Source organism: Pinus tabuliformis, chromosome 8 (assembly GCF_031772625.1).
Source record: "Pinus tabuliformis cultivar Carrire ecotype Pingquan chromosome 8, CPIR1, whole genome shotgun sequence".
Lineage (NCBI taxonomy): Eukaryota > Viridiplantae > Streptophyta > Pinopsida > Pinales > Pinaceae > Pinus > Pinus tabuliformis.
Window position 1 is genome coordinate 362,680,034 of NC_142294.1, and position 72,089 is coordinate 362,752,122.

General features: G+C 35.3%; 1 protein-coding gene across 1 annotated transcript; it reads left to right on the forward strand.

The window, feature by feature from the left end:
* Nucleotides 1-51,314: 51,314 nt before the first annotated feature.
* Nucleotides 51,315-52,924, forward strand: LOC149235627 (uncharacterized). Its single transcript, XM_089461421.1, has 3 exons — nucleotides 51,315-51,564; nucleotides 51,731-51,809; nucleotides 51,913-52,924. The coding sequence occupies exons 1-3, from the start codon at nucleotides 51,556-51,558 to the stop codon at nucleotides 52,665-52,667; spliced, it is 843 nt and encodes a 280-aa protein (XP_089317547.1). The 5' UTR covers nucleotides 51,315-51,555; the 3' UTR covers nucleotides 52,668-52,924.
* The last annotated feature ends 19,165 nt before the right edge of the window (nucleotides 52,925-72,089 follow it).

A 72,089-nucleotide genomic window follows, 5' to 3' on the forward strand; every position in this document is an offset into this window, starting at 1 on the left:
TCAATAGAAGGACCAAGGACATCACAACTATATTCAAATATGGTTCCAGGCAATCACTAAGTTGTAGCATCACTTTCTTCCTCAACTATGCTTGATCCCTTCAAAGTCAAATCATTTTGTCTCTGAAATCTGGATACCTGTCGAAGCATGCATTTCAAGCCTCCACATAATTTTTTCTATCATCTCAATGTGCACATGGCTCCATTGGAAGCATTCTTATACTTGAAAATGATTTTGTTTTTCAAGTAGGGTAGGGTAGGAAAAAAAAAGGAGGAAAAAAAATGTAAGGTGAAAACCTCTTCAGAGGCGCCTTGGATTGGCTCATTGATTGAAAACCTCCATGAGGTAGTTAATGGGTTGGAAAGAACATCTCTGGGTGAAAATCTCCTTTGGAGGCGTCCAGGGTAGGAAATTAGGGTGAAAACCTCCTTGAGGCGTCCTAGTTGTTTTCAAAAAAAAAAGAGAAAAAGAAAAAGAAAAATGAATTTCCAGTTGTATTGTGGGTCTTGAGAAGAACTTCAAGAAGCAACAGTAGGTGCCAAGAAAGATCTGAAACCAATAACAACACCTATCCTACCTCCCTCACCCTTCTCCATCATTCTTAACATTCTTTCCACCTCACTGTGCTTCTTTTCTAAGAACTATGTTTTCTACAGGAGACTCCTGTAGAAATTACAGAGAGCTAGAAATGGATTTTAAAAGTAGTTTGGAGAATAGGGAAACTTTATAAAGGGTTTATAAATCCTCCTGCAATCTTCAAACCTCTCTTCCATCATTTCCAAATCTGCATTACAACCCAAGCTCATTTTTTCTTACTGTCCAAAAAACTGCAGAATGCTCTGATACAAAAATACATAGAGCGGAAATTTGTTTTTTCCCTAACTTGAAAACCATGCATCCATTTAAAAAAAAATTTCATGGGGAGTTGTATATGGATGATGGAAACATCCCAAGAAATTTTAGCCAATTCCAGTGCAGAGTTTCCAAGAAATCAGCCTCCATCACCTTCAGCCATTTTTGCATTTTCTCCATATCTGTGCATTCCTTTAAAAACCTGTTTCATGGGGAGATGCATATGGATGATAGTAACCTGCCCAAGCAATTTCAGCCAATTCCAGTGTACAGTTTCCAAGAACTTGACCTCCGTCATCTTCAACAATTTTCAGTTTTTCTCAAAATCCGTGCATCCATTGACCGCAATTTTTCTATGGGAGGTGCATAATGATGATGGAAACATGCTCAGAAAATTTTAGGTCAATCCAGTCTACCTTTTGGGAGATATGGACAAAACAAGTCATTGTCCCATTAAAATCTAGCATCAATAGCATGAGCATGCAAATCTGAAGGTTGAAGCAAACTCCTGCCGCTTAGATCCAGCTAGAGGATGACTACACAAGAAAAACAGTCACACATCAGACAACAATAAAGCATAGTAGTTGACACCCTTAAAAATCAAGCTCGAGAAGCAGAAATAGTGCAGCCACAGATGTGTAGAACGCGCAAGGAGTAGGATCCTGATTAAAGACCACCTATACAAGGAAGTTGAGCCACCAATCCAAAAGCCACGAGCGCTAGTAACGACAATACATGAACAAAATGCTAAAATCTGAAGCATGCAACAGCACGGTAGCGACTAACAGGTAAGTGACTAAACCCATTCCTTTGTTGCATGAATGTAATTTAAAAACTGCATGGACAGTGAGATGGTTGTGATTAAATGAGATCGGTGGCTAGTTAACTGGCCGCCCTCATCCAGTTCAGACAGTGCCTCATCCAGTTCAAATAGCACTTAGTGGGTGTAATCAACACGTGTGCTTAGCCAACTCAGGAAGAAAACTGAAAATAGGTAGTGGTGGCAGTTTAAACTCCAACGCAATTGATGGAAGTGATGGTGGACAGAAAGCATAAGGCTTCATGATGACACTACAATAGCGACCAACAATCCAAATAGTGCCTACGCACATTCCTGCCACCTCACCTTGTCACTGTAGATCACGCCGTCAGCTTATGTATACTATGGTAGAAGCCTTCGCCACCTTTGTTTTCATTTGGGTCCACGATTTCTTCATTGCATCACTCACCTAACACCTTCAGAACAACGAACCAATTGTTCTCTGCCAGTTTTCAAAACCCTCTTGCTTATCAGGCTCTACAGGATCATTATTGCATTCTACAGGAGAAGGAACATTGTCTACAGGAGGTTTTCTACAGGAAGGCTAGAGCAGCTCTGCAGCGGAAAAATTTGAAATTTTTGCCAAATTCGAGCTCGAAAAAAGGTAGCCTTAGAAACCCACTCTGCATGTGATATATCTATGCAAGGTGGTGGGATTAGAAGCGAAGTATTTGGTTGAAAAGGAAAGGAATGTGAACACAAAATTCTACCTGTGTTTTTCTGAAATTCTATACAGTCTCTTTGCTTTCTTCTCTACACTAAAAGTCTGTCTTTTTCTTCCACGTATTCTCCTGTAAAGAAGAGGTGCAACCATAAAAAAATCAAGCCTGTGACAAGTGTGAATTTGCATTTGAAAGCATGTTTATTTTGTTAGAAAGAAGAAAATCATTGTTTCATATACTCTTTATTTTGTCAAAATAGTGATTTCCTCAAAAAAGAAAAAAACCTGAGAAGTAAATTCAGGTCGGAAACAAGGTTTGAAGGGAGGAAAAATTGCAAAATTGATGTTGTGAACAAAAAGAACATTAAAATTCCCTCTCTGTTTCTAGAAAGAAAAACCTCAGTTGTTCCTTTGTTTTCGGTTTTGAAAATTTTTTGCCTTCCTCGTCGCCTGATATATTCCAGCAGTCACTAAACATCATGACGATGGGTTTTATGAGAAAGGAGCCTTTGAACTCCAACAAATTGCATGAACACCCAGAAATTGTAGCCCTCTTTACCAGGGCAAACTAGATCCCTTTCTTTGAGAGAATTCATGGGTATGATGAGGAAGTGACAAAGGAATTTATTATTTCCTTAACACCCCATTCAAAAACCCATGTTGCAGTCAGTTTCAGGGGTCTGACCATAGTCAGTTTTAGCTACCAGATCATGAAATATATCTCCTGTGAAGGAAGATACAATATAGTCTATGGTTATCACTTTAGATTATTGCATGAATTAAGATATGGAATGGACCTACCTGCATCTAGAAAACTCAGTATGCCATATTTTCTCCTCCAGTCTTTGATAGAGTGTGGCACCAAATTGAATGCAGGAGTTCTAGACCAACTGGCTCACCATGGGCTCATTAAATCGCTGGTAGAGGATGCCCTCCACACATACACAATACCCATGGCCTGGGAGATTTTTAGAAATATGGCAGGAGAAGTTGAGGAGGAAACAAAAAAAAAACAGGAAAAGACCAAAATAGAGAAAGAAGAACTTGAAATAGAGGAGGAAATCAAAACAGAAGATGAGAAGGAAGAACCTGAAATAGAGAAGAAAAAGACCAGAGCAGAGAGGAGGAAACCCAGAACAAAAAAGGAAAAGACTAAAACAGAAAAGAAAAAGACTAAACCAGAGAAGAAAAAGACTAAAGTAGAGAAGGCAGAAACTAAACAAGATGAGAAGGAAACCAAAATAGAGCTTGAGGAAGCAAATCTAACAAAGGCAGAGAAGACAAAAGAAGAGGAAAAAGAGGAAGAAGAAAGACAAGAGTGGGAGGAGGTGGATAGAAAGGAAGGATTCCATGATAAAGAGGAGTATATCACATCAGAAGTATGGAATGTCAGGGAGGCCATCAAGGCCATCAAGGATGAGGAGATGGATTAGTTGCTCAGAGGATGAGCAACACCTTCAGTAGTGGGGTAATGATGAACCCCAGAAATGGGTAATTATATGGGCTCATTTTGCCTCTTAATTCAACTTAATCCACCATTTTCATTATTTTACTACATGTTTTTTAATATATTTATGTTAATAGAGTGAATTGGGCTAGTCATTTTGCCATGTAGTCTGATGTGTGCTTTATGCAGATTTTTGGTCAATTTTGAGACAAAATCAAAGGTTTAATGAGCATTTGGCAGCCAAATTCGAGGAAGAACAAGGGAGAGGATCTGTAGGAGGGTTCCCCTTCATTTATGAACAATTACCTCAAATTCTCCATTAGAAACTTGGAGCACAAAGGTCCACATTCCAAGGGGCAATCGAGCAAGTAAAGAAGGACTGCTGTTTATCTCCAATTTTGGGAAGCCGAGCTCCTTGATTTTAGGAGGGTTGTTGGGGCACTCCATTTGTATAAATAGGTGGGCTTAAGGCCTCATTTTTTTAGTTAGATGTTAGCCATTTCATAGTATATTTTCGTACTTTTGTGCAGCCTTGTACTCAACTCATTTTTGAGCCCTTTTTGAAGACAGTTTTGTGATGTAACTGCTATTTTTTAATCAATAAAGATGAATCTAGTTTTGAACCAGCACTGATCTTTTCTAGAGGGCTGAAACTCTTGGGTTAGGGCCCAACCCAAGTTTCCCAGCACCTCCTTTGTGTATCTATATGCTTTTGCTTACATTCATAAGATAATTTATGTTGTTTAGGTTAAATCTTGCTCAGTTAAATTAGGTTGCTTTTGATGATTAGAATAGTTGTTCTTGCTTCAAGTTGCTTAAGTAGTTTGCTACAGTAACAAAAGAAGATCCAAAAATGCTACCAGCAGGCCTTGGTCTCCTTTCTCCCTCCTTGAGACCATGATTTTAGGTCAAGGCACTACTATTGCCCTAAAACAGAGTCTTTGCTTTCCCAATGCAATTGCTAGTGTGATATTTCAAGTTGGAGAAGTTGATATTAGTTTGGATTCATAGGCTTTAGATCCTTTCATGTTCATTTACCATGGCTTTCTCACATAATTTTCTGTTCATAAAGTTATATTGGACATTTCTCTGGTTTTAGGTTAGATTTTAGGTTAAAATACACAAAACTTTGTTTTTCGCTTCTTGCTTGGGTTAGTTTTGAGAAGTGTGCAGCTCACTCGTAGAACATTCAAGCTTATCATTCCTCCATAGAACAACATATACCAGTTCATCTCCCAATATTTTTGCACTCATTCGCCACATTTCACGAGTCTGCCCTAATTTCTGCGTTTTTCACAAAGTTTCTTTCTTGTCCTTTGAACAAATCCAACCATCGCCTTCATTCCTAATCTTCACTGACAGAGTCCTAGACCCCTCAACACATTCATCCAGCCTTCATTTCCCTTTTCCCATCATTTTTCCACCTTCAAACCTCCAAAAACAACTTTTGGCCTCCTCCTGTAGATCCACTTGTAGAACCTCCTGTAGATCCCCTGCAGCCTCCTGTAGAAGTTCATGCGAGTGATTTTTTGAAGTATGATCGCAATGGAAGTATTTAGAAGGGTATTGGGGAATTCTTAGGACCTCTCCACACCTTCCTCACCTTCAGAAAAATCCAACTTGATCTTCCTTGGCCACCGAACCTCTACACAGTCAGAACTAGTCAAATCACAAGCATAGTAATTCCACATAAAATACTCAAAATTACAAAAAGATGATCCCCTCTCATTTCTCCTTAGAAGTAGCTTGAATAAATGCAATTTACCTTTTCACTAGTAAATTGCACCCATTTCAATAGTTTCCATCTCTTTTCTTGCAAAATTAGGGTTTGCTAGGGTTTGCTAGGGTTTGCTAGGGTTTGTGTTTCATTTCAGTTTTTCTTCTCTTTCTACAAGTAGAATAGCCCCTGTAGAGTTAGCTTTCTTCCATTGTAGTAACAGCTTCTTCTGAGAGCTCATAGAATTTCGCTTAAGCTCCTAGTGAACTTGCGCCAGCTGATCAAGTGATAGCCTACAATAAGAGCTAGTACTTGTGCATACAACATTGTCGCTTCCAAGTGTGTTATGAACTACCGGTTTGATAAAAGTAAAGAAGGAAGCCCCAGGAGTTACAACATTATTGCTGCAATACTGGATCTCGCCAGTGGTATACCTCCTGTAGCTCCTAGTTCTTTAGTTTCTAGAGCACAGTAGAGTTTACTACCAACTCCACCAACATCTAGATCTAGAGGGGCAAAGGAAATTAGTATTATTATACTTTAGTTATTTGGTTCATTTCATTGTATATGACATTATGACTCATGATATGAGATACATTATTATATTTTTTGTTGATATTTTGAGGCTGAGTTGGGAGTCATGAGTCAGGACATACTATTCGGGACATGATTCACTGTTATGTGTGATGTGGCACTAGAAATGATATTAAACATCTTATATATTAGTTCTTTTATCATATTTATGTGTCAATGTATTTATTTTATGTTTTAGATGCTTTATATATTAAAAAAATTGCAAAAAATGAATATTTTTGTATGTTACGATTTTTTCCCGATTTTTACAATTTTTTTCCGATTTTTACCCCGCGCTGATAATATCCCGATAACGATTAGTGCAACATTGCTAGGAATGATATTAAACATCTTATATATTAGTTATTTTATAATATTTATGTGTCAATGTATTCATTTTATGTTGTATATGGTTTAGATATTAAAAAAATTGCAAAAAAATGAATAATTTTGTATCTTACTATTTTTTCTCGATTTTTACCGATTTTTTCCCTTTTTTCCTGATTTTTATGATTTTTTCCCCACGCCGATAATATCCTGATAACGATTAGTGTAAAATTGGATTAAGGATATCAATCCAGTAATCTCTAATTGTTCCAAGTAGGAGGGTTTTTAGTGTGTCAAATCCTAAATTATGTTTTTCCCTCTTAACATTATACACAAATCTATCTATCAGATCTTCAAGGATCTCATCTTATTTTTGAGTCATTATAAATATTTCCTCTTTAAGATCACGATATACTAATAGCCTTTATATTCTTTTAGAAATATCCTTTACATATCATCCCATGATCTTATTGAATTAATCCCTAAACTCATAAACTATTTAAGAGCTATATCCTTCAATATTGCTGGAAACTATCTCAAAATTTGAGTGTTTAATAACTAACCATAAGATCTACAAAGTATTTCAAATTAGAAAAGAAAGGTTTTTGGTTCTTCTGACCTCATACCATGGAAGTTGGGAAGAAAATATGGATGGATTTTCTTCATATGAACACTTATATTAGTGTCCTGAATGGGAAATCAAAGGGGATTTGCTCATTGTCATTATCTCTATTGGGGAAATTAGTTGCTTATAAAAAATAATTAATCACCTAAACACTAATTATTAATCCAAGGAATGACTTTTTGTTTCAAGGAAGTTTTCAAAATATATGCAAGGAACTACCAACATCTAACACTCGTTCTACATGATTGCGTTCTACACTAGCAAGCTCATTCAACAAGAAATAAAATGTAAGACTTGGAAAACAATACTAAATTTAAAAAAAAAAAGGTAAATGAGAGGAAAATAATTATGCTAATCACATGGTTTGAATCAATACTAAATTAAACCACACCTTAATGAATTGGAAATTTAACCTATTGTACCCAATAGAATTGAAATGCTAATCTAGAGTAGTAAATTAAATGAAATCTAGAAATTGTAGGAAACAAAAAATTTGGAAAATACAACACCCAACAAATTACTTTAAAAAGAAAAAAATATATTTACTTTAAGGAACAACAATTGAAATTCAAATAAACAAGCACACAACTAAACTACGTTAGATGTTCAAGGGAGCATCTCGTCCAAGGTAGTGGGCACAACTGCCCAAGAGTCAATTCTTCCTTGAAAATGAATTCAGATCAAATTACAAGTAGACAATTATGAAATTTCATTGATAGCTCATTTCATTAAAAAGTAGAAATACATATAATACATCTATGAGCTTTGCCTTTAATTCAATAATTGTCCATCCTCTTCTCTGATTTTTTTCTTCATCTAAATATACAAAGAGCAAGGGAAAATTACAACTAAATTGATTACAAAATGATTTCCATTACAATTTTAAATTGTCCACAATAAATTGATAAGCAAGATCAAGTTTAAAATATATCTCCATCATGATTCATCTGGAACAAGTCAAATCTGGTACTGCAATTGGGAGAATTTAGAAAATGGTCACAACAACAAATCTGAGAAAATTTCCTTCAAATAACCTTGTGTTTATCTCAATTCAGATAGAATTCTGGAAAACTGCTCATCCTAAGTATAATTTGATCCATTATGCACAAAAATCATGTCTCATATTTTCAAGATTCATGTGTATTTGCCCGAAAAGTCCAACAAAAAACTAACACTTTTTATCCCAGTGAATTTTTGAATTGGAATATTTGATGATGAGCTAAAGATGAAAATTGCAATCGGAAAGAGATCTTAGAGGCTAATATCATGAGTGATGTTATAACAAATTCATTAATACATCATTGGCAAAATCATACATAATATTCTTCAAATTATTAAAAATAAAGGAGAATAAACATCACTAATACACAAGAGCATGAATAATTCTAAAATGCAATTAAATGATAAATTATGATAAATAACGTGATAAAGAATAATATAGTTGGATGAAATATGTGTCAATAAATGGTAATTAAATTGATAAATTAGTGGCCTAACATCTCCTCCAAACTAAACATGTTTCATGTCCTCATGCAATCCAATGTCTCTATATTAACCATTAATCAAAATGCTCACCCCAGCTCATGATATTAATGGAACCTAAGAATTCTTCCCAAAGGCTTCTTCAAAGCAATGATGATTCAATTCTAGCAACGTTGGTGAAGTTGTAATGATTTGCACATTAATTTTCAATAATATGTGTATGAAATTGCAGCAAAATATGATACAAGTAACATTAAACTTCATTGACCATTTTCTCAAAAACTACAAACGAGATTTTGTTGAAATTTTGGAGGCATATTCTTATTATATCAATGCTTCTCCATTCCAAAAATCAAAGCAATCCAATGAACATATTTCAACATATTAGCAAAAGGGTTGTAGGTGACAGTGCATGATTTTTACAATTTTACAAACTCGTTTAGCTTGAATTTTCTGGGTTTGTGTATTTTAATGATGCCTCTTCGTTGTTAAAAAATGACAAGAATTTAGTTCACAGTTTTAAAGATATATGTGAATCAATTTATGCATTGTATAAGAATTATTTTATGTGCCTTAAATGAGGAAAAGGAGAAAACAAATCCATCATGCATAGCAATTCTCCACCCCCACCACCCCCCCTTCCCAACTAGAAAATTAGCATGCCCTCATGCTACACTAGAAAATAATTTGAGGTTGTTGCTACAATTTTTGTTGAAATCTCTACTTGGTGTAAAACAACAGGGAATAGGGGAGGTTTTGAGATGAATAAGGATATCAATGGACGATAAAGAGTATTGTGGACATGGTCATGATAAATAAATTAATGAGAAATACATTCCCCAAACTGAAAGATTATGTCTTTGAAGAATGGGAAGTCGTAAAGAAGGGGAAATAATGGTCGAAAAATATGAGTGAATAATGCTCACTGGTTTTTCATGACATTCTCCTAAACTTTTCATAAATCATAAACTTATGCTATTTTACCTCAACTTTTACCACCATGAAAGCATCAAATCACATGGATGGACTGTTATTTGTTGACGTTGATGTACGTTGAGATGATGTTGAAAGTGATGCAAAAGGTGGAAGCCATGCAAGGTGAAAGAAGGTAATCATGAAATGTAGCAGGGTTTCCTTCCCCCAAACTGATTAGTTGTCCTATCATAAAGATTTGTATAACACATCTTATGAGTAGCCTCAATTAGTAATTCATCACCTCAATGACCTCACTATATATAAAAGTGACATAATCATTTTATTAATGCCATGAGATAATAATGGATAAAAAGAGAATATAAAATAGGGTAAAATGATGAAAAAAATATTCACTCCCTATACCCATCAGATTTGGTTTTATGGGAACAAAAATGGTGAGAATTAGTTATCTCGGTCTTTGCTTCTCAAGATCTGACCAATTACCTGGCATTCACAATCATAATTAGGCCTCTTTATTCTACTCCAAAATAATAGTAGTGTTGTTAAGCTACAAATAAATGGCGACTTATTGGGAAAAGAAACTATCTTTGGTTAAAGATATGAAAATTATATATTAAATTAATGATAGGTTAGATGATACAAATTGGAAAATCTCAAATATCCTAAAAGTTTCATCCCTGACATGTAAAGTGAATATTTATAACTCATGAATAGATATAAACCATAACCATCATCATCTAAGAATCGATTAATTATTACCCCATGAACCATGAGTTCGAGAAAACCTTATATATGCAACAATAGGCTTTATCGACAATTAGTTTTGAGAAAACAAGCCAACCAAGTATATCATAGTATTGAATTAACTTCTATACCATAGACATGGCCATTTCTTCCAGCAGGCATCCACAACCTCGACAGGGATGCCCTTTTAACCCATTGATATGTCAGTGTCCAATCTATTAGAAATAAATACATAGTTACATGAGCATTTCAATTTACTTAGATGTCTACTAAAGATCATTGTTCTGGCTTGGTAACTAGTTAATAACAATGTCATTTGCGAGAACTAACAAAAGTGAACAAGTCAGCTGTTGATGAAACCTCTTGTCTTTAAGTTTTACAAATGAAGGACATTACCCTGACTTGGTGACTAGTAGTGGTAATGTAACTTTATTAGGACCTATGATCATGGTAGGTTGGCTCGTGGTGATACCTCTTATCCTTCAGTTGATTATTTTTATTTAAAATTCAAATATGATTATTATTAATCATAAAAAGATTACTTAATAAATGGGGTGGTAGGTCAACTCCTGAAGAGCTAAGGATGGCATAAAATGTTTTATAGTAACTAATCTGAAATCATCATATGTTAAATTGAAGTAGAATTGATTATTTCCATCATTGAACGGAATGTTAACTTAAAGTGATTTAACCGTGAGAATTAATTGAAAAGGGATGAATTGACGATAGTATTAAAGCATGATCAAGATGTAAACATAAGTGAAAAGTAGCAAAAACACAGCGATACTAGACAACAAGATTGATTACAGAGTTCGTCCCTAATGGACTACGTCTCCGGGTCCGCTTTCAAGATGGCGTCCTCTTTATTAGGATTGAATCTGAGAAGGTCGATTACACAACAAATTAACCAGACTGATTGTGCATGCAAACACTTCTAGTCATTGTCACAAGAAATCTCTTTGAATTATCTTTCCAACACCTATCACAGTTCCCAATTCAGACTCTGGATGCTCCTGTTACACTAAAAACAAAATAGCCTATATCCTCTAGAATCTGCATACAAAACTAGAAACCACTCTCCTTTTCTCTTGAATGAGAAAAATTGTCTTTATAACCCTCCAAATGCATTTGAACTCCTTATTCTAAGTTTGGGAATGCACAAGCTAATCTTTAGGGCTAAATTAGAGTTTATGGTTACGTTTTAATGTCACATAGTGACATTCACCACTTAGGATTTAATTGATATCCAAGAATAGAAATAAAAACCCAATTTAGAACTTTGGATAGGTGAAAACTAGAAATGGTTTTCTAACTAGGTGGAAAGAGGTGATAGCTACATGTGACCAGCCGTGGTCTAACCGCAGACTGACGCCCGACGCTGATTCCCACAATCACGTCTAGCTGACTTGGACATGCCATGTGAACAACGCATCTCCCCGATGATTTCGGCAATAGCGTGGTAACCATGATGGTCAGTTGACAGTGTGGTGAACTTGTACACATGTGACTATCATCCACTATGAACTCCCCCAATGGTAACCATTAACATGCAACTGTCATTCACTGTGAACTCCACTCACATAGCCTATGGTCACGGTCGGCCCCCCGGGTGATTAAGCCACTGGTTAGGGGTATTGAGGGTACATTGTAATTTTTTTACAATGTATTTGCAATGTAATGTGGTTACAAGGTCTGAGGGGTTAGGTTTTAGGATTGTAGACTTAGGTTTATGCATCTTTTTCACCATAGGATTGTAGACTAGGTTTTTAGGCTTAGGTTTAGTGCAATGTTTGAATACAAGTCTTTTAGACTTGGTACATCAAAGTGAAAAACCCTTTTTACAATAAATTGTCACAATGTGACGTCAACCCAAAGGCCACATCACTGAACCATACATTACTGATGACGATGGAATGTTGTCCATGAACTATATGTTGATGACGAACTAAACTTGTGTAGCTGATCTAGAAAGATCCTCCTGGATCAATCCTCTCCACTTGAAAGCTTTTGGACCACAGAAGTTTTGACTAGATGGATAGCAAATGATGGAAGATCTCCCTCACTCTCCACCTTTCCTTGATGATGCACCAATACATTCGATTAACCACTTGAAAGTGATGACACCGATGATGCTGATCATGACACATTTTGAATTTGTGAGCTATTCCATCCATCTGTAGTATGCACAACATGCGAAGATGGTTAAACAACATGTTATGAACATGGAAATTGATAGCTACTTGACTTGATATACTTTCCCGATTCTTGAGTACTAAGTGAACTTGCTGCATTAAACTCATTAAGTTGTAAGGTGAAAACTGCTACAACTTAGTTTTATTTTGAAAGTATTCAAATGTCAGATGATTTATTTGAATCATTATTTCTTCATTTATTAAATGATGTTTCTATTGATTATCACTTTCCCCTGATGCATAAGTTTCCCTTAGATGTCTTGGATACTTTGACATTGCTTTAGAAAAGGCTTTGATATGAAAATAAATGGGCTTCCTCTCCACTTGAAAAGAGGCTTCCAAACTGTTTGAAACATGAAATGGTGACACAATACAAGATAAATTTAACACTGACTTCCCCAATACTGACCTACATCCCTGTAACTAATAACTTCCAAACTTGGATTGAAATGATTCATTCTGACTTTAGGAAGAGGAGATTTGGACATCAATTGTAACTCATGTTGTATTCCCTGTGTATGGGTAAGATGTTTGGTTTCTTTAAATAGAACTAAAAATGTTTCTACCTCTTTGGTCAAACTATCTTTAAACTGGGACCCATAACTTGAACAAACATCATGTCAATTCTTGTGTTGTTCTTTTACGCACATGAGTGAAAATATCTTATTTGAACTTATTAATTGCTTCATCTGATTAGCAACAACTGAATTCAAGTGATTTTTACTTTTATGTGCGCTGATAATAAATTCAAACCCATCTTTCTTAAGGTGATATTTATGCTCTCTCCTATAAAACACTGCATCATGATCATAAAGATATCGACTTCCTAAGACAACTCCACATATGTCTACTAAAACCACATCTAATTCCACTTCATCAATGTAATTAGCTGTAATGGAAAATCTTAAATGACACCATTTTGTGACTTTTATCTGAGTTGATTTATTTAGCCATCCTAATGGGTAAGGTCTTGGATGATTCCGTGTCTCCAAACCCAAGTTCTTAACTAAATATTCAGATATTAAATTGGCCTGTGATCCACTGTCAGAAACTGTATTTATCTTTGTGTGCTTAGAAGTTATCCTTGTGTTAAACAGTTCAACTCTTTTACCCTCATTTGAAGGATTTATGTTTGATGAAGATGCAATAGTATTTGAACTTGAACCAGTGTTAGAATTTTTACCTATCAAAACTATGGCAGTTATCCTCCTTTCATCACCTGAATCAGAACCTAGATCTTGTTGGATTACTGTAATTTCTTTCTTTTCATCCTTATCTTTAAGGAACCTTTTGGGTTTAAGTTATGGATGAAATTTCCAACACCTAGATTCATCATGACCGATTCTCTAACAATGAGAATAAGTAGGGCTTTCCTTCTGAGCTATCACTGATTTCTTTCTCTTCAAATTGTTCTTCCCCTTACTGTCATTGGAATCCTTGAGTTCATACTCTTTGGATAATTGCGGTGAAAATTTGAATGGTATGCCACCTGATTCAATATGTATCGTTTGAACACACACTTCATCAAAATCATCAGGATTAAACATCAATAATACATGCTTCAAATATGAATGTAAATTGCTGATGTATTTTAATAATTTTTTATATGTATCTAATGAAATACCAAGCACCAATGCTTTTTTTCTGAACTCCTGAATAAACTCCTGAACACTATACCCTTTATCTTGCCTCAAGAGTTTCCAATCAATGACATCTCACTGCATGTATCCTAAAGGATAGAATTGTTTCCTAAGAGCTTTTAAAAACTTAGATGATGAAGAGATGACTTTACCTTTTTTCTTTATATCTATTTGAGTTTTACTTTCCCTCCAGATTAAAGTTATTCCCCCATTCTAAGTGTATCTAACTGAATTTTCGTTTTATCATCATAAATGTTTTGAATATGACAATACACCTCTAACTTCTTAATCTAGTTATCTAACTTTTCAGGATTCATTTCACCATCATAAATAGGTAACTCAAATTTTACATCAAGCTTCAAAAGAGATGTTTTCTTAGGTTTCTTTTATGTTACAGATTCTGAACTGGAAGAAGAAGAAGATGATGATGATGATGGAGATGATGGAGGTGAAGTAGGTTTATCAACCTTTCCTTTACCTTTGTCCTTCTTTGACATCTTTGAAGAAGAAGTTGCATCTCTTGCCTTCTTATCTTTGTAAAGTTCTCCAAACATCTGCTGCATGCTCAAGAATGCTTGCTAAAACTGTTCCTCGCTCATCTTAGTTTAAGGAATTTCACCTGTATCAGATCCTCTCATGGTCAACTTATGAGCAACTCTTCGCTTTCCAGTCTTTGGATCAATCTCCTCGAGGATTACTTCTCCATGTTGCGACTTCGACACGGTTAACATTCACTAGAAAAATTCTACAATCGCAACCTACTCTGATACCAAATTATATGATCTGAAATATTCATATGTTAAACTAAAGTAGAATTGATTATTGCCATCATTGAACTTAATGTTAACTTAAAGTGCTTTAACCATGAGAATCGATTAAAAAGGGATGAATTTATGATAGTACTAAAACATGAGCAAGATGTAAACAGAAGTGAAAAGTAGAAAAAGCACAGTGATACCAGACAACAAGATTGATTACGGAGTTCATCCCTGATGGACTACATCTCCAGGTCTTCTTTCAAGATGGGCGTCTGCTTTATTAGGATTAAATCTGAGAAGGTTGATTATGCAGAAAATTAACCTGATTAATTGTGCATGTAGGCACTTCTGGTCAGTGTCCCCTCTGAATTAGCTTTCCAACGCCTATCACGGTTCCCAATTCTAACTCTGGATGCTCCTGTTACACTGAAAACAAAATAGCCTATATACTCTAGAATCTGCATAAAAAACTCAAAACCACTCTCCTTTTCTCTTCAATGAGAAAAACTGTCTTTATAACCCTCTAGATGCATTCGAACTCCTTATTCTGAGTTTAGGAATGCACAAGCTAATATTTATGGTTAAATTAGGGTTTATGGCTAAATTTTAATGTCACATAGTGACATTCTCCACTTATAATTTAATTGATATCCAAAAATACAAATAAAAACACAATTTAGAACTTTGGATAGGCACAAACTGCAAATAGTTTTCTAACCAAGAAGAAGGTGACAACTACATGTTAGCAGTCGCGGTCTAACCACAGGCTGACACCTGGTGGTCACGACTAGCTGACTGGGATGTGCCATGTGAACAACATGTCTTCCCGACAGTTTCGGCAACAACGCGGTAACTGTGATGGTCAGTGAATAGTGCAATGAATGCGTTCACATGTGATTGTCATCCACTCTGAACTCCGCCGATGGTAACCATAACATGCAACTCTCATTCACTAGAACTCTGCTCACATAGCCTGTAGTCCCGATTGCCCCGCTCGCATAGTTAAGCCAGCAGTTAGGGGTATTGAGGGTCATATTGTAATGCTTTTACAATTTACTTGCAATGTAATGTGGTTACAAGGTCCAAGGGGTTAGGTTTTAGGACTGTGGACTTAAGTTTATGCATTTTTTTTCACCATGGGATTGTAGACTAGGTGTTTAGGCTTAGGTTTAGCACAATGTTTTAATACAAGTATTTTAGACTTGGTACATCAAATTAAAAACCCCTTTTTACTATAAATTGTCACAATGTGACATCAACCCAAAGACCAAATCACTTAACCACACATTACTGACAACGACGAAACATTGTCCATGTACTATATGTTGATGACAAACTAAAGTTGTGCAACTAATCTGACAAGATCCTCCTGGATTAGTAACTATTTTCAACTTGGCTAATCTTGTGCATTGAAAACTAATAACCTTAAAATGACTGTTGATAAATATATTTTTCTTTGTTAATATTAGGGTTTAGGAATAATTTGTTAGATAGTGACAATAAGGTTTAAGTACAATTTTTGGGTAATCATCATAAATTTTACAAGATCAAGGACTTGACAAATTAAGAAAATTGAAAATTGACATGATGAAATCATCTTTTCATAATTATTCATTAAAAATAAGATTAATTTTATAGATGAACAAAGATAAATTGACTACCCAATCATTATGTCAAAGAGGACCTAGAACATTAAAAGTATTTTTCATTCATCAAGGAGAAAAATTTTGGAAAGACCTATAATTATTGAATCAGAAGCATGAAAATGGGCTAATAACAATAGTTATGAATTAGGTAACAACAACTATGAGTCAAGATACAATAATGATGACTAAGGAAACAACAACTGAGTTAGGAAACAACAGTTGTGACTAAGGGAACAACTGTGAGTCAGGAAACAACAATTGTGACTAAGGTAATAACAACTGTGAGTCATGAAACATTAGTTGTGACTTAGGGAACAACAACTGTGAGTCAGAAAAAAAAAAGAAAAGAAAAGAAAAAAATCAATTTTGACTGAGTGAACAACAACTTTGAGTCAGGAAATAACAATTGTGACTGAGGGAGCAACAACTGAGTCGAGAAACAAAAATTATGACATAGGGATCAACAACTGTGAGTCAAGAAACAACAGTTGTGACTGAGGGAACACTAACTATGAGTTAGGAAACAACAACTGTGTTTGAGGGAACAACAACTGTGAGTCAGGAAATAACAATTGTGATTGAGGGAACAACATTTGTGACTTAGGAAACAATAGTTTTGACTAAGGTAGCAACAATTATAATTCAAGATTTGTTCATTCAACAGAACTACTATTGCATGTTAAAATCTCGAAACTACCCATACCAGTTTAAGCTTATGGAAATGAAGTATCAAGAATGACTGTGGCAATCCCTCCAAAAAACTAATTCAATATGTGATCCTAGAAAGGTGACATGGAAAAGAATTATTCATCCAACAATAATAGTCACTTTACAAAATAATGAGGAATTAAGAGTAGCTAATTCTTGACAAGACATACCATAAGGGTGTTTAATATTATATATGATGCAACCATGTATTTGATAACATTTGGGAATAAATGGACAAATGTGGAGAAAAATCATGAACCTTAAGAACTTTTTTCTTTTATTTTGATGAAGGAACAAAATCCATGACTTTAAAGAAGCAATATATGAAACATAAAAGCATAAGAGAAATCAGAAAATAAACAACACTTTATTGAAAATAAATAAATAACTTTATTGAAAATAAACAACACTTTATTTAAAATAAACAACACTTTATTGAAAATAAATAAATAACCTAAGTTACAACAAATGTGATTTAGATTGAGCAATGTTGTTTCCTAAGGGAACATTAATATGTTTCCAAGAACAACAAGCTGTCAATGGTGAATGAATGGAAACAAAATATATTTTAGAAAAATTCCTTGGTAGAACTGACTTGGATCTTCAAATAAATTCTTCATTCATCTTGTTATGAATCCATCAAGTAACAAAAAAAAGTCTTCACATTTTTCTCTTCGTGTTGGTGGGAAATAGCGGGAACACTTTTGCAACAAGCTCGTATGATGCAATTTTTTTAAATCATGAAATCTAGAAAGACTCAACACCATATGATATTAAATTTCTTAATATATTCTTATATGAAATTACCTTATTTAATTAACATTTTCTTCAAGTATCACTCGTTCATAAATTGATCTTCTTTATTCTCCTCAGACCTATAGAAAAACGAGCATCTACTCGCAATAAAACATGAAATCGTGGAAGAAGAGAGGTGGATGGGCTCTCTTAATCCAAGAAATACACAAAAAAATAAAATTACTTAGTATCTAAAACAAATCCATAGAAATATAAATAAAATGCATTTGTTACCTGCGCGACAATGGTGGCCAACCATTCTGACCAACTATGTTTTAATCATAACTTTGGTGTTTTTTGTCCAATTTGAGTGATTCAAAATCCCAATGAAATTTAATTTAGATAGATATCTCCAATAGAAAGAGGTTTTAAAAATTACATGTGATGATATGTCAAACATGTTCAAAATGACTTGCATAAGAGAGATGTTTTCTATTTCCCAGTTTATACCCACAATCATATTTTAACCATAACTTTTTCGTTTGATGACAGATTGAGCTAATTCAAATTGGAAATGAAAATAAATTAATGTACATATATTCAATATAAACATTCTTCAAATAGAAAAATAATTTATGGGTCAAACGTGTTAAAGAACATATGAAAAAACAGAGTTTAAGAGGGCTTATTTACAATAGGCAGTCAATATTTTGGTCATTGCTTTCTCATTTGATATAAAAATTGAGTGATTAAATTTACTTGTATACTAGATTCATAAGGGACTATACCATGGAAATTGGTTTGAAAAATCTAATAATTTAAGCCTCCAAAAACATATTGTCCCAACTTTGTCCATGAGCTTCCTACTAGGCACCCTGTCAATGTTTTGGTCATAACATTTTCGTTTGAGATTCAAATTGAGTGACTCAAATTGGGTTATAAAGTAGACATAAAGGGCTAATTAATAGAAAAACAGCTTTTGAAAATATTCCCATTTAATCCATCAAAACATGACTATCCCGACTATTTGTTTGGAAATTTGATTAAGACCCCATGCCATAAGATATGATAAACACACATTTTTTTTCCAAATTAGTGATAAAAATGGATATGAGTGTTTGCAGGAATGTTATTTTCAATATAATATATCTAAATACATAAATAAATTCAAATATTTATCACCGATGTTAATTTTCACAGTGTGTTGCAACAAAAAAACTATTTTTACATATAAAGAAATTTATTTATTTATCTCATTTATTCTATTTTCTACACTAGCCTACTCTACTTTGAAAAATAAAATATGCTTACATATAAGAGTACTTCAAGTGGAGCCATTTTTTGAAATAAAGTGTCAAGTATATACATACGCAAATTTTAAAAATGCATGTAAATAAATACCACGGTAAGAGAGGCCAACTTCCTTGTTATGAATGGTACCAAGAATTGCTAAAGTATGGACTGATGCTGAAAAGAAATGATGGAGTGAAACCAATATTCAATATAGTCCTTTCTTTCTTGATTTCCCATAGTTTTCATATCATTAATTTATTGACTTTTTAATGTCCTATTGATCTCAACGACATGTTGATGCCTTCTTCAACTTTTGGATTTGAAACCTTCCCAATCACAATATAAGTCTTCTGCAATGGCACATGTGAGATAGAATGGGTGGGAAGGGTGGGTAAATTTTGTAGTTCAACATTGTAAGCACGTTGCACTAGTTTATTATTGTCAGGTATGGAATTAGTTGAACAGGAAATTGTGTAGGGCATGGAGGATTTTGATGATGTAGTCGATTGTGTTATGTGGTTGATCTTGATAGACAAGAAAGTCATTTATGAACATCTGGTAAAGAATATGGATGATGTGTTTGTGCTACAAGATGAGGGAGAGTATTCATGTAATTATAAGATGAAGCATGCCAATCTTGTGGATAAGATTGACGGCGGTTATATTGAGATTAGCATGGTTGTCCTAACACAGGAGTATTCCATAATGGATAATGAAAGTAACAGAATGGAGAGAAAGTGTTTTGAACCATAAATGTAGGTCATGGTTTGCATGTTTGTGAGCTTGTAACTTCTCCATCTCTTTCTTATGTTGATTTCATCCTAGGAGAGAAAGAGAAATGATCTATCTGATGCTCCTTTCGGCATTGGAGGAAAAACACTTCTTCAATTCTTTCTTGATTTTTATTAACCTACAAAACATCCAATTGTGAATTAGAGAGATAATAAAATAAATTTTAAAACATTCAAATAAATCATTGATTTTAGCTCTTATATCTCCTGTTCTTCTAATGGATTTGGAAAGGAAAGAAGAAATATTTCTAGAATTCTTACCATCCTTGGAGATTCCTCTTGAATGCTTTATGCATAATTCACAAACATCATCATATGGTCGTTGAAAGCATCACGTTTTCCCATCAGATTAAAAGGTTCTAGAACATCATCTTTGATTCCCTCGAGTAGGAGCATTTTCAATATCTCTTTTGTCCAATTCTTATGCTTTGATTTTTGAAGGTTCTATTAAAATCACTCCACATAGTCCTCCAACTTTCCACCTTCCCCTTGTGTTATTCTAAAAATATCTTCATTTGCCTTGCAATAGTCTTGATACTTATTCAAGAATACATTCTTCATGTCCTTCCATGTTTGAATGCAGTTCCCACCAAGGTTCATGAATCATCGGAGAGCTGCTCCTTTTAGAGTGAGAGGAAACACTTTCAACCTTTGAGCATTAGTACAATAATCATATCCTCTGCAAAGTACTTCAAACTCATATAAGAATGTATCTAGGTCTTCATTTGCCAAACCATGAAAATTTGGGAGAGAAGAGGGGGAATGATGTGCATTTACGTCACTCCTCCTAGATCTCTGATAGGGAATTCAAAAGTAGCAATGTGTTCCATTTCTAATCAAAATGGAAGATTTCTTCATGTTCTACTATGAGGATCCTCCTTCAAATTTTCGTATCAATTGGTTAGTGGAATGGGTGGTTCTTACATCACCACTTGAATGAAATCATAAGATTTTTTCTTTCTCAAAATTCCACCTCTAAAATTCCTACTTTTATCAGTGCATTCTATATGACCTGAAACTACAAATAGAGAGAAGAACTCACCACAAGTTAACTAGGCTGTGTGAATAGGTTTTTACCTTTCATCTTTAATATCTAACCCTGTCAGAGTTAGGTATGCATCTACAACTAAATATTAGTGTGGTAGTGCTATTTGATAGCCTCCTTAGCAATGACGCCAAAATGTTGGGGAAATTAATTTCTTAAAAAGACAACTAATAACCTAAACACTAATTATCAATTTGATGAGCATCTGTTTGTTTCAAGGCAGTCTGCAAAATATATGCAAGAAACTACCAACATCTAACACTAGTTCTACATGATTGGGTTCTACACTATCAATCTCATTCAACAAGAAATAAAATGTAAGACTTTGAAAACAATACTAAATTTTAAAAAGAAGAAAGTAAATGACAGGAAAATAATTATGCTAATCACAAGGTTTAAATAGATACTAAATTAAACCACACCTTGTTGAATTGTAAATTTAACCTATTGCACCCAATAGAATTCAAATGCTAATCTAGAGTAGTAAAGTAAATGAAATTTAGACATTGTAGGAAACAACAAATATAAAAAATGCAGCACCCATCAAATTAATCAAAAAAATTTGAAATTTATGTTAAGGAACAATCACTGAAATTCAAAGAAACGAGCGCACAACTAAACTACATTATATGTTCAAGGTAGCACCTCATCTAAGGTAGTGTGCCCAACTACCCAAGAGTCAGTTACTCCTTAAAAAATAATTCATATCATATTACAAGTAGGCAATTATGAAATTCCATTGATATCTCCTTTCATTAAAAAGTATAAATAGATACAATACAACTCTGAGCTCTACCTCTAATTCAATAATTGTCCATCCCCCTCTCTAATTTTTGTCTTCATTTAAATATAAAAAGAACAAAGGAAAATTAAAACTAAATTAATTACAAAATGATTTCCATTGCAATTGTATATTTTCCACAACAAATTGATCAACAATATTAGATCTGAAAGATCTCTCCATCGTGATTCAGCTGAAAGAAGTCGAATCTGGTATTGCAATTGGGAGAATTTCGAAAATGGCCATAATAACAAATATGAGAAAATCACCTTCAGATAACCTTTTGTTTCACTCAATCCAACAAAATTTTAGAAAAATGCTCACTGGGAGACTAGTTTAGTCTGTTCTAAATAAAACCCATGTCTCGTATTTTCAAGATTCGTCTTCATTTGCCCGAAACATCCAACGCAAAGTTTTCACTTTTATCCCAACGAATTTCTGAGTTGGAATATTTGATTATGAGCTAAAGATCAAATTTTCAATCTGGATGTGATCTTGGAGGCTAAAATCATGATTGATGTTATAAAAAATTCATTGATATACCATCATTAGAAAAATCATACATAATAATATTAAATTTATTAAAAACAAAGGATAATTAACATCACTAATCCACAAGAGAATCAATAATTATAAAATGGAATTAAATGATAAATTATGATAAATAACGTGATAAATAATGGTAGAAATGGATGAAATATGTGTCAAGAAATGGTAATTAAAATTATAAATTAGTCCCCCAAATATCTCCATCCATTTATTTTACCTTCTCTGCCACATCTTCTTCTTCTAATTGCGAAATTGGATGGTGATGTGGTTCTTACTACACCATGTGATCAAGTGGCGTTAGCACACTGAATATATTTTTTTTGTATTTTTATAAAAAAGATAGGAATAAAGTGCTAATGTTGATTTTTTTTTATATGCATAAAATATGAATGCATAAAGGAAATAAGGAATTAGTCAAAGAACAAGAGAGTGGTTTCTTTGACAACATTCTAGGAAACAATGCCAAAAAGTGATGACCCTAATTATTTCAATAAAAATGTTGGAACTATTGAGGGCTCAAATTTAATTATCATCTTGAGGTTTGTAAAAACTTAAGACTGGCCTGTTGGGTTGATCTGAAAATCATCCTTGAGTGACCTCAATTAATTAATTAATGAAGGTATTACAGACTCATTTGTTGGTGTGTGTCTATGGCATTTTATGTAGTGGATCGATCAGATTGCAAAATACACAGACACTTGGAAAATGGAAAACAACGAGAGAAAGACAGTAAGAAAATACAAGAACACAACAAGTTAATAAGGAGTTCACCCTATCCTCCAAGGCTATGTCTCCGGACTAGCTCTCAATGGTGGCCTTCTTTATTGTGTCTTTAAAGAAGAGAATTACAATGAGGAGCTCAATCTAAGTCTCCTGAAACAGATTTGCTTGGCAGGATGGTTCTTGGATCTCCCAAGCCACTAGAGTGCATAGACTCTTTTCCTATTAAAGTCTTGACCCTTCTGGTCTCTAATGGAAGCAACCCAATGTGGTGCTCAACTCCCAATAGATCTTCTCAAGGATTGCTCGATGCTTCCTTATGTTGTAGGTCAGCTCGGCTCTATGTCTTTCTGCTTCTTGCTTCATTGTCTCTTCTTTTCTCTATCTTCATTCTCTCTCTTCCTCTCCATGTCTTCTGTTCTGTCTGTTCATGGCTTTAAATCCAATCGATCTCATGAATACTCGATTCCCCTTCTACCCCCGTCGAATTACCTGTTGATGTTCACTTGGAATTCCCTGTCTCTGCATCATCATCAACGGCTCACAGGGAGTGGCCACTTGTCCTCTTGCGAACTACACCATCTCTTCCTCATTGGTTCAGTTTTCCAGTTACACTATGGAATGAGTCATTTTCCATCTCAGCAGTCAAATCGGACATCAAACTTCTCTCCGTCGGAGCTTAATCCCCTGTCAAATCCAGTTTCTCCATCGGGCACGATCTCAATCGCTATATCTAGAGTCCCCATATCTGACATTATTCGCTCATTTCGCGCAACTGACTTGCTCGACCGTTAGCACGCAATGAGCGAAAGTTTTCTCTTTCCTCCATTTGCCATGCATCAGGCGCTGAATGGAATCGCTTGTTTTTCTCCAAATTCGCTTACCGCCCAAGGGTGCCCCCGATATACTGCCAGTTTTGAAGCGTCGGTCCCGCCTTTAGCCTTTAGCACTTTCCCCCACGGTTTTCCAAGCTTCCATGAGACTGAGCACTTCGGGGCTTCCCTTCTCGAGGGGTTTTGCCTAGCAAGCACACAACAGAAATTCCCTCTGTTTCCTGATTCGGGCTTTCCAATGGCCAGTTTTTCCTCCCGCGCAGCGTCCATGGGCCTCGTCAACACGCTTTGACCGAGGTCCTCATCGTTCCTTGCTAGCTACCACTGCCACTATTTAGAGGTCTTCCTGATCACTCTGAGCTCCTGAATTCAAAGTTTTTGTCCTAATTTAATATAGTCATGGTGCTTTGATTATTCTTCATGGATCCAATTTGGATCACGACCTTCCCACTGAAAAAGCTTTTGGACCACCAAAAGTTGGTTTTCAAGCATCGACTAAGTGAGGGTACAATTGTCTCACTTGTCCAATCTCTATCCACTTTGAACTGCTCGGCTTTGAACCTTTGAGTCCTACTCTGAGGTACTCAACATCTCCTCTACATGTCGTCCTCACCTTCCTGTCCAAAACTGTGTTTTCCTATAATTCATTAAGATATTCAGGTAGCAGGTTAGCAATAGAAGGCAATTGACTCTACTCTTCGAGATCCTCAATGAGTGAGGGTTCAAGCAATCTCAAGCAATCCATATTTACGACTAAGTAGATGTGCATGTAAGCTGTTAGATTAAGGCGAAAATCATTTTCCCCAATCTTCTCAAGTATCTTGAAAGGTCCATATCTGATAGGCTTTAGCTTTTTACCTTCACCTTGCATCCTATCCTTGCTGATGTACAACCAGACTTGGTCACCAACTTGAGAATTATGCTCCATCCGATGCTTTTCATGCCTGGCCTTGTATTTGGCATGGCTCTTTTCTAGTTATTCCTATACTGCCTGGTGGATCTCCTGGATTTGTTCAATGAACCTAGTTGCCCTATCCACATCACTGTGTCCCTCAACTGTGGTATCTTTTCCAAAGACAAAATCCAAAGGAGACCTTGGTGTGAAACCAAAACAGGTCTCAAAAGGAGATCTCTGTGTAGAAGAATGTTTTGCTCTATTGTAAGCATGTTGTGCATAACAAAAATGTTCATCCCAAAGCTTAGGATGTTTACTGCAATATCCTCTGAGTAATTGGATCACTGTCCTGTAAACTACATCTATCTGGCCATCAGTTTGTGGATGAAAAGTTGTGCTTTTCTTCAGTTTGTTGTCCATCAATTCCCACAGGCTTGACCAAAATTTCCCCACAAATCGAGTGTCTCGATCAGATACAATGGAAGTGGGTAATCCAAAATGAACCCATACATGTTCAAAGAACAGTTTCACAGTTTGTTCAGTTGTAATCTATTTGTTACAAGGTATCAAAATACACATTTTGTTGAATCTATCCACAACAACATATAGATAATCATGACCTTTCCTAGATTTAGGTAGTCCTCCAAAAAAATCCATGGAAACACTTTCCCAAGGGTGAGAAGGAACTGGTAGTGGAGTGTACAAGCCTAGTTTTCTATTACTGGGCTTGCTTTTAGCACACATAGTACACCCTCTTACATATCTAGAAACTGTCTCATTCATTTTTGGCCAGTAACAAAATCTCTGCAGCTGTGCAACTGTTTTACTTAACCCAAAGTGACCTGATATCAAAGAAGTGTGCGCTTCTCTAATTATCTTTACTCTTTCGGTTTGTGGAATGCATAACTTCCCACAATGGTATAAGAATCGGTCCTTTACATGATAATCCAATTCTTCTACTCGTTTTCCCTGACTTAAAGTTGCATATACATCTTTAAAGTATATATCTTGAGCATATTGTTCAATGTAGCTTTCATGTAGCACAAAATTATGCTTAAGTATAGTAGACGCATTTATAATGGATCTAGATAACATGTCTGCAACTTTATTATGTATGCCCTTTTTATATTTGATGACTAAATGAAAATGTTGTAGAAAACCCATCCATCTGTAGTCTCTTGATTGCTGCAACTTAGTTTGGGAGTGTAGATATTGAAGTGGTTGATGATCAGTATGTATTACTGTCTCTTTGCCCATTAAGTAATGTTTCCACTTTTTCACACTTTGAACTAGTGTATACAATTCTTTATCATATGTAGGATAGTTAACTACTGCATGATTAAAATTCTCAAAATGATAACATATGGGTTTACCATGCTGTGTCAACACTACTCCCATGGCATATTCATTAGCATCTGTTTGGATCTCAAATGGTCTTTAAAGATCAGGCAGTGCTAGTACAGGTGTTGTACTAATCTTTTCTTTCAAGGTGTCGAAGGCTTTCTGATGTTTGCCTCCCCACCGAAACACCTTGTTCAATCCTGTCAAAGCATGTAAGGGAGCTGCAATTGAGGAAAAGATAGAAATGAACTTCCTCCAATACTGTGCTACCCCTAAGAAGCTTCTCACTTCTGTAGCAGACTTGGGTTTAGGCTAGTTTACAATGACTTCCACCTTAGAGGGATCTATCTTCAATTCACCACCCCCTACTATATGACCCAAATAATTTAGAGATGTTTTGCCAAATTCACATTTTGAGAGTTTAACATGAAGTTTTTCTCTTTTCAAAACATCTAATGTCCTAACACGCTTTAAGTGTTCTTCCCACGTTTTACTAAAAATCAGAATTTAATCTAGATACACAATAATAAAATCATCAATAAAAGGTCTGAGTACATCATTCATTAATCCCATGAAATTAGCAGGAGCATTAATTAAGCCAAAATGCATAACCAGCCACTCATGCAATCCCTGCTTTGTTATGAAAGCAGTCTTCCATGCATCTTGTTCTTCAACTCTGACCTGATGCTATCCACTGTGCAAGTCTAGCTTGGAGAAATAAACAGCTTCCTTCAATTGATCCAAAAGATCATCTATGCGAGGAAGGGGATAACGATTTTTTATTGTCATCTTACTCAGTGCTCGGTAATCAATGCACATTCTCCACGAGCCATCTTTATTTCTGACCAAAACGATTGGTGACCCACATGGTGATGTGCTAGGTCTGATGAACCCTTTCTCGAACAACTCCTGCACCTGCTTCTTGATTTCAACATTCTCTAAAGCAAACAACTTGTACATTCCACTATTAGGCAATGGAGCATCTTGCTGCAAAATAATATCATGCACTATTTCCTTTTTGGGTGGCAGACCTTTAGGTTCTTGAAACAAGATATCATATTCTGAAACAACCTTTTCTAAATTAGCTTGCTATTTAGCATTACAGTCCTCAAATACATTGGTTTTATCAGGTTTCTTTTCGTTTACAACCATCAGTAAGAATTGCTTGCATGAATTTATCATTCTTTTCATCTACCCTGAGTTTATGAAAGTATAATTATTCTTGAGCTTATGAACTCTTAAAAAGTATTCGATTCCATCTTTAACAAGTAGATACTTGTTCTCAACTCTATAGAAAATAGCTTTTGTATCATACAAGTAAGGGATTCCTAAAACAATTCCACATATATCCAAAGGAATTATGTCTAACTCAACCTCATCTACAAATGCTAACCCAAAAGAAAACTTGAGTTTTCACTGTCTGGTCACTTGTAGTTGTGCTTTATCATTCAACCATCCTAATGGGTATGGTTTCTTGTGAGGTGTAGTTGCTAATCCCAACTTCTTTACAATTGCTTCAGAAATTAAATTTACTTGTGAGCCACTATCAAACAAAGTATCGACCTTTTGATGTTTGGAAATAAATCGAATATGGAAAAAATCATGTCTTTTTCTCTCATTTTCTTCATCAGTAATAGATTGTGCAGAATTACTAGTAGATGCTTCAGAATTCTTACCTTTTATACCTATGGCTGCAATGGTTGTTTCATCTCCTGAGTCTGACCCCAAATCTCTCTGAATAGCTGTAGCAGTTTTCTTCTTCTTGCCCTCGAACTTCTTAGGTTTCAGCTCTCGATGCAGAATCCAACAATGCTCATCATCATGCCCATCCTTTTTACAGTGAGTGCATGAAGCTTTGCTTTTCTATGCAGTGCTAGCCTTCCTTGCTTTCCACTTTTGCTTTTTTTTATCCTTGTTCTTACTTGCGGTGGGTTGAGATGGTCCCCCAACTTCTGGATTTCCATTCTTTCCTCTAGCTTCTAGATGAGTAGATTGTACAGATACCTCATCTATATTAGTGGAATTAAACATGAGGATGGTGTGCCTCATGTCGCTGTGTAGACCACCAATGTACTTCAAAAGAGTTTCAAGTGAGTCTAGTGAAATTCCTAGAATCAATTCTCTCTTTCTAAATTCTTGAGTGTAACCTTGCACACTTTGCCCCTTCAACTGTCGAAGAGTTTTCCAACTCATCATGGCTTGTTGCATGTAGGCCAATGGATAGAACTGCTTTTTGATTGCAGAAACAAATTCACTCCAAATAGAGATAGTCTTACCATGTCTTTTCATGTTAGCTTGGGTTCTGCCTTCCCACCAAACCAAGGCAGTGCCTACAAGTCGTAGGCTTGCCAACTGAATCTTGCTCTTGTCTGAATCGATGTTCTGTACTCTGTAATAAACATCAATTTGTCTAATACAATTGTCTAGCTTTTCTGCATTTAACTCTCCATCATATATAGGCAAATCAAATTTAACATCTAGCTTAATCAAAGATGCCTTCTTGTTATGTACAGGGCTATTAGGAGGTGTGAGAAAGCTTTCCTCTTTCCCTTTTCCTTTTGAGTGGTCATGGAAGTGAGACTCATCTTCTCCTTTGTCTTGTTTAGAGCTTGATGAATATTCATATTTATGTTTTCTAAAGTCCCTATACATTTCTTCTACCATGGACTTTATGGCTAGGAAACTATCTATGAATTGAGGGTCTGACCCCATAGGACCTTCCTCTGACATTGTCTTCCAAGGATAGACTCTCCCAATTTCAGGATTAGTTTTGATCAACTCTCCTTCTCCTAATTTGAGCTTTGATCTAGTGAGCATTCAACAGCTAAACCAACATAAGCTTGTCTAAGCTTAACCACCTAGAGCTTTGATACCACTTGATCTGAAAATCACCCTTCAATGACCTCAGTTAATTAATTAATTAATGAAGGTATTATAGACTCATGTGCTGGCGTGTGTCTATGTCATTTTAAGCAATGAATCGATCAGATTGAAAAATACACAGACTCTTGGAAAATGGAAAATAGCAAGAGAAACATAGTAAGCAAATACAAGAACACAACAAGTTAATAAGGAGTTCACCCTATCCTCTAGGGCTACATCTCTGGTCTAGCTTTCAATGGTGGCCTTCTTTTATTGTGTCTTTAAAGTAGAGAATTACAATGAGGAGCTCAAGCTGAGTCTCCTGAAATAGATTTGCTTGGCAGGGTGGTTCTTGGATCCCCCAAGCCACTAGAGTACACAGACTCTTTTCCTATCCAAGTCTTGACCTTTCTGGTCTGTAATGAAAGGAACCCAATGTGGTTGTTGGAGAGGCAAATCCCCTCTACGGATAGAGGCGATCCCTACTAGCCCGGAATGGGTCTAGCAACAATCAATCAACGCTACTGTGCAAGTTCCTAATTGCAAATAAAAGAGAGGTAAAGAACACCTACTTGGATTCCAACACTATTGTTTGGTGAAGAGATGTTGCTCTCGCTCCTTCGCCTTGGCCGGTCACAATCCTCCGCGATCTCCGCGAATAGATACCTGCACACGCGAAGAGAAAAACAAACACAAGCGTGAAATCTAATAAAAGCAATTATACATCAGTCAGAAAGGATGTAATTCACATTAACCATTGCAAGACAAATGAGAATGGAACCATAACAGTAGTCATCTATTATTAAATCAATAACAGAGAGAGGTACAACCAATGTTCTGACGCTGAGTCCTTCTCTTGAGGGTCCAGCCAGCAAGTCTCTTAAGCATTCACCCTTGGAGGTAAGTTCTCCCAACACAAAAAGCTCTCTCTCACACAAGCAATACTCACAACCTTCCTTAAGCTTCCTCTAGCAAAACCACACTTGTCACACCAACTACCTACTAGCAGCAGCAAACCAAGCACTATGAATTCCACACTATCCAAACTCTAAAACTCCAAACTAGCTGCTCATGGTAATGGTGGAGGTTTAAGTAGAGAAGGAGTCTCCATGGATGGTGGGAGGATAAGCTTATCTCCAAGGAAAGTGGCTCAAATGACGAACAGACATGCCATAGAAGGGAGGGCGATACCCACAAGGCCAACAACCAGGTCTGGAGTCATCTGGAAGGTTGGCTGTTAAAACGAATTCGCCCAAACAGGATCAGCGCGGGTCCATAACTGCACTGGAGCGCTGACATCGCAGCTGAATAACAAAGAAGGCCATGTCAGCGCGATCAGATATGAATAACAGATGCGCTGGCTCATGAAATTCGATCAGCGCGGAAAACAGGTGTACTTCCGCGCTGGCAGCGCATTTGGTCTGTTATGGAGCGCCCATCAGCGCGGTTATTTGGACAAAAGTAGCGCTGATAGCAAAAACTTTGGCAAAGTGGGTTATTTGGCCAATTCAGAGAGCATGGGCTTGATTATTTGGAAACCGAGACACAGTAGAGAGACTGACAGGGAGACAGTGACAAATTACTACGTAACAGTGGTGCTCAACTCCCGACAAATCTTCTCAAGGATTTCTCGATGCTGCCTTATGCTGCAGGTCAGCTCGACTCTCTGTCTTTCTACTTCTTGCTTCACTGTCTCTTCTTTTCTCTGGCTTTGTTCTCTTTCTTCCTCTCCGTGTCTCCTGTTCTGTCTGTTCATGGCCTTAAAGCCAATCGATCTCATGAGTGCTCGATTCCCCTTCCACCCCCGTCGGATCGCGTGCTACTATTCAGTTGGAATTCCCTATCTCTGTGTCATCATCAATGGCTCACAGGGAGTGGCCACTTGTCCTCTCGCGAATTGCACCAGCTCTTCCTCGTCGGTTCAGTTTTCCAGTTACATTATGGAATGAGACATCCGTCATCTCAGCGGTCAAATTAGACATCAAACTTCTCTCTGTCACGGCTTAATCCCATGTAAAATCTGGTTTCTCCATCGGGCATGATCTCAGCTGTTAGATCTGGAGCCCCCAGATCCGACGTTATTCGCTCATTTCATGCAACTGACTTGCTCGACCGTTAACATGCGATGAGCGGTGATTTTCTCTCTCCTCCGCTTGCCACACATCAGGCGTTGAATGGAATCGCTCGTTTTTCTCCAAATCTGCTTACCGCCCAAGGGTGCCCCCGATATACTATCGATTTTGAAGCGCGGGTCCCACCTTTAGCCTTTAGCACTTTCCCCATGGTTTTCCTAGCTTCCATGCAACCGAGCACTTCAGAGCTTCCCTTCTCAAGGGCTTTTGCCCAGCGATGCGCTAATCACGCATCAGAAATGCCCTCTGTTTCCTAATCCGGGCTTTCCAATGGCTAGTTTTTCCTCCCATGCAGCCTCCATGGGCCTCGGTTAGCGATCTTTGAGTGAGGTCCTCATCGTTCCTCGCTGGCTGCCAGTACCACTGTTCAGAGGTCTTCCTCATCGCTCTGTGCTCTTGAATTCGAAGTTTTTTTTCTTGATTTGACACAGTCATGGTGCTTTGATTATTCTTCATGGATCCAATTCGGATCATGGGTTGTGTTATATTCTTTCCATGACTAGCCCATGTAGTTAACCAGGGGGTTAGAGGGGGGCGGGTAGCCCCCCTCTACAGGGTCCAAGGCAACACCCCGGGGAAGATTTTTTTGGACCTTATATTAAGTTGGGCAGACCTACCCATGGTTTTGTGCATGGCTTTCGCTCATGGTTTTGGATGCGATGGTTTTAGGTACATGGTATTGGATGCTTCCACATGTATAAATATGTATTGTAAAATTGAAAGGAACATAATGAAAAATCAAGCTGGTAGTTCCAGTTTTGGGATCCAATGGAAAATCTCTGTGTATATGTGGTTTCTGTGTTATGCTCTTGCATTGTTTATTTTCTGTGTTTTAGAATTTGTATGTAGGTAATTTTTGTATGGGGTTAAAACCCACATTTGGTATCAGAGTTGTCTTGGCTTCAAGGGGATGCCTTTATTGCTGAGGGGTTTCACTCAGGCCTGTGGTAGACCCTGTTCAGTGGGAGATCCGCGGGACCGATTTTGGTGGTGAAAGAAGATGGCGAGTAGCGAAAAGATAGAGATCAAGAAATTTAATGGTTAGAGTTTTGAGTTGTGGAAACTTAAGATGGAGGGATTTTTGGTGGATAAAAATCAGTGGATCATGGTAGATCTAGGTACTAAACCAACAAGAGTGTCCGATGAAGAATGGAAGAAGTTGGATCGGAAGGCAAAGAGAACAATACGATTGTGTGTCTCAGATTCATTATTTTTGAATGTATCAGGTGAAGCTATGGCTAAGGATTTGTTAGACAAGTTAGGGACTTTGTACCAATCTAAGTCTCTGGTGAATAAATTTTTCCTACGGAAAAAGTTGTATAACCTGAGGATGAAAGACGAAGACTCAATGATAGAGCATCTAAACACATTTAATATTGTGGTAAGTCAGTTATTATCTGTTAATATTAAAATTTCAGATGAGGATAAGTGCATTAGTTTGTTGTGTTCTCTACCAGTTGCATGGGATAGTCTGGTTATTGCAATAGGTAGCAATGCAAATGCCTTGTAGTTTGATGAAATAGTGTCAGCCTTGTTAATGGAGGAGATGAGACAGAAAAATATGGAGAGCCAAAATGGTGATGCCTTGTCTGTATGAGAACGATCCTAGAATGAAAACAAAAATAAGTCATCGAGTGGAAGATCTAAATCTAGAGGGAGATCTAAATCTCCAGGAAAACCTGTAAAGGTGGTGTGCTGGAAATGCGAAAAAGAAGGGCACTACAAAAGGGACTATAAATCTAAATCTCCTGACAAAGGAAAGGGATCTAATGATGCTCCTTTTTCAGAGGAAAAAACGACCTCAGATGAAGGTGGAGATGTGTACTTAGCTTCTTCAAATACACATGTAGATCATGAGGCGTGGTTGATTGACTCAGGTTCATCCTTTCACTTCACTCCCCATAGAGAGTGGTTCTACAAGTATAATGAATATGATGGTGGTGATGTCTTCTTAGGGGATGATAAGAAGGTTAGAATCATTGGTCGCAGAAAAGTAAAGTTGAATTTGCAAGGTGGAATGGTTAGAACATTTCCGGGTGTTCTGCATATTCCTACATTGGCCAAAAATCCAATTTCTGTAAGCAAGCTAGATGATGTAAGTGTAAAAACAATGTTCAAGAAGGATACCTACAAGATGGTTCAGGGAGCACTGGTATTGATGTGTGGAGTTCGGATTGGAACTTTGTACAAGCTGCAAGGTAGCACTGTTGTTGATGGGTGCAACAGTTCTATAGTTCGTGAAAGTGGAGCAGAAAATCTAGTGGTCTCTGGAGAGAAGACCATGTTGTGGCATCAAAGGCATGGACATATTGGAGAGAAGGGCTTCAAATACATCATGGTAAAGGTATGGTAGAAGGTATGAGTAATAGCTCTCTAGATTTTGATTTCTGTAAAAATTGTGTATATGGGACATAGAATCGGGTGTGTTTCCCCTCCAGTGGTAAGATGGTGAAACAGATATTAGAGCTTGTGCATAGTGATGTCTTTGGGCCTGTGAAGGTTCCATCACTGGGTAATTCTATGTACTATGTATCATTTATAGATGACTTCTCAAGGAATACATGGATATATTTCCTTAAGAATAAATTTGAAGTCTTTGACAGGTTTAAAGAATTTAAGGCTCTAGTTGAAAACCAAACAGAGAAGAAGATAAAGGTGTTAAGGACAGATAATGATGGAGAGTTTTGTAGTAAGTAATTTGAAGAATTTTGTAAGAGGTGTGGTTTAGCACGGCAAAATACTACTCCATATACACCTGAGAAAAATGGAGTTGTAGAAAGAATGAAAAATACATTGATGGAAAAGGCAAGAAGCATGCTCAGTGGTGCTGGGTTAGGACAAGAATTCTGGGTAGAGGTGGTGGAGACAGCATGTTACCTGGTCAACAGATCACCTTCATCAGCGTTGGAGGGAAAGACTCCACAAGAGTTATGGATTGGTAAGAAACCCTCTCTTTCACATCTAAGGATATTTGTATGTGATGCATATGTACATGTTCCAAAGGAGAAAAGAACCAAGTTGGATAGTAAATCTGAAAAGTGCATCTTTATTGGGTATAAGGATTGTTTAAAGGGTTATAAGCTTTGGAACCCAGTAACAAGGAAGGTTGTGTACAACCGAGATGTGGTGTTCAAAGAGGTGAAATATGTTATTAAACATGAAGTCCCATCAAAGGAACCTGAGAAGATAGAGTTTGAGGTAACGGAGGAAGAATCAAAATCTAAAGTAAAGGAGGAATCAAAATATGAAGAGCCACAAACTCCGGGTGTGAGAAGATCAGTTTGAGAAAGAAGGCAACTAGAAAGGTATAGTCCATCTACTTTCTGTTCAAATTTTTCTTTATATATTACTAATGATGATCCTAGAACTGTGAAGGAAGCAGTATATTCAAAGGATGGAAAACTCTAGAAAGAGGCCATGGTTGATACAATGGCATCTTTGCACAAAAATGAGGCTTAAGATCTAGTGGAGTTGCTGAGTGGAAGGGAACCCATTGGTAGCAAATGGGTGTTCAAGAAGAAGATAAATGCAGAAAGAAAGTTGGAGAAATACAAAGCTTGATTGGTAGCAAAAGGTTATTCCCAAGTGCTGAGAATTGATTTTGGTGATATTTTTTCTCCTATTGCCAAGGTAGCTTCCATTAGATTACTTTTATCTATTGTTGCTGCTTTTGATTTTGAGGTAGAACAGATGGATGTGAAGATAACATTTCTTCATGGGGATCTAGAAGAGGAGATCTACATCAAGCAAGCTGAAGGCTTTGCGGTGAAGGGTAAGAAAGAACTAGTATGCAAGTTAAATAAGTCTCTGTATGGGTTAACACAGTCACCAAGGATGTCATATCAGAAATTTGATACATTTATATGGGGACTTGGCTTCACAAGAAGAAAAACATACCACTGCGTGTATTTTAAATTAATTGGTGACCATGTTATTTATCTGGTCTTGTATGTGGATGATATGTTGCTGGATGGAAATGACAAAGAAATTATCCAGGATTTGAAGACCCAATTGTCCTCCAAATTCAACATGAAAGATCTTGGTGCTAAACTATATTTTGGGCATGGAAATTAAAAGGGATAGGGCAAAGAGGAAGCTCTGGTTAAACTAGAGGAAGCATGTCGAGACAATATTGCAAAGGTTAAATATGCAGGATAGTAAAATGGTGAAGGTTCCTATTCCTATTGGTGTGAAGTTATCTAATGAACAGTGTCCCAAGACACAAGAAGAGGAAGAGGACATGTCTCATGTTCCATATGCAAGTGCAGTCGGTAGCCTGATTTATGCAATGGTCTATACTAGACCAGACATTGCACATGCAGTAGGAGCATTGAGCAGGTTTATGTCAAAACCAGGAAAGGAGCATTAGACAACAGTGAAGTGGGTTTTCAGTTATTTGTGTGGCACTAGTGATTATGGTTTGTGCTACCAAGGAAGACCAAGATTTGACAGTTTGTTGGATATTCGTGGCTTTGTTGATGCAGACTGGGCATGAGATCTAGATTAGAGAAGATCTACAAGTGGGTATGTGTTTAACCTATTTGGAGGTGTAGTTAGTTGGATGAGTAAGAAATAATCTATAGTGTCACTCAATAGAGGTAGAATACATGGTAGCCACTCATGCAAGCAAGGAAGTAGTTTGGTTGCAGATATTGTATTCAAGTATGGGGTTAGTATAGGGAGCTATAAGGATAGATTTTGACAGCCAAAGTGCAATTTTCTTGGCAAAGAACCATGATTATCATTCGAAGACAAAACACATTGATGTTCAATATCACTTTGTGAGGGATATGTTAGAAGACAAAAAGGTGTTGCTGGTAAATGTGGACACTTTTAAGAATACTACAAAAGAATTGACAGATTCTGTGAGCTCTAAGAAGTTCTCTTGGTGTAGAGAAACAATGGGCATTACAGGGATGGATAAACGACTAAGCTCTCCTGTGCCCCCCTATGGAAGGAAAACAAGAAGTGGGAGAATGTTGGGCTATGTTATATTCTTTCCACAACTAACCCACATAGTTAATTGGGGGCTTAGAGAGGGGGCAGAGCCCCCCCTTCTTTGTGTCAATTGCACAGCAGGGGGCGAGAGCCCTCCATTTGTTGCATCGATTGCATAGTGGGGGGTGGGTAGGCCCCCTCTATGGGGTCTGGGGCAACGCCCTAAGGAAATTTTTTTTGGACCCTATATTAGGTTGGATGAACCTACCTATGGTTTTGTGCATGGTTTTCGCACATGGTTTTGGACGCGATGGTTTTTGGTCCATGGTATTGGATGCTTCGGCATGTATAAATATGTATTGTAACATTGAAAAGAACATAATGAAAAATCAAGCTGGCAGTCCCGGTTTTGGGATCCAGGGGAAAATCTTTGTGTATATGTGTTTTATGTTTTATGCTCTCACATTGTTTATTTTCCGTGTTTTAGAATTCGTATGCAGGTAATTTATATACGGGGTTAAAACCTACATGGCCGACATTGTATGTGCAATAAATACCTTCATCTTCCTAGTCTGAATCCATTTGATGGAGAAAAAAGGAAATGAAGATATTTCAAATGTGTAAATATCTAGTTAAGTGGTCGGTCCTAAGTTGTAGAGGTAAATAGAAATAAGAAAACCTATTATACTTTTGTTTGAAATTAAATGACAAAAAGGAAATCTATTATATTTACAAAAATGTAAAGCACACATAAGAAAATGACAAGAAAGAAAATTTAATTTATATTAATAGAAAAAAAATGAAAGGAAGCAAAATCTAAAGTACATTTTAGGAAAGGAAATTCCTAGATTACTCTTGCATGGAAGAAATCACACTATGCTTAAAGTAAATTATGGAAAAGGAAATTTGGAATAGTAGTAAAAATTAACATTCAAGATGTAAGTAATATATAATCTAAATGGCGACGTAACCAATCCTTAGCTCAACCAAAGTGGTCTCAAATAATTCATGGGCTAACATAAATCTACTTCTACCATGAATTTAGAGTGAATCAAGCCAAGGGAAGAGCTCAAAAATAAATTGCTACATGAAACTATCTTTCACTACAGGAAACTTCTAACAAGCATGTTTGTCGAGTTAGCCAACAAAATTCCTATGTTAATCAAGTGAAAATTATATGGGGTAAATATTGTTATTAATTTTTATGTTTTTAGATGTCAATACAAGTGGACACAACTTAAAAGAGTTTCATTAACACATGCTAAAATTTAGTAGAAATTTACTACTAAAAACTAGAAATTTTAGAAGAGTGAACTAGTAAGCTAATAAAAGTAAACAAATGCCTAAGCTAATCAAGTAAAAAAATTGTGGGGTAATTTTTTTTATTACTTTGAATTGTTTTAGACTTCAATCTAAGAGGAATAAACTCAAAAGAGATTCATTAACACGTGCTAAAATTTCACAGAAATTTACTACTAAAACTAAAATTTTAGAGTAGTTAACTAACAATATAGTCTAAATAATCCAATTATGACAATGAATTAACTAATCTATGCTAGTGATGTATCACCCTATTGATTACCCAAATAAATTGAAAAGAAACCCATTTCAATCATTTAACCAATCTAGCCTACAAAAAATGAAGCATGAACAATAAGTGCAGAAATGACAAATTAACTAAGCAAAGAAATAAGACCAAGGATATTTAGAGTCTTATGAAGGAAATTAAACCTTATAAGCTGAAAATAAAACCAAACTTCATTATTAGAATTAAGTCAAGTACAACCCTGATTGAAATGAAAGTAGAACAACTAAATAACAATTGTTCTTCATAAAAACACCAAAAATTCTTTTCCCCTAGAGGATAATTTGAAATATTACATATAAAAATTGATGGAAAGTAACCTCCTTGAAAGGATGGCTACTTTTCCCTCCAAAATCCATCAAAAAGTGGATCTATTCCCAAACAAAATTAAATGTTGAGTTATGTCTTCTCTTGTAGCAGGGAATACATCCTTAGATTTTCTCAATCAGTGGATCATCAAATTTGTCTAATAATTCCATAATATTTTATTTTATTATCTAATCCTGATCCATCTTGTAGCAAGGATAAAGCCCTAAATTTCCCCATTTTGCAGATCTTCAAAATCTGCCAAATATTCTCACAATATTCTTCAAAATAAATAATATTAGGCACATGATAAAAAATTTATTTCTAAACCTTCCTAAGAATATATTAATGATGAAAAATGAATTATTAAGTGCAAAATGAAATGTTTAATGTTCCTAGGAAAGGTTAGATGGCCCTTAATTTGTATCTAATTTGGAGGCCTGTCACATGGGAAATTCAATCCAAAATATCTCAAAGAGAAAAACTTGCAATCCTTAAACTATTGTAAAAGTTCATTCAATCAAATTAATGTTCTGTCAATAGAAAATATTGATTTGTTTATTGAAAAAATCTTGAAGATATTCCTTTTTAATGCACTCTCTTGGAATTTTCCGCTTGGTGTCCTCACAATGAAATATTTTTTTGGTTGAAGATAATAGGCTAATGTCCATAAGATTGTATAAGAAACAAATTGTAGTCAAGAAATGATATATTAATTCTTAAAAATACGGAATATCTCACCCAAGATGCATTACCAATATGTAGGCTTATGGGTGAAACCTAACAAGTGATAAACATAAACATCTCTAACCTTATACATGATCAACATATTTTTTATTTGATACATTCAACCACATAACCATGTTCTATCACACATTAGAATAAACAAAAGATGAAATCATTCATTATGACAAGCATAAATGGTAAAAAAAGAATAGAACACCATAAATAAATAAAAATATAAATAAACCAATAGCCCCATGAACAAATTTTGAAACAAGAGGGTTTATTACATCCATATTTAATATAATGAAGATAATTACAAAGTTCACTATTGACTTAAAGAGTTGCAACATAATATTATATCTAGAATTAATCCTAACTCTAACTCTCTATATTTAGCTAACCTCATAAAAGTTGAAGTTTTTACATTACATAGTTTTTACTTTTAGTGTTGAGGTTCCCTTTGGAAATTAGCTTACTAGCAATAAGTCAAGCTTATTTCCTAGTCAGTTATTCCTTGTTTCCATAATTTTTTGTAGTCTTCTATTAGTAAACTCCTCATAATCTGGGTTCGCATCCTACTCTTCTAGCTTATATTTTTCATAACATGTGTTCCTCTCTATTGTTTTCAATGTTTTTAGTGTTGGTAGCATAGCTCAAGGGCCATTTCCTATAAATTTGGTGTCATTGTGCTTCAATCAAAATGAAGGGGCCAACATTTATGGCAATAGAATTTGAAAAAACAAACCACTTGAATGACCAAGTCACACTCATGAAATCAAACTACATGAATGATCTAAACAGAAAGTGGTATCCACTCATTGTATTTACCCATGGCATCTACCCATGGTATTTACACATGGTATTGAATGGTGTAACTCAAGGAGGCACTAAAGATATTATAAATAATGACTCTCACCTTACTAAGAGGAGGGAGTATTTTCATGATGTAGATGTAAAATATTTGTGTTCTCCATTAATAAAGAGTTGGGTGTTATATTTTTATTTGTATTTTATTTTTTATACCTTCTACTGATATTTAGCCTCCTTCATCTAACGATCCGAAAGAGTGATTATTTGACACATCCAATTTTCAACATGTACAACATAAAACATGAGCTACTACATTACATCCATAACATAGAGAAAAATTTATTTATTTGTTCCATAACATGATTCCCTTAGGATCTTGCACTATGAAATTGAATGCAACTGTGGAGATCATTCTTGTTAATTAGTTAAGCTTTTCTAACATTCACACTTTTGCACCTCAAGACCAAGTTGATGGCTATCAAGATATGTTCAAATATTTGGGAGAGCTTCTTTGTGATATTAATGGGTTTGATTCATTCTTTGTACAACCAACTATTATTGCAGTAGGTGAAAATGTATGGGCTTGATTGATGGTTATTCATGGTTATTGTCGAACTAGAAGAGAGGGACATAAGAATGTATGTATTATTCCTATATCTTCTCATGGAACAAATCCTACAAGTGCTACTATGTGCAGCATGAAAATTGTCTCTATTGGCATGAATGCTAAAGGAAATATTAATATTGAGGAACTAAGGAATGCTTTTGAGATGTATAAGGACAACCTTTTAGCACTTATGATGACCTGTCCTTTAAGCCATGGTGTGTATGAGGATGGTATTGATACCATATGTAATATCATCCATGAAAATGAGGACCACGTTCATGTTGGCCTTATTCGAGGGAGTTCCTTATCAATTTTTTCCCAAGTTTTAGTTTCTTCATATAATACAACATCTACTGCTTCACACTACACAGTATCACAACTTACAAGGTGAATTTAAGACCTTTATACTCCTCACAATCACTCTAGAGATGAAATTCAGTGCAAGTGAACTATATTGAAGTCCATTTGCTTGGACATACACTATTAGTATCACATTTGGCCCACAAGCATTATATGGTAATTCTATCCTTAGACCTTTATTCACCATGGTTGTGGTTCAACCACACAAAACAATTCTCCATTGACACTTGATCCATTATAGTTGTCATGGTTATGGGTCACGCACAAACACATGGTTATGGGCCATGTTATCACCCCAAGAAACTCTCCTAGGTTGTATATCAGAGATGCTCGAGAACATTTCAAACTCAACAAAAATGTTGAAAAATGGTGGATGAATGAAAGGAAATGATGCATATTCAAGCAAGATAACCACTTCTACTATGCTCAACCCCAGACATGGGTGAACACCCCCTCACTACAAGGTTTTAGACCACCAATCACTCACAGTTTGAGAAACAGGTGAAGATGGAGAAGACTAATCACACCAGCAGATGCACAGGACCCTGTGATGGCCAACTGCAACCAATAAGGAGGTCTGCAAATCTATTTCCTAATGCACAGACAGGATGATGGCTCTCTGGCATTAAAACAATAGAAACCTGCATACACATTCAATAATACCAACTAGATTCTAACACAGAGGTGGGATGAGAGCCCCTCTAATGCTAAACATCAAGAGCAAATGAAAAATGCATGACAGGGACAGCCTGGAACATAGAAGAAGTGAAAAATGAGTAATTGATAGCAAAAGAAGCTTGCATTAGCTGAAAATGAAGACCAGAAGCTATAGGTCTCACAGTAGTTACAGTCTCCAGAAGTTGAACTCTACATCAGAATAACATTCACCAACCTAATTACATCTTGATTTTAGGTATATATAGAGTTTGTTTACAAAAATTGCTCTGCATAACCTATGTGTGGAGGATTCATAACTGGCCACCAACCACATTTACAATTAGATATGGGCTTTGATACAATTTGATTGTTTTAATGGATCAATTTGACATTTACTGGTACTTTGTTGTCCTTCCTGCATAGGTAAATGTTGTGTTTATCTGCTCAAGGCTATCCTTCTCATCCTTGGCCATGCTTCTTTTTAAATATGGTTGCTGGGGATTCAATGTGTAGCGTGCTGGTAGGAAGATGAACATTGTTATCCTTCATCCCTTGGAAGCATGGTAGAGGCAGTTGACGCAGGCAGCATGGAGGAAGATCCATCGTTGGATAGCGTGGATCAACGATGAGAGCTCTTCACAACAGCTATCGAGAAGAAGTAGGGATCAAATGTGGGCCATTGGATGAAACAGGTGGACGGCGGAGATCAATCTATGGAGGAGATCGGAAGAAAGGGAAGTGGGAGATCGCGGGCCATTGGATCCTGGGCGCGGAGATCCAACAGTCGACGGGCACAGAAGTTGCGTGAAACTTAATGATCGAGAGACCATACACGAGGGCAGTAAGTGGTTTCCCCACACCGCTCACGGAAGATGGGCGGTTTCCATATGTGGAGGAGTGATTGAGTACGAATGAGACACGTGGCTGATGGGATGGTGGGGAAACCACCTTCCCCGGGGGCTATCGCGTGCGCAGGTTCACGGGGCGGGAGCTGCAAACGTTGTCAGATCTTGTGGTGGATGATCGGATGGTTGGGCTCTAATGCACACGTTTGAGTGATGTGACAGGTGAGGGCCCCAGCGGGTTATATGATTTGGCAAAGGCACATAGTTATATGTGTTAAATCCTTAGCGCTGGGGTAAAACGAAAAATAGGTTAATATGGGGTTTAAAGGGTTATTGAAGTTTATAAAGGCAAACAAAAATAATGAAGATGGAGAGAATAAGGAGAATGAAAGGGAAGGAGGAAACGGGGGTAGTGGAGTAACAGGAACTGAGCGGGAAAATAGGGAGAGGCAATGATAGCCATTATAAACCATCTCTGAGCTAGCAACCAAGGACCAAACTTATTCCTCCTCTTGGAAAATCAGCAGCATGTAGCAGAGCTAACAGGTCAACCAAAAAAAACCTTCTCGAAGCTTGTCATCACCAATCTTATTTTCAGTAATCCACAAACCCATGTTTATGGGTAAACCATAAAAAACCCTTGTATTCATTAGTGTTTGATACATTGTAACCACTTAGTTATGGGTAGTCCATAGACCCATGGTTATGGGTAAACCACACAAAACCCCTATCTTCAACAACACTTGGTTATGTATCATCCACAAACCCATAGTTATGGGTTAACCACACAAAACCCATCTCTTCATTGGTTCATATTTTCTTCATCGAGGCAACTAGCTTACCATGATCCACATTTAATAGAAGCTTCTAATGAGGGAACTTAATGCAATGGGGACCATATCTTCCTAAAGATGATGATTAATCTGAATGGAAAATTTTATCCACCCATGGTATTGAATGATGTAACTCAAGGAGGCACCAAAGATACTATAAATAATGGGTTTCACCTTTACTAAGAGGAGGGAGGATTTTCACAATGTAGATGTAAAATATTTTCCTGCTCCATTAATAAGATTTGGGTGTTATATTTTTCGTTGTATTTTATTTTTCTATGTCTTGTGGTGATATTTAGCCTCCTTCCTCTCACAATTTGGATCAATGAAAGACAAGACCACATCACCAATATAAAGCCTTAATTTTCATTCCTAAGCAAGGAGTATGGTTTTTCCATTATGATGAAGAGTAATTGATATGGTGAATCACTTAAGGAAAGGAGAAAGTTAGTAGTGATGATGATTTGCATGCAGGTAGAAAATAATTTGATTAGGAGGAATGAGTGTAGGTGCCAATAGAACTTGACAATCATTCTCTCAAGGGAAAATATGTAAAATTCACAACTTTTTTGAAATTTTTGGGTTAAAATCTATTATCGTATCCCATCTATCAAAAGGACATAATGAACATAGGTTACAAATACTCAAGTGTATATATGAGGTGATAATATTAGGTCACAATGACTTGAGTAAGGAGATAAAGTAACATATTAGATTAAAATCATATTTCATTTAGGACAATATAATTGATTAATATGGAAAAATGGGAAATGGAGTGAGTGTGGTTAGGAGAAAAGTTGAAGAATGTTATTATATAACCCTAACCCCTTTATTTATGTAATAATGCCAAGGGGCCTCGTAAGAGTCACAGTTAGTTAGCTGGTTCAATAAAGCCCATAAGAAGTTATCTGCATTAGTAATAATTGTAAGTGGTTGACCTGCATTATAGAAATGGGACCAAAATTAGTTATAAATGAGCCATGGTTCATAAATAAAGTTGTTAACCCGTATTATGAAAGGGACCACTGGTATTTAGGTTTTTGGATGTCATAAAGCTATAAATAGTATTAGATAGCAAGGAAAGAAGTATCGATTTTTATTTTAATTGAGCTCTATTATGTTGGAGGTTTTCCCCTCACATAGTCAAGATAACATTGTATTATGCTTCTAAATAATAAAATATATTTGCAACTTGTCTCAATTCATGTGATATTTATGTGCTTTTGGAAATGTTGTTTCATATTTCTAGAATTTTGTTAATCTCATAGGTTAAGTGCATAATAAGTGTTATCAGATCACTTTCCAGGGCCAATTGTACCTCCAATTTTGGCGGATATTTTTTATGCTAGAGACATGTTTCGGCTTCTTTAAACCACTAGATTTTTCCTTAAACACATAAATCTACAGAATTGGGGAGGCATGCACGCAGGAACTACAAAAGTTGGTCACACTTGTTGGACTCCCTTGTAACCCCTATGGGTACCCCTTCAAGTAGTAGCGCATTATAAAGAACCTCACATGAACTGCACTTCCACATACCCTTAGGTGTATTGGAAGCCCCACCTAGGGTGACTTGAAACCTAACCTTAGACAAGTCATCGATTGTCTTGTTGCTACAATACACTGACAGCATCACTCAGGGATATTAATCGCACATCCATAAGGTAATCAAGTAGTATGGCTAAGGATACAATTCATCCTCCTTAGTTGATGCTCTAAAATATTCAGCCGAGTACTACTGTTCGACCCCTACATATATTGTGATATGTATCACCCTACATTCGTTTTTTACCATAGTTCCCTCAACTATATGAAGATCACACGTCTACCTTTTTTTCTAAATTAGATCCAATAGTTGGGATTTTTCCACCACCATATAGATCAGATTCAACAGTTGGGTTTTTCATAGCACAAATCAAAATCTTTGTGCAATGATGATTTTGGTAGCTAAGTCTAGATCGAATTTTCGCAGAACATTTTGCAGTGCAGAAACTTTGGGGTTTATTCTACTGCAATCCAAACTTGATTTTCATAGGATATTTGGTAGTATCAAGAATTCTAGATTTTTGCGACCACAACATTAATAAGCTAGATTAAAACTCCTTTTGAAGTTAATAATAAAAAAAGAGGACTATGGCCATCACTGGATGCTTTCAAGTGACCTAGCCTAAAATATTCAAGACAATGAGTTGATTGCAATGGTACCATTCACCTATAAGCCCCCAATTTTCATGCGATCCATTTTTTTATGCGACTTCAAGTGACCTACATCACTAGACTCCTAAGCTTGCCCTCTTTCCAACCATACTACTCTTAAGTAAGCTCAAAATTTGATCAGGGCTAGTGTATGCATGCTACCAGGTCTCAAGTTATGGCTATAGAGATGACTACAGAGAAATTCAAATCGCTTGAGAAAAAATTCATTGACTTCCAGACATCCTTTAAAGACATATTCACAGAAGTATTGGCAACCCTGAAGACGTCTCACGAACCCATGAGGGAAGAACACAATGTCGATGCTCACATAGAAGGATAATCTAACCACCACATTCATTTCCATGGAGGTCAGAAATATTCGAGTCACTGAACGCCCAATCTAGACATCTACAAATTTGATGGCTCTAACCTGGCAGTATGGGTGGCACAAATGGAACAATATCTCCACCTTAATAATATCTGGGATGTTGACACTAAACTACATGTGGGAGCACTTTACTTGGACAAAGAGTGATGGAAGTGGTGTGTGTGGAATTAGAAATTTTATAAAGGGAGACCAACTTGGAACATGTTCTCATAATCCATTTTTGACTGCTTTGATCGAGAATCTCACTTTCTAGGTCATCCCACTATGCTCAGGCAAACAAGTACAGTACGAGACTACATTGCAGCGTTTGAACAATTGGCCATCCAGATTGATGGACTAGGAGATGCCTTTTACTTGGAATATATCATTAGTAGCCTAAAGTAATCCATCCAAACCCGTGTCTAAACGCATCATCCAACTACTTAGTTGGAAGCATGCAATAAGGCCTTAGAGGTAAAAGTCGCTTTAAATTCCCAATCTAATCGTCAAAATTTCATTGCACAGGCATGTCCCACCCCAGCTATGAACCTCGCCCAAACACTTAAGGCTCAAAAGTTGTCACTGACAAAAATTGTCAAAAGAAGGAAATAAGGAATTTGCTACTACCGTGATGAAAAATACTCCCTAAGACAAAAATGCAAGGAACAAAATTATTCAAATCAACACTACTAAAAACAACTCTGTCGATGAATATCTATCTAATAAAGTGTTAGAGGAGAAAGAGGGTGAATCTAACAACAAATTTGTAGAATATCTCAAGATAGACATTGCAAAACCAACATAAGATGGTGCGTGAAACCTAGCTCAATGGAAGAAGGATGTAGCCAAGGTAAGTAGAAAAGTCTTGGAGGGAGTGCGAGACTGCATTGTATCGAATATCCATAGGAAATAAAATCGTTACATAATGTGGTAGGAACTAATAGATTTATTCCATAATAGTAGTGACCACCGGAAACTGGTGCTCAAGGATAAACTTTGAAACATCAAGATGCAAAAGAATGACACTATTCCATGGTATCTGAGCAAGTTCACACAAGTTCGTGATGAGCTTGGAGGGGTTGGTGTTAATGTTGTAGAATATGAATTAGTAATACTATCTCTTTTAGGCCTTCACAAAAATTGCCATAACTACCAGGATTTAGTGAACGGGAGAGAAAAGTTGTCGAATTGGGAAAGGTTATGGTCTAATTTGGTACGAGAAGTGTTCAAGAGAAATAATTGGGATGGAACTTCGTCCAAAGAGGAGGAAGAGGAATTTTCTCTAGTTAGCGAAGGAAAGACCATTAATGGAAAGAAGGCCCAAGGTGAGTTTAATTCCAGCCAAGGGAGAAAGAAGAAGGACTTGTCCAAAATAAAATGCTTCAAATGTCATGAATTCAGGCTCTATGCATAAAAGTTTTCACACAAAATTTCTAGCAAGAAGGAGCTTGTAGTAGGAGCAATAGGTGAGGCACTAGCTTCACAGTTCAAGCTTGCCTTCACCCTTATCGCATGCATCGCCAACATAGTGATGGGGAGCGTGTGGTACTTGAACTCATCTTCCTCATTCCACATTACATGGTGTAGAGAGTTTTTCACTTACCTGGAGGAGAAATATCTCCATATGTATATTGAGTTTGGGGACGATGGAAGGTACAACATGATTGGGATTGGTACCTTTCAGAGCAAGTCGGGATCCCCTCTTCAACTCAAAGATGTCATGTTTGTGCCAGGCCTAAAGAAGAATCTCATCTTTGTTGCATTTTTGCAATACCATGATTATGATGTGATTTTCGCCAAAGGAAAGGCATTCCTAAGACACATAGCCACAAAATAGGTGAAGAATATCAGGGTTCATGTGAAGATCCTATATTCACATGAGGTAGAAGATACATGCACAACCTTGAGTAGCAAGGAAAAATATTATAGATGTGTTGGTTGAGAGGGAGTAGGATAGACATCTCAAAATGGAGCCTCAGGAGGAGCATTAGGAAGTTGTGGAGCACCCACAAATAGAGGGGTAGAGAGGAGGAAAAGTGGAGAAATCCACTCAAGAAGAGACCTCTAGTGGGAGGTGAGTTCAATCCAAGTGGGCAGAGGGAGTAATTGCATTTATAACTCCAGGAGTGAGATGGAGTGATGTAGATCCCTAACACCATAATTGCATAAATGTGGGCAGGGTCCATTCCGGTGCCCTCCTCATGGATCATTACCTTGCTACAGGGGACCACAGTATTCAGTAGCAGGAGGATCAATGTTCATCAGATACTGAGGAGTGCAGAGGAGTTTTGACAACAAATTAGAAGGCTTAATAGCAAAGTGAGGAACAACACAATTCTCCTAGTAAACAGTTGCAGATACAATTCATTTAACTATTTTTTATGTTTCTAAGTTGTATTTGTTGTAGTAGAAGCAACAATAGTTAGAGGTGTTTCTATATTACATTCCAGAGGTGCAGGATAGTGGTGGTTAATAACTCCTTTCTTTCTAAGAGGCAGCGTTGAAAAATGCAGCAAGAAAATCTCAATTTTATTTTTCCTTGGTCAAATTGAGAAAATTCAAATTTCCACATCATCAAACAACTTGGGTGTAGTTAACTTGTGTCACATGGACTTTATCACTCATTTTTCTTAGTAAATTCGAGTTAGAGGGATTGGAGTTTAGTTAATCATGTGTGATTGATAATTTGTAGCAATCAACGTTAGTTATTTCAAGTTGTTTTTAGTTAAACTAGTTCTAACTATTGGAGGAACTAGTGGAAGGTCACTTCTGCAGTGAAACTTCAGTCTAACTCAATGATGATCCAATTAACTGATTAATCAACCCAAAATAGTTTGTACATACAGATAATTTGAGTTCTCGTGTTGTGGTACAGATTCCAAGGCAATGTATCATCGATTGTAGACTAGTCCTGAATGTACAAGTGTTTCATGCAGTTAGATGATCAACCTTGGGAATTACAAAATAAATTTAGAGGAAATTCCTAAATAATAAGGGCCCAATTTCCTCAGGAATTGTGCAAGGCAATAGGGGCTCAAGCATAGGAAGGAATTGACTAAGATTGGGTCAGAGCTTCTCATTGAGAAGAGAGATAGGTTATTCACTTGCAGGTTGTGCTAAGTTGAACAAAGCAATTGTAATACATCTCTATTCATCACATTAATGCAAGCAAGAAAATTGTTTTTTAGCAGATTTCTTTCCCTTGGAAAAATAATGCATGCATGTGTGTTATTTCTCATTGCATGTTTGTGATTGATGTTCTAAGTTGTGAATTGAATTCCACAGAGCAGTAGAGTAGGTTTGTGCCTTATCATTTTGATTAAAATTTCATGAGCAATTGCAAATCTACACAATAATTTCTACATGATCAATATGAAAAGAATGAGAAGTGGAGTAGGCATGGTTTAGAGAAAAGTTGAAGAAAATATAATGAGATTGATTGTTATTAATATACATGTGTTTTTTAATGTTCTTCGTCATATCACTTTTTAATTATTCACCTTCATAACCATACGAAATTCTTGAATATTTGTTGATAAGTCACACTACTATGTTCATATCACAGACGAAATTCAATACATTTAAATAGGGAACTTTATTTTTTGATTGAAAATGTAATGTTGATATTCTTCTTGTGATTGCAATTATCACATAAGATTCATCTTCATTCCAAATATATAATTCTCATGAGGTATCAAATTCTTTCATTCTTTAAGGTGTGACTAGAAAAAAAATTCAAAGCATTTGATCCCTTTTAGTGTTTGATATATTTGAAATTCTTTAATTCTTTAAGGTGTGACTATAAAAAGAAAATAAAAAAATTACACATCAAATGATTTGATCCATTTTGGTGTTTGATATATTTGAGATTAAGATAGATCTAGATTGGCTACAATTAAAGGTGGAAATTTCAACAATTTCAACATTATGTTTTCTAGTAAAAAAAAATCAAGTTTAAACCCATCTTTATATATTTAATAGAGTTGTTTTCAATGAATGTGGATATCTAGGTTAGCTATAATAAGAATTGGTATGTTAATATTGTGTTGTCAATTATAAAATAAAATTATTGCATTCAAATTCATCCAATTTTTATCGTAATATGAACATAGAATAAGTAAAATTATCAAAAATTAATAAATTCCCTACCATCATATAGTATATTAATACAAATGGTCAATTATAAAATAAAATTAATGCATTCGAATTCATCCAATTTTATCATAATATGAACATAGTATAAGTAAAATTATCAAAATTTAATAAATTCCCTACCATCATATATTATATTCATACAAATTTATCAATCATATTATTGAGCAAAACAAGTGGGTTAAATGAATGGAGATAATATATGAAATCATTATAATCTTCAATAAATTCCCTGCTATCATATATTATATTAATACAAATTTATCAATTATAAAATAAAATTACTGGATTCAAATTCATCCCATTTTATCATAATATGAACAAAGCATAAGTAAAATTATCAAAAATTAATAAATTCCCTACCATCATTTATTATATTCATACAAATTTATCAATCATATTGTAAAATTGAGTAAAACAAGCTGGATAAATGAATGGAGATAATATATGACATCATTATAATCTTCGATAAATTCCTACCATCATAAATTATATTAATACAAGTTTATCAATCATATTATAAAATTGAATAAAACAAGTCAGTTAAATGAATGAAGATAATATATGAATCATTATAATCTTCAAAAGCAAGGATGAAATTTAATAAATAGATTCTCTTATACAATCATAAATTATGTCAATAAAAATCTATAAAAATCTATCGATTATAGTACAAAATAAAATTTACCTTTAATAAATTAAATAAATAGAAATAATATAAATTAAATAAATATAAATAATATAAAGTAAATAGAATTTGATACTTCAAATTATGGTGAAAATTACGGTGAAAAGACAATTAACTAACCTTTAAATAAAATGAAAAGGAATTTTACATAATTATTATAACTAAAAGAAATATTTAATCCTCCTAATTAATATAATTAATAAATTAATCATAAAAGTCACGTTTAACAAGCTTGTCATCAAAATCCATCGTTACTCAAAACTGGGCAGAGAGATCATTTGAATTACATAATGCCTTATATGATGATTCTTGGAAGTGGGCAATTACATCATGTCTTCTCATGATCCTTGGACATGAAATTGGAGGTGGGGATGTATGTACATCATATCAATGGTTAAAAAGCCACTTTCCACTGCTAAAGTCACTCCATTCACAATTGCGTCTTTTCAATCGTAGGAATCTCGATGATAAGTGAGCTGTGCAGACAAGAAAGGTTCGTACGTAACAAATGTGAAGGACTAACGCAATGAGACTTGGCCGTTCCATTCAAGACCCCTCGTTGAATTGTGAGTTTATGGAGCCAATTGTGACTTTAGGTTAAATTAAAGTGGGAACCTTGATATTTTTTGGGGGGTCAAAGTTAAGGTTAATTGTACTTATTGCAAATTGATTGTGATGATTACGAAGGTTCGCTTTAGTAGAGATATTTAGCGAGGTAAAAAGGTAAACTATGTGGGAGAATTGATTTAGACACTTATGTGATGAAGAAGTTGAATGTATTAAACCATTTGAATTACTTACAAAGTTACAACTAGGGTTTGCCATCAACAACATGTGGTAAAATTATGAATTGTCATCTATTTCTAGAGCTTGAAAACCAAGGATAACTTGGACCTTGAAAACTGAACGAATCAAATTTACCAAAACCACTCTGAAAACCGCAACCACTCTAACACTAACAAAATCAAATTTACCAAAACCACAAAACCACCCTACATATGGCACCAGGTCTTAGTCTTACGTAGGTATATTTATTGTCGTATGAGGGCATTCACTGAAATATATATGGTACGTATTCCACACTGTCGTCGAGTCGTCCTACAGCGCGCCAGCTTGCGACGATCCGATGCTTTTTTACCGACCCTAGAATTATGTGACCCACATGGGTTTGTATGGTTGGTGCAGCGTTAATTCTGCAAAATAAATCGTTCGTCTATCTGCCATTGTTATAGGTCAAGCTTTTTCTTGCTTAGTGGATTGTTTTTGCGCTGTTATACATTTTGTTTGAGAGCCTTTGAGTTCCTATAATTTGTCAGATCTCTGCCGAGAAATCGAAGTCTCCAAAGTACCCTGTGCCTGCAAGCATTACGTGTTCAGACAATGGCGAATGTAAGTCGTAACTCGTTATCTGTTCTAGATTTAGGGTTCGGTTCTGTGTTGCTAATGCTGTGTGGGCTGACATGTTATGTAAGTCGTAACTCATTATCTGTTCTAGATTTAGGGTTTGGTTCTGTGTTGCTAATGCTGTGTGGGCTGACATGTTATTGATCTGCAGAAAACTGTGATGAAGTTGCACATGAATGATTGCTATAAATGCAAGAAGGTCGCCTTGCATTCCGTTACGAAGATCGAAGGTAATCCATTTTTGGGGGTTTTGTGATTTAATTGAGTTTAATTTGGGTTGTTGGGCCGAATGAAATCTATTTTTGGGTGTTTTGAACGTTTGGGTGATTGCAGGAATTGATTCGCTGACGATCAATATGAAGGAGAACACCCTGACAGTGATCGGAGATGCGGATCCCGTTTGCATGTCAAACACGCTGAGAAAGAAATTCAGGTGTGCTCAATTGATCTCTGTTGGGCCTGTGTCAGGAGGAGGAGAAGCTGGGAAAGGAGAAGGTGGGAAAGGAGGAGGTGGGAAAGGAGGTGGAGGTGAAGGTGGAAAAGGAGGAGAAGCTGGGGGTGGAAAAGCAGCAGGAGAAAGTGGGAGTGGAAAAGGAGGTGGTAAGGGAGGAGAGGTAAAAGGAGGAGAAGGAGAAGGAAAAGGAAAAGCAGCTGAAGGTGGTAAAGGGGGAGGAGGAAATGGAGGTGGAAAAGGAGGAGAAGGCAAAGGCAAAGGAAAAGGAGGTGAAGGCGGAGCTGCTAAAGGAGGAGGTGCAGAAGGAAAAGAAGTAAAAGCAGGTGAAGGTGGTAAAGGAAGTAGTGGAGGTGGAGGAACAGAGTTGAATGTAGTGTGCTATCATCCCCCAGATCATTTCTGTGGACCAAATTGTTATCAAGTGTGCCAGGGTCACTGTTATCCCCCATGCTCCTCTTGTTCATGTAGACCAGAACGCTATCAGGTATGCCGGGGTCACTGTTCTCCTCCATGCTTTTCTTGTTCATGCAGACCAGAGATAGTGTGGCCACAATATCCTCAACCTTGTGCTCATCCCGATGGGGTTGTGTATGTGTTGAAAGAAGAGTCTTACGATCCCTGCACCATAATGTAATTAATTATCACACGAGATCTGCTCATTGGTAGAGTAAGAATCCCAGGTTTCTGTTGAGGTATTAGTAGGCCATTGAAATATGTTTAAGCAGTTTGTGATGGTCATATGCTTTCAATGTGTGCTATATATGACTTACAATTCCGGCAAAGACAAATTCCTTTTGTCTACGCTATTATTATCGCTTATGTTGAGCACTATCCACTGAATTTTGAGTTTTTAGTGTGAGATTAATAAACGCTGTTTCAGCCTTGTTTGTATGACCGGTTTTCGATCCATTGATACCTAGAAAGGTTAGGCACACGCTATTATTATCGGTTATGTTGAGCACTATCCATTGAATTTTGAGTTTTTAGTATGAGATTAATAGACGCTGTTTCAACCTTGTTTGTATGATCAGTTTCCGATCCATTGATACCTAGAAAAGTTATGTAAAATATGTCAAACAAAAGTTTGTTGGAGATACCCAAAGCTTCCTTCTAAATTTGTCGAGGAATGTAAATATCATACTCCTAAACTTGGTTTAATATGTATGATCAGTTTTCGATCCATTGACACCTAAAAAAAGTTATGTAAAAAAAGTCAAACAAAAGCTTGTTGGAGATACCCAAAGCTTCCTTCTAAATTTGTCAACGAATTTAAATATCATACTCCTAAAGTTGGTTTAATAGGTTGGAAAAATTTAATAATCAATATATCATACTCTTAAACTTGATTTAATCTGTCTAAGTTGGAAGAATTTAATAACCATCTTCTTAAATTTGACTTTTAATATTAATAATAATCATAAAAATAATTTATATCTCAACCCATTTATTAATAATAATCATAAAAATAATTTATATCTCAACCCATTTATTAATAATAATCATAAAAATAATTTATATCTCAACCCATTTATAAATCTCTTCTTTATTTTGCAAATAATATTATTTTATATTATTTTTTAAATACAATTATATTTTATAAACCTTTTCCTTAGTGCAATAAAATGATTCATTGCTTTTTATGATACTCAACCCATTTATAAATCTCTTCTTTATTTTGCAAATAATATTATTTTATATTATTTTTTAAATACAATTATATTTAATATTTTATATACCTTTTCGTTAGTGCAATACAATGATTCATTGGTTTTTCTTATCATAAAATTTACTGAAATGCAATGATTAATTAATAAAAGAATTTATTTGGTTTCTTATTAATCTCTTCCTAATTTTGCAAATACTGTAACTTTATATTATTGTAAAATACACATATATATTTAATATCCTTAAATACCTTTTCCTATCATAAAATTTACTGCAATACAATGATTAATTAATAGAAGGTTTTTTTATTTTTTTCGTCCTTCAATTTATAGTGTTGGTGCTATTTTATATTCGGATGATATTTTAAAGATTTTGGAGCACTTTTTTAATATCTTTCAATATTTTAGTATAATTTGAAAATTATATTAATTTAAAATTTTATTAATCTAAAATTTTATTTTTTTTAATAGTTTTATTTATATATTTTCATATAAATTTAATATATATATATATAACAAAAAAATCTCTAAATTTAATACATATTTAAAAATTATACTAATCTAAAATCTAAAAATTATCTTTAATAATCTTTCCTATATCAATATAAAATTTAAATATTCATATTAACGTCTTTAAAACATTAACAATTTCTTTCTGAACTTTCGTAAAACCCTTCTAGAATTAAAAAGGTTATACAATGTCTTTTATATTCCGCTATCGCAAATAAAATATTATATGATCAAAGCACAATAATTAATCCATTCCCTTACTCATTCGAAGGGCTTTTCGACCATAAAGCTGCCTCAAACTTTACGATCTGTAACTATGTCGGCAGTACAATAATGAACATGCCTTTCATTATTTGTAGGTTAACCGAAAAGGTAAACAAAAATAAATCGTCCGATCCGAACTTTTTCTTTTCTTATTAAGAAATATTGGAATGTTAGAAAATGAGCATGTCTTTCATTATTAAATTAAAATAAATGGTCCAATCTGAACTTGAAATATTGGAATGTTGAAATGTTTTGCGCAATGTTATTTTAAAAACATTTCCAAAAGTATTTCTCAAAAACTTATTAAAATAATTAAAATTTAGTTTTAAGATTATGTTCCTAACAAATATCAAATTGATATATTAGATTGTGTTAGCTTTTTGAGAAGAAAAAAAAACAAACATGTTTTATTCAAGTTTTTTGAGAAGAAAAACGAACAAACATGTTTTATTCATGTTTTATTAAGTAAAGTTTATGTTTACATATAATTGATATGCCATCCTAAAATAATAAGATGTATTTCCAATATATTAAAGAAATTAAAAAAATAAAAAATAAAAAAATCTCCAAAATGTCATCAAATTCAAAATGGAAAAATACTATTGCAATTTATGGAAAAATACTATTGCAATTTAAGGTTCTGATAACCATAAATATATCAATTATACCATAAGCCATAACAACATGTATATCCAATTCATAAAATGTGGAGACAACTGTGGAGAGATTGTCTTCGCATAAAGATCCAAAAATGAAATTAAATGACACAACCTCTATGCTTGTGGAAAGGAGTTGATGTCAATTATTTCGCCGTGATGAATAGCCATATATTAAATTGGCCCGGCTTGTAAAACAACAAATTGGAAACCAACTCAACTATATACTAAGAATTGATGTCAATGAATGATGTACATAGTGTACATATTAATACAACAAGAAAATCATTGATTCAATTTCCATGTTTTCTTGGACTCTAACAACTTATCACCATAACACACACTAACCCAACCTTAATCCCGAGGATTAGGTGTTTAACATTCTCCCCTTAATCTGAAGGGATGTATGAAAGTCCAAGAATGAGAGCTAAAAATGAAAAATGCATCTCAACCAAGAGTTGAATGTCTCTTAGAAATGGTCTTTAAGAATGACCACAAACCAGGGATGGAGGTTTTTAAGAGAAATCACAAACAATACCAAAATATGGTAGAACTCAAGGTATGAACCAACATCATCTTTGGAACCTTCATAACAGTTCTCAAAACAATAAAAAAAGTGGTTTTATGGTGACCACTAACTTTAGAACTACCTGGAACAATTCTGAATGTAGAAGTGCTCGTTCACAAACAATTCATTCAGCAAAAAATGAAGTCTCTCCAGCTACAACTCTAGCTCTAAATGGTACAAGTTTTGGCTCAAACTCACTTGTCGATCTCTGTCTTAGGCTCACTTGACAAATCTTAGAACTTGCAGTAGACCATCACAACTCTATCAATTCCCCCCTTGTCGGATATAGGGTGAGAAGATAAAGTATTCTTAACTGCAAGACTGGTTAATACTCTCCAAGATATCTTGTGGTATGACCTGTAAAACTTCGTAGCTATTTTAGACCCATACCAATAAAAAATCCATAAAAAATTTAGTTTCTCTCTTGCAACAATATTCTTTCTAGAATGCTCACATGGGTGAAGATCAAAACATTGCTATTTCACATGTCCAACACTGTCACAATGTTGGCATTGATCAATTTACTCTGGAACAACACCATCCATAAATACAACACTATGAAATTGTATAGGTTTAGAAAACTCAGGCACATAAAAAGAAACATATGTATCATATCTAACACCAGTTCTATTTTTGTTATGTGTAATTTCTTCCCATTGTCTTATCACAGGTTTCACATTAAGAATTTTAATTGCATCTATTTTTCTCTTAAAATGGCTTCATTACTCTTTGGTTGTTGTTTGAAATTAAGATCGTCTCGATGTACTTCAGATTCAATTTGGAGAAATTCAACTGTCTGCAATGCATCATCTAAATATACTCTAATATCGATAAGACTTAGTTTGTTTATATTTATAGTTTCATCAATAGTAGACCTAGTGAGATTGTTTAATGTTTCTAATACATATTTAATTTGAGCCATTTTAGTCAATATCAGGTATCGGGTTCAACCAAAAATGCACTAGTTTTACAATATGAACAAGTAAAATCTTAGCAATACTAGGTTCTCAAAACAACAAACGCTCATCAATACAATGTACAACAATAATAGACATCATTTTCATTGTGCAGTCTCCAGATCAACAATAACTTCCACAGCTTATTGCTCACATTCAACAAGATTCTCCAATAATTATATATTAGCAGAACCACAACAATTAACAATTATCAACAATCCTTAACTCCACCATCAAATCTGGAATGTCAAGTTTATCTTACAAAACCCCTTTTAAACTTGACTAAACATTTCTTTGTCCTTAACCAAATAAATCTAAATAGTTCAAGTATGACCTTAACGAGCTTGTGTTAAATCATTTCCACTTAAAAATTGACAGAAAGCACATCTTGTAATGACAAAATTGTTCGAAGTAAATTGTCAATTTCTATCAACCAAATCCCATGGAAACACCTCCTGTAATGACAAACTTTACTTAATATGCCCACATTAGGAACAATAAAAGAAATAAATGTGCATTTTCTCTCTTGTATCTTGCAATATCGTGGAAAACATGGATACCAATGCTTGAACAATGCCTCATTCATAGTTGATAACCAACCCTTCTCCCTTTGAATCCAACAAACACTATCTATCATAAAGCCTCAATGCTAGTTTAGGATTCCTGTGCAAGTATTTTCTAGGATAGGACACTGAGTTTAGTGGAAAAGTGACATATTATGAGGTTGTTTAATCTAGTACAGGACTAGGGCAATGTAAGGGAGCTAAACCCAGAGGTTCTAGAGAGTGGGTTCACGTATTTCCTTGATCAACAACATATGCCTTCATATATCAACTCCATTATTTTATATGCAAGAGCTTTAACATATCATGATGAGGAACTTGGTTCTTAGGAACCCATCACAATTCTGAAGATAAAGGATAATAGGAGTAACAATGTTGCAACCTTTAGTGTTCCCAGTGCTTGTGGATAGTAGCATGAAAGCAAAGTATTTTCTATATTGATTATGGAAGATCGCATAGTGTCCAAAGAAGGAGACAAGAATTGAATGTCTTTGGGGGATAACTTAATATGGTTCCAAAACTTAATTAAAATATATCACAATTCTATAATATTAATGTAGAGGGCGAGGCCCTATATGTTGTCTTAACCAAAACACCAACCAACTATCATTATGAGGGATCAGTCACATTGTAGACGTAATGATGGCCAAAATCATTTCAATAGATGAGAATTCCACTCAAAATAACCACAATTAGAATAGGTAGATCGAGAGAGAGTGTAACAATTGAGCAAAAATTCATTATATCAAAATCATGATCACTAAATTATTGATCTCACTCACGATGATTATCATAATGAATCTCGATCATGCAAATAAGATCCGACAACGAGGAGGAGTAGCATTTCAACATTCCAGAAAGTGGTTCTTTACAAAGATGTTCAACTCGACTACATTTTTCTTTATCAACATTCCTCTGTGCCATACTTCCTTGTAGAATAATAAAAAATTCCATTTGATTAAAGCAAGAATTCATACCTTTTCTTTATGCTACAATACTATTTATCCATTACAGACTTCTCCATGTAACTGGTTCTTCTTGATCTCATTTAATATGCCTTACACAAAAACTTCCCATGCAGACCACTGAATTCGAAACAAATCGACCTGTGCTGAGCACAAAAAATATCACCACAATTGTGATTAAAATTTGTCAATCCCAATTGCAAGATTGTCATATTCCCACTTGATGAGTGCCTAGAATCCCTCTTTTCTTCATGGTAGACTTATGCTTTGCCAGATTGAAGTGATTGAAGCGATTATGCTAAATAAAGATGTTTTGCGTCTCCAATCACTTAAGTGGCATATGATTGAGACAACAAACCTTGCCTCGCTTTAGAATTAATGTGAGGAGTTGACTAGGCCACAATTTTTTTTGACTTGCAATCACTTCGCTCTCTGGCCACGTTCTTCTTCACAATTCCCAATCATGCACATCGGTATTCTCAGCAACCTAGTCGCTATGACTTCCAATCTACAACGCTTCACACACAAAGGCAACAATGCCAGTTCACGAGGAAAGGATGGGCACTCAAGAAGGCCACAAATAAGTGGCTCAACTTACTCAATAAGGCAAATGAACCTCCGCTCTGATACCAATGTAAAACGACAAATTGGAAACCAACTCAACTATATAGTAAGAATTGATGTAAATGAATGATGTATATAGTGTACATATTACTTCAAGAAGACAATTGCTTATTCACTTTCCAGGTTTTCTTGGACTCTAACAACTAATCACCATGACACGCACTAACCCAACCTCAATCCCAAGGATTAGGTGTCTAACACATCCGTCATAGAGAGCCTCATTTTTGACATAGCATCTGCATATTGATTGTGTTCTCTCTGTACATTCTCAAATGATGTGAAGTGAAATAAATGTCGAAGCTCTGGGATTTTGCATAACTAGTTTCCCATGAGGGGAGTGAAAAGGAGGTACCTTTGTTTATCCAGTCCATTGTGACTTTTGAGTTGTAAAATATGTGAATGGAATTAATCCCAAGCCTCATGGGACAATATAGAAAACCCCATAAAGAAAATATCTTCACCCTGTGGTTTGGTCAAATTCCACCATTACAATAGAAACGATATGGGATCTCTAATGAGATTGCAATATAAACACCACAACCCCATACCAATTTTTGAGCATATCTATCATATTTTCTTAGCTATTGGATAAGGATTTTATCTTTTTTAAAAAAATTGAAAGTTTAAATTTACATAAATATGAATATTCTAGACTCGAAATTTGAACTTGATAAAACACATTTTTAACCATTAAACCCATTCAAATTATATTTCCAAAAATATATATTTTTTAAATAATACAATCAAGCCTTACACGCTTTATTATTTAATCAATCTTAATAAAACTATAATTGGAAATTAAAATTAAAAGTTCAAATCAGTATAAAAAACACATATATAAATAAAAAACAAACTGCTTTACTTCGCTATCTAATCTAGATGATGTTACGCATCATCAACCAGGTAGACAACGCAACAACCTAAATGGCCGCTTTGTACGAATATAAAAAATGGTGGGGCTGCACCGTATCTAATATGATGAAGCTAAGAAGATGCCTCCTAGCCGCCTCCTTTTGGACAGACTACATTCATCTGCTCGCCCTTCTTTTTGATGAACAATTTATAAATTACCGGTGACAATTATTTATTTTTTAATGTGTGAGGTGAACTCGAATTGAATTATTGATATTCACGTGTTTAACGGGTTAGGTGAGGCGAATCTAATTTGGAATTAAAAACGAAAAAACAAATTATTATTATTATTATTATTATAATTATTGAATAAAATTAAATAATAATATTATTAATATATAAAATTAAATATTTATTATTAGTAGTATTGTTAGTATTATTAAATAAATAGAAATGGAGCACTATTAATAAGTATAAATATTAATATACATAAATATGAGATAACATTAACTAATATAATATAATTTTTATTTTTATAGTAAAATGTTTATTAAAAATATTTTAAATTAGTTTGTGATATAAGAGATAGGAAATCATTGCTAAAAAAACTTTAATAAGATTGAAGGCATACAAAATGCTTTAAGTTATTAAGATGCAATTATTTTTTTAATGTAAAATTTAATTAAAAATTTGTAATTCAAATTTTTTTTTGTCACTTGTAAATCTAGAGTTAAAATAGATCTATATTAGTTATTAATAATATTATTTATATTTATATAAATTTCATATTTTTATGTATTAAATATTGTTATTTTAAATTTTATTTTATCTATATATATTTATTAATTAAATTTAAATATAAATATAAAATTCTAAAATATATAGTTATGAATATCAATTATTATTTTAAATTATATGGTCCAATAAATTTTAATTTATAGTTACTATATATATATTATATATTTCTATATTTAGAAATAATTTTTTTTTTAATTATATTTTTATTATTAGTTTTTATTTGTTTATTAATTGTAAGTTCTCAAATATCATGATTACAAATATAAATAATTATTATTTTAATGTGTTATATATATACATATATAACTTTACTAATAAAAACAAAATTACAATATAAAAAATTGAATTCAATCAATTTATTGTTTTTATTACTTGTTATTTTTTTAATTGAATCGATATTATATTTTATTATTGTTATCTTTTGATTTAATATTTCCTTTATGGACACCACAACATCCCTTCCATATTTACCTAGCATTTAAATATTTACACTCAATTATACCTATTGCATTTTCTCTATACCAAATTGTAGAATGCCTCTAGACACTAAATTTTATATATAAACATTATAATTAACACAAGAATACAAAAAATAATTGAAATGTATTTTTATTATAATAATAAGAATATTTATGTGAAGCTAATCATATAACATCTGTACATTTTGAGTATTCATTCTTGATTGGCCAAAAAAATGGGAAGTTTCCATGTTTGTTGTGCAAATTCTAGGGTTTCTTTTGCATAGTTATCTATGCCTAGCTTCCCTCCTTTGGACAAATTGTTTCAAGAGTTCATCATGAGTCTATATCTACTGGTATTCCCTTGGATCTCTTCATCTTTGACATCCTTTCATAGAGCAACTGGAAAATGTGGGGTTTTAGGTGTTGCAGCAAACCCTCCATTGGTTGCATCGTGGCAAGAAAAAAATACAAGGCATTGCCTCCCAAAAGTAGTCCAAGATCAAAAATACAAGGTTAAATTACTAAGATTGAAGAATATATCTAATATATGTAGGATCATGTTATGTTCTACAAATTTTGGATATAGCCTTTTGAAAAGATTTGATTGGGTATATTTGAAATAAATTGAACCCAGGTCAAATAGAATTGGAGTTAGGGGCAAAGGATTTTTTACTGTCATTTTCTCCAACGTAGAGGAAAGATGGAGGGTTTTTGAAGGGGGTCGTATTTTTTCAATGATGAAGGGCTCTTCATGCAATTCTGGAAGGAGCAATATAATGTAGAGAATGAGTATTTTGTTATAGCCTCAATGTGGTTTCGTCTCTTTTCTCTCCCGAAGGAATGTTGGGAGGAAATCCTTGAAGGCATCAACAATGAAATCAACAACTTTTTCAAAGTATCAAAGGCTACCAAGAGAGGGAGGTATACTTCATATGTGCATATCTATGTTTACATGAATATCTCCTCAGCTCGTATAGCCTTCATAGATATTTACTTTTAGGATAATGTTTGGAATCCGTCTATAGATTATGAATAAGTCCCCTTCAGATGTAGACGTTGTCATTACTACATGATTCTTATTAGGGACTATCCAATGAATACCAAGGAATCATTTGATGAAAACACTTCTCCAAAAGTGCTAGTTGATTTGGGGAAAATCCCCCAAAGAAGTAGAAATTTGAGTCCCTTAGGGTACCTCAAAACCTGACTAGGTCCCTAGATATGAAAATAAGTTCAAGTCTCTCTCTTCTCTAAAGGAGTCCACAACAAGTCAACATTCAATCAAGCATGCAATCATTAGAAGGAAAATCCTAGAACCCTACAAAAATCATGCAAATTTATCTTAAGTAGCATCAGAAAAATCCAATACCAGCAAAGATGATTACATCCACTTCGGAAGAAACTAAAGCAAAAGCCCTACCAGAAGATATGGATCTGGATGAAGCATGACTAATTTCCATTGCTGAATATTGGCATGGAAAAGATGTGTAGGACATGATAGCTCATTAGGCTAGCATTCTATAAGGACTATCTTCAAAGAAAGTAATTAGGCTTGAGTTCTTCACATTCTAGTCTTGGAGTTCGGACGATGGATTTCAAGGTTCTCTCTAGTAAAGAAACCGAAAAATGAGGTCGTAAGAGCAATAAATATTGGATCCAAGAAGATGGTGAACCATTAGTGAACTCGGGGAAAGTCATGCACATTTTAGAGCGATTTCCCCCATTAAAATCTTGAATCCTCTACAATTTTCTATGTTGTTATGATTATTGTAATAGTTTTTTGATTGTCTATTCTTAGTAGGAAGCATGTTATCCTAAAGTATCTCCTAGATTTTAGTCCTCTTTTAGAATTCAAGCTATATTTATTTTTTTCTAATTAATCTCTCATTAATGATTAATATTTCTCCTCACCCTCGAGCTAGCAATCTCTCACTAATGATGGTGGTACATGGATGGTGTCACACATGCATGAGAATTCAAACACATAGTTTGTGTGGGATATTTGTTATGGAGTGGAAGGCTAGAAAATTCATTTTTGAAGTGAAAGTGAGGGCCGAGCGGAAGCCCTTGTCCTCTTGGAGTTATTCTCTTATGAAGTTGGTGTGGGTAGAGGCTCTGGAGTGGATGGAAGAGGTGAGTTGGGCAGCATGAGGAGAATTTCATAACACTCTTGTCCTTTAGAGTTTGGAGGTGGTGTTTTTCTTCGGAACCTAGTCTCACTGGATGGTCGAGGTTGGTTCTTTAAAGTTTCGGCTAGAGCTCTCTTTTTGTAATTTAATTTCTTTCGCTCTAGCCCCCCTTCTATTTTTTGTGGTCATATTGCGGTGACATTCTGGTAAATCTGGTCTTAAGGGTTAGGTGTCTCAATCTTTATGTGTAATTTTTTTCTCAAATTTTGAAAATTTAGTGGGTTTGTTGGGGTAGCTCGACATCAAGGATTGAATCGGTTTTATTTATTCAGTTGTGGCTATATATGGAAAGCTTGGAACCGGTTCATCTAGGTAGGTTTATTTGGGTATATAGGCTCACGTTGCAAGTGGGAATCAGATATTTTTTTGTGGTTTCTTAGTTTCTATAGTTTCTTGGTCAAGGCATGGCATTATTCTTGTTCCATGGTTAAGGGAGTAAAGGCTATGGATGAGGAAGTGTCATCCTCTGCCATTTCTGATGGGTATTCGTCCAAGTTTTAGTCTTAATTTTGGTGCTATTACGATGACATAGTTTGTTGGTATTCGGCTTTTATTAAGGTTGGTTTGGATTGTCCTTGTGTTATTTTAGAGGTAGGGGAAGTCCCTATAATGAAATTGAAGCGCCACTCTGTGACTTGATGATGCCACTTATTTAAAGGCAGAGGAGCAGGGGGGACGATAGTGGCAGATCCCAACCTAGATAGAGAGGAGAAAGGCTCTTTGCCCATGAATCGATGGCATCTTATTTCAATGCAATTACAATTGAAATGCACCAAGAAAGATGGGAACAAGAGATTAAAGTTGGAAAGGAAAGGAAATATATGTCTGATTATGAGTTGTTAAAGGATTTGTCATGGTAGGTGTCAGATCCTGGGCACACCAGTGGTAGGAAGAAGTAGAATCTAAACTCAGTGGAACTTCATTGGAAAATGAAGACATTTTTGGGCTTGGTTCTGAGGGAGAAACAAGTGGAGAAGTACAACATTTTTTCCTCACCAGAGGATGTTAAAAGGATGTTGCGAAATTTGAGAATCTACATGGACAGAATTGATGCGTGTTTGGTGCATGTGGAGAGCCACATTCCTTGATAATCTGATAGTAGGGACATGTGGGATCCCCCTGGCTTCAATGCAAGGGTTTTGACAATGTTGTTATATTCAAACAATGATCAATGATCAAGGGTGGGGGTGAAAATTTTTGGGTTTCTCATGAAGCTTGTAGTCTTGTCTCTAGTGGGCCCATGGATGGCCTTTAAATCTATGGCTTATGATGACATATCATAGTTTCAGTCGTTTGTTTTTTTGGGATGGATATGTTTCTCTTCCTCCATATTTGGTGTTTAGAAATGTCGGGTGATATGTGGTTGGTGTGAATTGTGGAGGAAGTATGCTTGCCCTTGGGCGAGCGATTATGGTTCCCTTATTAGTGGATTGGTGGCCTCAATGGTGTTTTTTAGGTTCTTTTGTCATGGAACAATGAATTTTTTTTATCTATTTCGAGTATTTTATTGATATGGGATTTTGGTTGGATTCCCTTGTGAGGTCTTGTGCTCTTGTTTTGGTGCATAACTTGTATGAATAGGAGTCAAGGCCTCGTAAGCAACTGATCTACTCATATTTTATCTATTTAATGCTTAGTGGCTCATCTAGGCAACAAAGGTTGAGGGATGAGTATTAGTACTCACTATATACGTCTGATATTATCTATGTAATCTAATTTTCATAAAATACTTTTTACCAAAAAAACATATATACATTTTAAATAAAACATGTATTCTTTCTCTTTATATATTAAAAGTGAAATGTGTTTTATATAATTTCATTTGAAATTCAAAATACAAAATTTTCCAACCAACCTTATTCTTTCACATAAAGAGTCACGAGATATATGGATATTAGATATTATTTGAAGCACTATATCTGTAATTTGAGATTTAAATTGTGGAAGAGATCATATTCTAAGTGATGTGTTTTCCTATATCACTTAAGAAATAGGGTAGTTGAGTTATAGTTGGAATATTCTAATATTACTTAGAATTAAGTTGAAATGTATATTAAATATTTAGTTTTTATAATTTATTTAACATTTTAAAATATACATTTTTTAGTTAAGTAATAATATTTATTGTGGATTGTTTCTGGAATAATTTAATCATAAGTTTGTGTTATATAAAGTTAAATAAGTGATGAGATTTTTTATTCAAATCCTTTACATGTGAGTAATTTGCATTATTAGTAATATGTTTATTAAGAAAAATAAAATCAATTTTTTCTTTATTTTAAGCACATAGCTTATATATGTTGAACACTATATTTATTTTTCTCACATGCATACACATATATCAAATGTTAATAAGTTATGGTTGAATAGTTTAGATGGGGCATCACCATGAAAAACATCTAATTTTAAAAATTGGTCACCTTAAATCTTTATTGGATTAGATTTCTTGAGCTTTATATGGGTATGGAATTCACATAAGTTTTCTTAAAGTGGACGAGGTTCATATCTCCTTATAAATGTAAAAATTATGTATGTGAAGATCATCTCTATCCTGGGTGTTGGAAAACCCTCTAGCTAGGAGGGCCAATAAAAGAAACATAGTTGCAAGAATTATATCTAGAAAAATACACAACAAAAAAACTAAACTAAACAACAAACTACATTACAACATTGTTGCAAATGAAAACAATTGTTATTGCACCCAAAATGAAATTGGAAATAAAAAGAGACGTCATCACACAAGCTGCAAAAACCCTAGGCTACTATGAATCTGAATTTTTCATTATCATATGTAAATTTTTCATAATAGTTAGGCCCTCCCTTCCATAGAGGTAGGGACATAGAGTCCCTCAAACACTCTTGTTAGCCCCCAAAGCGCCCCTTATGCAATATTCTAAAGAGAGACAAAAATGCAAATAACCCTAACCCTAAGGTAAAAAATTCAATAAATTATCAGTGGGGAGGAAAATATTTTAAAATAAATAAATATCTCCCACCTCCTTTACCTCCATTACAAATTCAGGTTCATTTTATTTACATATTATTTCCTTTATACATGCATTAACTACCATTTACATTTTTTTATAATGATCACATTCAAATCCAAAGAGGTCCCCGACAAAAATCACTAGCTCATCTTGATCTAGGTGCAATCAGACATCCATGCTCACTTATGCAACCTTTGCATAATCCTAACCCAATTGTAAATGTTGAACTATAGGTTTTTGCCTAAATTCTACTCTACTTTGCGCTCCCTCTTTGTCCACTTCTTCTTCTTTACATCCCAACCTCTTTCTTGCAAGACCCCATCTCTCTTATTCTTTACTCTACTTTATTTCCTATTATTCTTCCATTAACTATCACAACCTCCATCAAACTCTCTACTGTTCTCCTTCTTCCACTAGTCACTTTCTTGTGTTGTTGGATATTTTTCTTTTTATATTGGGTTGGAGTCTTTGGCTACAAAAATCTATCTATATTTTTGTACCCTCTGCTATTCCGGGACATCTGAAAATACAATGTACCACTAGTTTGTGTAGAACCAACTCACTTCACCTTGTGGGGGTCTTAAGAAATATTTCTCATGCGCTCTGCCCTAGGTCTCATTTTCTGTTCTCAAGTATGCAAGAGTCTTCGTGAACTGACTGGAGTTACAACACTAATAAAAAATGAAGAGGAAAAAAATAAAGAGAGAAATAACTTGAAACTGGAATGGAGAAAACAACTCTTCTCATCATTCAAAATCAGCTTGTTGATATTATGACTAATGTGTTTTCCTTGATGGAAACCTTCTTGATAAATATACACTTAATGTCAACATAGTGATAATATGATGATTGTGGAACTAATGCAGATATAAAGAATATTGGTACAAAGACATGGATAGAGAAATGACAGTTCAGGTACAGATGGATGAAAAATGTAAAGTTTGAAAAGAATACATGATTCTTGTGAAGAAGGGTCACGTACATACACAGGCCGTGTGAGAAAAAATTACATACATAATCTGAACCATGGAAATATGGATACCAGGGGTCATCAATATGGTATTTTCCCATAGTAATTGGGGCGAAAACATTTATTTGTGCAATATGATCTAGAACAGGGGTACACCAAGAAGTAAGGAGAAGACTCATATGTGAAATATCTAAAGATATGTTGATATATGTGCTTGAATTATTTACTAAGTTACAAATTTCTAAGTACCTAATAATAACGAATTTGTGATTATAGTAATGTTGTGATCTAAATGAATTTTCAGAAGTCTCTATTTTTTACAATTAAGGTTATGGAATGTGAGTTTTGTTTGTAGTGAAGGTATGCTTCAATAATTTGACATTTGTACGTTGGTTTTCTTCTGAACAGTCGTGTACATAAATGAATTCATTTCTATTGAGTCACATATATATTCTGAGATATGTTTTTCAGCACGTTGAGACCTATACATGGGTGTTGAATACGATAAGTGCATATATACGCAGGTCTACTTAATAATAGTCATGTATAATATTCTAAGTTAGATATGGTCACGGTTTGCAGTGCTACTTGATGATGATTGTTGATGATTTCTATTATATTTGTTGTTGTATGTCAATGATGTCTTGGTCTAGATGGTTTATATTTGTAGTGGTTTGGTTGTGCATTGATCCGATCTAGTTGCAATGGTTGATTCAATATTTAGTGGGACGATGTTGCTTCAGTGATTCAATTGGTATTCAGCTGCAATTTAGTGATTGAATTTATATTTTGTGATTCATCATTAAAATTGGTATATTAGTTTGGGATTATTTTTTATGTGGGTCTAGTGTGACATATGATGAAAGGAAGCCTACAAGTTGTTTGATTATTTATTGACAAGTGGATCAAGTGTGAAAAATTTTGAAACATTGTCCACAAGGTGTTGAGGGTTGCAACCTTCAGTGAGGGGTAGGAGCTCCCTTTTAGTAGGAGTCGATAAACAATATTAGGGGGTTGTAGCTCCCTTCTAGTGGGTGTTAGAGAATGAGTGGAGGTTGTAGCCTCTTGTAGGTGGGTGCCTGCACATCGGTAAGACTTTTTTCCATTACTAGATGTAATGAAGTTTTTCTTCACAATAAAAGAAGAAGACAGAACGATGACCACAATGGTTTTCTCCCACATTGGGTTTCCACCTAAAATCCTAGTGTCCTATGTGTGTTGCTTATGTGTTGTGATTTATCTATTCTTTATTGCGCATTGGATGGCCAATGAATCAATAATGCAATGGTTAAGTTAACTCACTAATGGAATTAATAACCTATTAAGTAAACTAGATATATTCTTGTTTACTTCACTAAATTCACATATACATGCGAGTTGCATAAATGATAGTAGCATACAAAATTATGAATATGAGATTTAAAAGTTAAAGTGAATTAAAAAATATTGATTCACTTGCCCAACTCTCAGTATTTTTCGTAATAATTGGTATCAGAGTAGTTTGCTCTAGTAGAAGCTTAACCACTTGAGAGTGGATCAGAGACAATGGTAAAGAAGAAAAAGAAGAAGGCAACTCAAAGGAAGAATTCAGTTCAAGAAAATTGTGGCAGTGAAAGTGATCTATCAGATGTAGTGATGGTTATAGATGTTAGCAAATATTCAACTACAGGAACACCCTACTTTCTTTTGATCAAGAATGAGGAATATAGTGAAGATACTAATGAATAATCACCGTTACTATTTTTTATTTTGATTGTAGACGTGATGACCATTGTACAAGTGATTTTCCATTCCCTTTCTCATGTAATGATGATGATAATGCGATTGAATTTCTCTTATGGGTAGAAGTGAAAGTAATCATTCTGTGAAGAAATCATATTCAAAGCTAATGGTCCTAGAAGAAGAAATTAAAAGGATTAGAGATGAAAATAGAGATCATCAAAATTTACTACAATAATTTGATGTAAAGGAGAGTTCCTAGAAAGAAGATTGTGATGACCCCAAGAGAATGTAAATATTTAAATTTCACTACGGTAAAAGACTGAGTTAAAAATGACATTGCAAGATTATTTTATTATTTGTTTTCAAAAAAGGATCTTAAGAGTATTTCTTTTATTTTACAAATGCATTAAAAATGTTTAATAAAGAATACTCGTGATTGTGTTGGCAACTCCTGGGAGGGAGTTGGCAAGAAAAGTTGGTTATTGGAACTTACTTTAACCACCCTCCCTAACTGGAAAAGTTCCCAGGGAAAAAGGGAGGGGGATGGCAAAAATCTACGCTGTAGAGACAGGTAGAGAGAAAAAAAATAAAGTGATTGAAAGACTAAGTCTGGTAAGGACCAGATAGTCGAGCACACAGTGCAACCTTGCTGAGGATAGAGATCCGGCAAGAGGAAGCTAGGGGGGAGGCTCTGGTCTCGAAAGACGAGTCTCATGGATGGGCGGTTAAATCGATATGCATGAATTTGCAGGTGACCTACTAAGGACTTAAGGCTGGCAGACACCAGGTAAGTAAGACTGAACCCTTAATTTGTTTTCTGCAAGTACCTGTAAGTCACTTGTGCTAAACCTCGTAAGTACCTGTAAGGCTTATGTGTTATCTGTTATTTGGAAAATTACCACTGCTACTGTCTGATGATACAAGAGTGGGTCAGTACATGTCTTCTTATAAGCTTAGGAACCCGCGTCCTGCTTCTGGACAAAAAAACCAAGCATATAAGCTTAGGAACCTGTATCGTAGGTTCTGGACAGGGACCGAACAGACAAGTTTGAGGGTCTCGCTGTCAAGGTAACCCGAGCAAGGATAAATAAATGCTGGTGGTAACAGAACGGTTAGCGACACTAATTTTCTGAACAGCTAACGGGGAAGAGAGTCGGCCAAATTAAAGAGATTAAAAGGGTTATATCTATATACAAAGCAATAAAACAACAACTTCGGCTTATTGTCGGATTGACATAATAAACCCTACGAGCTTAGCTATGTATTCTTGAAAACGAACATCTGTATATATAAAGGATAAGGAAGAAACATGAACCCTTTGCATTGGGTAACATCTGAGGTGTAGGTTAACCCTGTAACGAGAACACAACTAAAGAAACAGTTTATACATAGCGAACATTAACTCATTTATATAACATGCAACCTCAAAGAAGAGAACCGGTATTCAATGTGTTAATACATAGAATTTAAACAAAAGATAAACCAAGCCGTGTTAAATCATCATCCACAGGGTTGATGCAATAAGTGGAATAACCAAATTATGAAGCCAGGAAGGCCACACTTTGGCTCGCAGGTACGAGCGAAATCTCTGACTAATTCCTTTACAGAGTAAGCATACAGCCGGGTAACCGAGCCGCTTACTCTGCCTGTGGAACAGTCGTGGAACAACCATACTAGAACAGTAAACAGGGGTTTACAACTATATGCCAAGGTATATACATAAAAGCTCTATCATAATTAAAATAACCACTACGCAATATTAAACAGAACGCGCAGTGCGAGATTATTCAGCATATTTTAACAGAACTTGTAATGCAAGAGTATACAATATATTAAACAGATATACAGCATCCGGGTCGATAGACCCACACCATCCTTTGATCCAAATAAACTGATAAACGAGCATGAAACAATATAAAGATATATTGCTAAATCGGTAAAAGCCACACGGCTGTAGCCACTCTTATAAAAGAAAACAAAAGGGATTGTGCCCAATATTTGCATCCAAGGGGCCGTGGCTGGAATACTATTAACAAGCAATAGTATAATAGTCAAATTACAAGTAACGAAGTTCACAAAGACAGTCCCCTCATTCCAGAAATTTCCCCAGTCTCAACACGGGAAGCGCTAGGGTTTGATGGAACCATAGCCGGCACAGGATAGTCACTGAATAAGATGGAGGATAGCCTTCCATAGCCACCTGCGTCCAACCACAGTAAGGTTAAGGTTGGCTACGGCTAGGCGCAGGGGAAACCCTCTGCTGACAGTTCAAACAAAGGAAACATAAATTCGCTACAAAGCCACGCACCATGAACTTGGGAGGGACACACCTGTCGTGGGGTTGGGAGCGCCATAGCCTCGAAGGAGGACCTCCTTAGTCGCATCGAACCAGAACCGGAAGCCGCTAAATGCACACACCCACGACAAGCAACTATTAGTATCGCTTCATAAAGGAATACATGCAACGATTTGGGAGCAAAGAAACCAGAACAAAAACGGAGCAAAGGAAAAACAGAAGAGAGGAGCCGGTGGGTTACCAACTGTGTCTCACCTCAGCAACTTCGGCGAAATATTTATGTTCAGCAGGGCGGATGCTCGGCGCTAGAATGCTCGCTCGGCGGAGGAATGAGAATTGGCGCAAGAAGAACTTCCCAACAGCGCGCAGGCTAGAACAAGGCGGCGCAGAGAATGGACAGGAGTCGCCGAGCTGCAAAATAATGAGAACAGTCGAGAAGAGTAAACCATATACCTTCAACACCTTGGGAGGACACTTGGAGGCGTCTCCGCCCTCGGATTCACTCCGGTCATCCTCACCCTTGAATAAGGCGGCAAGGGTTAGCCAGAACTTAAATGCAACCCATCTCCCCTTCACGTGATCAGACCAGCGGAGTGAATGTCGCGTACACCCGTCACTACGGTGCATGCCAGCGGCAGCTCTCGGGTTGCTAAATTGGCAACGCCGAGGTTCATACGGAGACTTGCCATGAGTTAAACAAACATACCAAAAATCAATCAAAACTCTCCTTAGTCCTCATCGGTCCTAAGGTGTGAAAATCGTAAGGGCTCATGAATACTTTAACCAAATCAGCCGATAGCCAAAAATTGCACCATAGTATATATGCGCATTCATTATATAATAATATGTGTAAACCATATACATATCCATGTGTAATCAAGTCAGTGGAATATATTAAATGTATAATCATAAATGTAATAATTTATATGTCCATGCGAAATCAAGTCAGCGGAGGTAAGGTGTTATTACCCCAGGCCCTGATATATATATTTATATATAAAAAAAAATATG

Coding starts and splice junctions, on each gene's coding strand:
- LOC149235627 (XM_089461421.1), top strand. Junction 51,810..51,912: donor TTCCGTTACGAAGATCGAAG/GTAATCCATTTT, acceptor GGGTGATTGCAG/GAATTGATTCGCTGACGATC.